Source organism: Scatophagus argus, chromosome 13 (assembly GCF_020382885.2).
Source record: "Scatophagus argus isolate fScaArg1 chromosome 13, fScaArg1.pri, whole genome shotgun sequence".
NCBI lineage: Eukaryota > Metazoa > Chordata > Actinopteri > Scatophagidae > Scatophagus > Scatophagus argus.
The window spans coordinates 10,494,536-10,559,720 of NC_058505.1; the positions used below are offsets into that span (position 1 = coordinate 10,494,536).

Genomic DNA, 65,185 nt, shown 5'->3' on the forward strand with positions numbered 1-65,185 from the left:
ATTACGGTGCTCTCCATTTTCAGTGCATTAGTCAGGGGAAACAACCAGCTCATCTTTCTGGAAACACTGTGTTCAGTGCTTATCTGGTCTATTACCACATAATGGTTTTTTAATTTTCTTATTCTGTTTCATAAAACTGTGATACATGGCCCTTTTTTGTTCAGTAGGCCTAGATGTGCTTCTCGTAACACATTTCTTATTTCTCTGCATGATGCTGAATTTAATACTTAAGCATTTAACTTACTGATCTGTCTCAATGATTTTCATTTTTTTTTCTCTCTGTTTTGGTTTTATTCTCACAAACTGCAAGTATGAGATGTAAAATATCCTACATGATAATAATAAAGACTGTTTTTTATTTCTAAGTTATCATTAATCATATCTCTAATATGATTTATGTTAATATGTTTTGAAACACAGGCAAAACAGGATAGCTGGCCAAAACTTTGTCACATTCATAAGAAAGCTGGTGACCATAACTGTAAGATTTTTCACTTGAATCATTTGCGTGTGGTAGTAAGAGCTGGGCAGTGGAGAGATAAAAGGTTTGGATCAATGATGGATTGGCTCATCTCCCTTTAGATTATGTCTCCCTATGGCCAGATAAATGTCCGTGATGTGTGTTCCTTGTGAGTTAAGTTTCTGAGAATAGCTTCATGTAATCTCATTCCAGAGCACAGGAAATGATACCACTTTGTGATACGAAATAGAGGTGATCTGTTATGTCTACACTTTATTTCCTTCGCTAAAAGAAATTGGTGCAATTCAATCTCTTTGTTTAATGTGGAAGAAATGATGAACCCCAATGATCCTGCTGCATCAACTGAAGTTGTCTACATGGTGCAAGTATATTTCATTTGCAAGGCAAGAACACTAGAATAATTCAGATACTAAATCAAAACTGTTTTTACTCCTGCATGGACTAACTCCCCTTGTTTCAGCATCTTTCCCAGATAAGTGCAGGTTTTATGTGTGACAACAACATCACCTACTGGCCACAATGTGAATCACATCGTGTGCAATTTATCTCTCAATTGTATTTCTCCAGGGGAGGGCAGCCATGAGCCTTGGATGTACAGGTTGCAGTGCAAACGTGGGCAGACACAAGTCAGTTTTATTCGTAAGTCCGAGCCACATTACACTTGAAAGTGTTCCAGGCTGTTAATTCAGAGCTACACAAACGGGTTAAGTGTTGCAGAGCGGTCAAATAGGGTCTTAAGTGAGTTCAAACTAAAATGCCTTTTCATTGTTAAGCGTGGCATTTTTAGCGAGAGGATTCTTATTTTCAACCAAGCTCCCTAAACTGAACTGCATTCTTAGTACATTAATGCATTGAAGTGTTGTGGACAGTTTAAAAACTAGTGACACTGTTGATGCTTGAGTATTGTTCTTCAAGGCCTGCTGGAGTTGAAAATGGACAGCAGTGAATTTCTGTTGCTATCCTTTACCTGCAGGCATATGGCATACATTCCTTCAGGCTTCAGTGGCTCAAGGCCAACACCCTCTCAGCTCTTTATCATATGAGTAGCCTAAATAAATGAGAACATAAATCTGATGTTTCTTGCATTGACTTTGTCCTCCTGGAACAGACGATGGTGAAAGGGTTCACTCGCTTTTGATTCATCGGCACTTGCCCATCTGCAGATCAAATACAGGAAGGCAGGTGATTAGAGCAGTGCCTGCATTGGTTTATTCTGATTTTCATTTTGGTGATGGAGAGTAAAATGTTTACAAGTGGCTTCTGTGAGCACACAGATTGCAAAGATATATAGCAAGGATATAGATGAAATTCCTTGCGATATACATATTCATACTCATACAAAAATGAGCAGATGCTGTAAAAGGCCTGGTATTGAAATCCTAAGGTTTCATTTAAAAAATGCTCTCTCTCTCTCTCTCTCTCTCTCTCTCTCTCTCTCTCTCTCTCTCTCTCTCTGTGTGTGTGTGTGTGTGTGTGTGTGTGTGTGTTTGTTGACAAATGTCCAATGGCTTTGCTGCAGACTCCTCAATTAGGAAAAGACAAATAAAAAGTGACAGCAAATAATAGACAAGTGCTTTTTCAGCTGTCTGTTTGAGAACTTATCAGCAAGATGTTGAGCAGAAAAAACTGATAACGCATTTACAGCCTCCACAGTGACTGCCTCCATAATTCATTAATCTACATTCACATGCATTGCAAATACTAACAATGGCTATATGATGGGAATATTGCTATAACTAGAGCCTCATTTGCACATCATACAGATGCCAGCGAAGTATATCTCAAAGTGCATCTCATGCTTATCTTGCTGAGAACAGACTGATTTCTTGCAACTTGAAAATTCAAATTCTCAACTCCCAACATATAACAGAAAGGGCAAAAAGATAAAACACACACCTTAAAGATCATTAGCAAATAATATTTGGGGATTCGTGAAGAAAAACAGCGTTAAACACTTGTTTAATAATTCATACTATAAACAAGAAAGTCTCCCACTTCCTTAATAATTTAGACGTAAGCTAATGTTGATTTATTCAGGAAGGTCTCCGCCACCAGCACCGCCTGGAGTGCCCAAATTTGAATTAAAGTAGGACAGTAGCAGGCGAGTCTGTAATAACATTTGTATAATTTTATTATTGCTCTGGGCTCAGTTCATTTCCTCCTCCAGTAGCTGCGTGAAATTGTTTGATTCTGGAAACTGCCTTGAGTCTGCGGCTCTGGGGTTGGAGGGTGGTACAGGAACAGGAAGGCATGCGACACTCACTCTCTCTCTCTCTGTCTGATGCTGTCAGACACAAACACAAGACACACATACACACAGCTCCTCCATGTACACACACACATACACACATGCAGAGTGAGAGATAAATAACTTTGTTATTCTGGGTTTTGTAATACTGTTACATTGGCTCACTTAATAACTCAAGCTGTCTTGAGAATATGATTGATATTCTCACTCACCTTGTCACTTATGATAAATATTTCACTGCATTTGCGTGAGATAGCTAGAAAGCAGAATAACTCATTCATTACATTATCAAATCATATAAACATGAGAGTTTGTGTTTACGTCCTTTTTCCAGCAGAGACATTGGCGTTTCTCGTTAACTTTAGTCAAAGAAAGTCACTTTCACAGCTGATTTGATGGAATTCCTGCATTTTGTAACTTTACTGACAAGAAATATTTCATTTCAGTTGGCCCAAGAAGAAGAACAAAACTTCCTAACCATTTGGATACTACCACTGTGATTTTGTTTACCAGTGATAGGACTATCATTTCCAAATTGGTAATTTACAAAACTCTGATTACTCAAACACAAACAATCAAGTTTGGGAGGTATTAGCTCATGTAACACACACCTGAGACCCCGGTGGCTTTGACACAGGAAGGGAGGGTGGAGAAGTTCTGATTGGTTTCCTCGGGGCTCCACTTCCAACTTCCCACTCGCACACATTCCCTCACTGCGCGCCCCCCCCCCCCCCCCCCCCCCACTTCAATTCCTTTATGCAGAGCAGCCCAAACTGCAGTTTGATGAAACACATTTGTTTGACTTAACTCTTGCCTCACCATCACAGCTTAAATCTCGAAGGCCTGTTGGTGTAATGTGGCCCAACAGCAATTGGGTTAATGAGAGGATATATGTACAAGTGTGGGACTTGACCGGAGGAACTGTTTTCCATTTGGGTTTGGTCTGCTCATGTTATTAGGGAAACCTTTATTATTGTTGCCCTCTAGTGGGAACCATATAATAGGATTACATTTTATTAGAGCCTCCCAGCATTACCCAAGCAGCCCCCGCCTCTTGTCTCTCTTCCCCTCATAGTTGTGTCACTGACTCCTCCGTCCACTGTGGGTGGGATGGGGTGGATTTGGGGCTGAAAGGGAAGCCATCAAACAGGGCTGCAAGTTATCCCATACAATGAGGATCCATGTCTTTTCTTAACTACAGAAAAAGGGGGTTTTCAATATAAAATCTTTGTTTTTGTCAAATAAAAATCCATTTCATGAGTATAACACAGCCTGTCATGTGTGCCATCCTTGCTTTGTAAGCTGTAACAACCCCTTTTGAACAGTGAGGCGGAGTCATGTGCATGCAAACCCCACAGAGTTTGCATACTGAAAGTTTCTGAAGTAGAGCATTAACATAGATACAACAAATGTGCGCAGGCTTGTTGGCTGCCTTTACTGTTTGCTATTACCAACTGAACAATGGAGCTCCTCTGTCATTTAATTACCATTAATGTTCAACCTCCCAGAGCCATACCTGATGGTATGACTTGGAATACATTGGAGCAACGGTGTCCTTCTCCAGAGCTACTTCATTGTGCCAAAGATAATATTTGATGAACAGTTTGGCCTAAAACTGTGCAAAGCTGCAGGGCATATTGAGTCAGGCTCTGGAGCAGCTTCAGCACTTTCCCTTATCCATCGCACTCCCTTACATAACCACAGGCCATTAGAGGGGTGTGGCGAGTATAGCTGCAGTTATTAACGTGCTCTGAGGCCGCACCGACATCTCTCTTAGTCCACAGTGACCAGTTTGCCATGACCAGGAGGACCCCCGTCAGTCAGCGGATGTAACGGTTGGTCCAACCAAATAAATATTATCTGTCATGACAAATATCATATCATGTAAGTCTTTGTTCCCAAATATTAAAACACATTTTCAGATACCTGTAAGTCTTCACTGTGTTATTGTTAAATTAGTCATCACAAAACGGAACCTTTCTTGTACTGTTAAGTCGTCAAATTCCAGTGTTAAATGAAAATTATATAACTTTACGTCAACCACTTTGGCCATAAGTTACAAGGATGGGATAACACTAAATGCTAAAATGTGGACTAACAGCACCACAAACAAAGAAGTGGAGTGAGTGATGCCCACTAATTATCAATATGAGCTGTTAGACTGTAGACTGCAGCTGGAAAACTCCTGAACTCCAGAGAAAGCGTATGTTTTTCCTGTTTATGAAATTAGTTTTTGAAAAACGCCTCTGTGCTACATAGTCAAGGGAAACATTCGTTTATTAGTGTTTTTTGCAAGAGATTACAGTAGTTGATTTCTTACAATTCCAGCAAACTGAATACATTTTCCACGATTCCTCTCTTCTTCCCACTGTGTATACATTTATAACTCTATGATGTCATTCAGGCTGGGCAGTTTCTGTTTGGGGCAAACTCACATCTGCAACCAATCTGGATAATTTGTCCACCAAAATATGGTGCCGCCAGCCACTGCTCGCTTGCTTTTGCTGCTGTAGCAGTTAGGTCTGGATCTAAGGAAAACACTACTTCTCCATAGCGGCGTTAGAACAATGGCTTTGTTTTTTTGGTATCACACAGCACATGTACATAAAGGCCTACACTAGTTAGTTTCACCCACATCTGATACATATTTTGAATACTGAAGTGAGAAGATTCCATTATGAATGGGCTCTATTTGCGTGGAAAATGGATAACGTATGGGAATTTAAGGCCTCGGGTGTTCTTTGTTCACTATTTGCTTGTAAGGCTAATGGCATAAAAATGTGTGTGTTAGTGTGTGAAGGGTGGTAGTTAAGGCTTGGTGTATCATGTGCCAGCCAGTAACCTCGGGGGCAAATCACTTCTTTGTAACACTTTAATCCTGTGTTTGTTTTCTTGAGGGGCATACTGGTCAAAAAGTGGAAAGTGTCCATGGATAGCTGGCCTTTCCTCAAAAGAAATCCTGTTTATCATACAAAAGATGCTGTGAGAGAACAGCTCTTTTGATGCAGAGAGTTAGAAAATGCTTTTGTTTATCTCCCAGATCCATCAATCACCAATTGCTTGACATGGCATTCTTATTGCACTGGTGCTTGAACTTCAGAATAAACTTAGCTTGTAAATGACCGTAAATATTTATTTCAAATGGATGCTTTCCATGTCATTTTTTCTGCGTTTAAAGTTGGTAAATGTTACAATAACGTGGCCAAATTGATTTGCTTTCACAGCTGCTTTCCGAAAAGTTGATGCTCTAAACAGTAGGGGGCGCAAGAGCGGATATTTCAGCCTGATTCCACTGTGGATGGCAAGAGAACAACTGTTGAGAATGTAAGGACATAAATGTGTCAATTCTATGTCCAGATGTGCACAAAATAGCACTCTTGACTCATCCGAAATAATCATGCGTGTTCACGTGAAGGAATTTCACAAACGGAAACACTTTAAACACGGAATTTCTTTGCTGACTGCGTCCCTCAAGAATATCTAAAAGCCTCAATCTTCCTGAAATCATGCATGGTTGAACATTTGAAATGAGCTCGCACATCACCCCCAGGCACTGATTCAGACTTGATTGGGGCAAGGCAAGCTGCAAGTGCTTATTTATACAACGACGTCATTTGGAGGTTGTCCAAAGGGAGGAAAGAGACTGAGCAGATCACAGAGGATAAACTGCAGAATGAGAATCCCATTAAGCACATTCCATTAATTTAATAAGTTTATTCCAGCATAATCAACAAGTTGTCTGATGCGTGTGCAGTGTGTACTGCTTGTGTTAAAGAAGCAGGCTAGATAGGTTAGATGTCTAAGAGTTAGGGAGTTAAAAAAAAAAAAAAAATCAAAGGACTCCACCAACAATCTATATAATTATCATCATCTGCTGCTTTTCCTCCCTGGCAAAGAAACACTCCATCCATTTGTAGCAATCGCCCGAGGGAACGTTACATCAAAACTAATCATAACGATTAAAATCAGCTTCTCTGCGAGAGGGAGGCAAAAGGCAAGTTAGAGGCAGGAGGAGTGAGGGTGTTGTAAATGCAGAAAAAAAAAGCTTTCTTTATTTGATTTTATAAAAACATAAACTCAACAAAGACTGAGGCACTGCTGCTGTGATCTCTTCCTTTGCTCGGAGTTTTATTCTGCAGATTGGTTTAGACTGGGGCAGAGACATGAGCTAATTGTATCCTGATCTTTGCCTTGAGGGGTTTCGGAGCCCTGGAGCAAGTATTCTCTGTATTTTGTTCTGTCTACCTTAGCCAAGCTATTGCATTTCTCACTGGTGTAGGAAGAGAAGCAGATCGCGGGCCAAATCGGAGGGAAAAGGTGCATAAAAAGATACTTTATGCCTCTCTATGTTTCAGGTAAGCGGAGATTTATTTGGTTTGCTATTATTTCCGTGGCTGGATGGACTGGGACATTGAGGCGCAGCAGCTTTTACGCATGTGCCAAGCGATTCGAGCGGTACAGTTCTTAAAAAATATTTAACCACTTCCTGGCTATTGTTCCATAGTTACTATACCAATGTATGCGCGGGGCTTACATACGAGGCTTTGCTACATCTGGTCTAAACGAAGAGCGGATTAGACTGCGATCTTGTCGAGCAAACACTCTTGTCCACCGTGTAAATTCGCTCCTGGCGCGTTTAAGCCCCGAACAACATCACCGTCTCCGTGTCGCTGCTGCTGTATAACTTGCTCGTAACTTACTCAAACCCGCGTTTGTCGTTTCCATGAAGATATTTTGAAGCCAGTTGTGTTTCTGTTTCCTGGCTGCCCCAGATCTACTAATGAAAGACGCCATTGTGGAGTAATTTTGCCGCAGGCGTTTTTTCGTATTCTGTTAGACAGGATGTACCTTTTACACACGTCAATGCAGAATCTGTGAATCATCCCTTAGCACAAGTCGTGACATTGTTAAGAGAATCATATTTATGTAAGCGGAGACAAAGATATGGACGAATTTTCTCCTCTCCTCTCCTCTCTTGGCTCCCTGACGGCGCCGTGCGTAATAAACTCCAGGGTTCCAATGCGAATGGGCGAATATAGTTTTCTAAGTAACGATCTGGACCTATTTCGCCCATCGGAGCCTGTATTGTACATGTTCTACATGCACAAACCTTATAAAGTGTATACTTTGAAATTGTGTTTTACATCCCGAACTAAAAACTGATTTTGCGGTTACCGAAACATTATCGCCGTACTGAAGGAAGGAAGAGACTTTCAAAGACATTCATTTTGTAACATTATAAACAAAACCCTCAAAGTTCAGGTCACCTGTAATGAAAGCCAGTACTGTGTTTCCCCAGTTTCAGAGGGCGCAGGGAGTGAACAGAATGAGACTGAGATGCTGAGTTTTCGGGGGTGACCACTTGATGGCGCTGTGTTAACAAAACCGTACTACTTTACTTTATGTGCGACATCTGTGCATCTGGAATGGAAGACAAATAGCTGTAAAGACCACATTACATTTGTCAGACTACATCATCACAAGTTAGATTTTCTTTACTTCCTAAACTAAAACTCCTTGTTATGCTATTTCACACAATGGCCCTGCCACTCCTGTGCCCTGGGACAGTTTGGTCTGTGCCAGTGAACATGCGCTACTGTCTCCCACAGCCTGCAGCCTCCAAGCACTGATCACACTTCTTATCTGCGATGTAGTGCTGATGTGCTGCCACAGTAACTCCACAAAGAGTAATGTTGATGTAGGCCCTGCCTGAGACGGAACTCAAGGAGCAGTTACGTGCTTCCCTTTGATATACACTGGAGCACTGCTATGATAAGTAAGTGGCTCGGGTGATAATCTGAAACTTTTGCTTTTTAGTCATTGTTAACAAAGAGGCTTGAGTTCCGTGATGCTTCTGATTATGTGCTCAAACGCGGACTTGATAACCGTGGTCCAGAGGTTAAAAGTTCATCCAGGAAATCACATTTCTCTCAGCTCAGAAACAGGTCATTAAGGTCTCTTTTGCTCTGGCAACGTTTTTCTGCTATAGGCAAGCTCTTTGTGCTTTCACTAAATGCCAGACTATTTTTTTTTTTAATACTTGGACACATTGCTGCATTTCTTACCACAAACTTACTGAGCTTCTGCCATTGCTGAAAAAGTGCTCTTAAGGAATGCAGTGGGCTTTGTGAGCTGTGACTTGTGAGGTTGACATGATGCAAACCACACACTGTTTTTATACATATCTCTTTACTTGTAAAGCAGACACAAACAAAACACCATACACACCACAGTTCAGGGTGTATGTCAACATCACATTAGGGTGGGAGAAAATAAAACATTGATGACAAAGTCTTACATTAGCAAACTGCTCCTGATACAGGATTGTTCAGGAGCAGTGAGAAGTCAATACCTAATGTCCATTTCCAGAATCCAAAGTGATGCACACCTGATCAGACAGACATCCTGTAACATCTACCCAGGCCATTCTGTTACGGCAGTATCACTACCTGTTATTTTTATGCCTTTACAGCCAGCAGTGACGGAAGTTCACCCAAAGTCTGTAGTTGTCTGTGTGTGGACATTTGAAACAAATGGCCATGGGCAACAAAGCAGAGACAACCCATCCAGATTATGTAAATACCAGTCTGCCTGCCTCGAACTGAATGTTAATGCTCTGATCTGAAATGCTAATTGCGTCTTGTGCGATATGTTAAAACAGTGAAGAGTTGCATTGTGGGATGGCAAACTGAAAGCTAGTTTCTTGCTGATGTTGAGCCCAACAAGCCTTTTCGATTATAGCAGACAGGTACCTGGTCTCTGCAGTTTTAGGAGCAGTTGTGGGAAATGCCCTGCAATAGTTCACTAAAATGTAAACAGAGCCGTGGTGTTTGTTTCTAGAGTGGCAAAGAAGATGTTAAAATGATCATCTTGCTTAAAAGGCTTGAAAGACTTCGGACCAGGGATGGAAAACAAGGAGTAACTGGAGCAGCCAAAGTTCTCTGGGCTTTGATGCACTGTGCCTGTTTTAGATTTGTTTGTGCATACTGTGGTGCAACACAATTACACAAGCTGAGTAAACGAGCAAATTCCCTAAACACATACGTTTTGACTTGTTTCACAAAGGCTGGAAACTTTGGGAACATATCTAAAAAGACACGGGAGAATTTTGAAGCACTGTGCCAAATTCAAAACGGCAACAGGTAGGAAAAGTGCTGGTGCAGAAGATCGGCCGTGCAGATCTGGAGCGGATGACCGTTATGTGAGCATCGGCTATCTGTCCTCCATCACATGCTCACTCGTACACTTTGAGGACAGGGTGACCTTTAAACTGTCCCTGAGATAAAAGTGTGAAAAGACAGAAATTAGTTTGAGAAAAGACCCCACATGGACAAATGTGTCTTTACTTCCAACAACTCAGAGTGATTTTGTGATATAAGAGCTCATCCCCACCACCCGCTACCCCCTTCCACCTTCCACCCACCCAACCACCCGTTTTCTTTCACTCTCTCTTCTCTCTCCCCTGCAATTTTCCATAATGCCTTACAGATTTTACACTCAATCCACCTTTGCGATGACAAGGCTTTGAGGAAATCCAATTCCACCAAGCTGTTTTCAGAACTTACTCTCCACAGGCACACAGTCGCTCTCACACACACACATGCACACACACCACCATCTCCACAAATTAGTCAGGGAACAAATTACCTGCATTCTGAGTGTGATCCCACGCACTTTGCCGGCTGCCTTACACAGGTCCCCTTTTGAAGAGCAGCCATGTGATTTCTCTCTCTTTTGCCCTGCAGGCCCCTTTGCCTTCTGCGAGGGATTCTGGAGTTGAATTTTAAAACTATGTATGGCTGCTGCCTGTGCTTATCAGCGCGTGCACAAGCTGCATGCAAATCAGACCGGGATCACACACCGCATTGGAGGCCTACACTCAAAGGCAAGCTTAATTGCTAATTGGGTATCTAGGTGTGAAACTCACACTGCCAATGAGGAACAGGAATATGGATGTTTTAAGGCCAGTGGTTGAACTAATTAATTTTAATCTGAATGTTATTAAAATTTGTGGATTCCCTGCATTTTCTATGAAAAAAAAGCCCAGCAGAGTGCTGTGGCAGTACTTTTAACAGCAATTGGACGTGTTGTGGTCTGGTTTTATACTCCATGCAGTCATTAGTGTGGTGGTTTTGCAATGCCGATGCGGTCAGCGGAGGTGGTGTTAACACTCTGCAGCCATCATATAGTACCTCTGATATTTGTCAGGAGTATAGCCAGTGAGGAGCTGCTCAAGAGGACGTTAGTCAGTTAGTGTTTTTGTCCTCCCTGAGTGGAAGACTGTTGTTTCAGAGGGATGCAATGTGGTACTTGAGTTGTGATGTTTCACTTAAAGGGCACTTAAGTCATTATTAACATGTACAAATGATGAAAAGAGCACATCGACACTGCATCTGGGCAAGTGAAAATACCATCACATTGGTTGTGTTTGTGTGACTGGAAAGATCATCATCAGTCAGGTGCTTATGGGTGATGTGTGTATTTGTGGGTGGAGGATGTTAAAGGGCCATTTTTGTCCAGGTGGTGGAGTGGGCTGGTCACCGTTTGTGGGGTTCTTTCACTCTGCTTTGGACTTTGTGGGTCTGTGAGGGTTTGAACAGCTGATCAAAGGTGCTGCTGAACAATGGGGAGCGACATCAGGAGGAGCGTGACCGCGCGCAGGAACACTGCTCCAAAAAGGGCAAAGGCCAGCTGCGACAGGTCCAGATGTGCGCGGTGACTGGCACGACCAGACGATCATTTTTTTTTTGTTAGGCACGTTTGTTTTATGAAAATGCGACACACATACCTGCCACTGAAACAGCGACAGCCCAAAAGAGCCGCAGGCGCTACAATGCTAATGTTGTCGGGGGCTTTGACTTCTCCCAGCCATTGCAAGGAAGCTGCTCCGTGTGACAGCCACGGCGCTGCTCTTCCCCCGGTGTTCGCTACTCCGCTTTTCACGCCTCTCCACATTTGGCACCAGCGTGCTAGGAAAAAAAGCCCAACGCGTCCTATATCTGTTAGCTTTTAAGTCTGCGTTATAATGGACGAAACGGACATCATGGACTTAACGCATCAGAAAGCGAGAAAGCGACCGCGTCCAATCAGTTCCGTGGATGAGTCCGTGCATGCCTCCCTCAAACGGCTCCCGATGCGAGCGGCGGAGTGCAGGGAGCCCTCGCTGATGTTCGCAGTCAGAGGAGAGCCCGTTCCCGCAGCGTCTCTCAAGCAAAATGACCATTCGGTGACTTCTTCTCCAACCACAGTGATGCCGGCGCAGGTAAACGCGTAAAGTCCGATATTATGCGTGTGGAGGAGAGAGAACGTTACTCCAAGACTGGGGTGGAACTGTCTACCTTTGCTGGAGGACCGAAGTGACAGACACTTAATGTTGGGTTTTATTGGATGCGGCGTGTGAATAGATTGTCTTCCTGCTTTCCTTAAATGTAGTGTGCGCACTTTCGAATGTCACTCACGCACCCTGTTTGCTTTTATTTTGGTATTAAACCAGATTTATATTTATATTTGTCGTATGTAACAGTATATTAACCTTCAGTGATTGAGATGTCAACAAACGCTGGTTATTTCCTCCCATCTTCACTCTGGGTCTGAAACTTTCGGGGGGTAAAGTAATTTTCTTCTGAGAGCTTACCAGAAATTGCCTGCTAATGGTGTTTGTAGGTTAACAGCAGACAATTTATCCAAATCCTATTACAGTATTCAATTCAAGAGTCATTATTGCTCATTTCCCAGACTATGAGATTGATGCTCCAAATTAATTTGGTTTTGGAGATTATGGCCCACAGGAGTGGATGCTTGTGGATTGTGGCAACATTCAGGTCAAGGTCAGGCTGCTCTAACTTGTGGAGAAGAAAATCTTCCCTTTCACTCTTGACTGTGGAGTGTGTGTTATGTTACAGAGATATTACAATTGCTATATTTCCATATTTAAATTAAAATGTTCTAAATCTTAATTATCAAGTCCCCTGTGGTTGTAATGGTGGATCTTTATTGGCACATTGTGATCTTCAGGAGAGAGAACACATCTGTCTCACCCCCCCGTGTTTTGCATTTTGTTCTGTTTTACAGGATAATCGCTCCAGCATGTCCAGGCCTATGATCACACGATCACCGGTATCCCCCTTGAGTAACCAGGGCATCCCAACACCTGCGCAGCTCACCAAGTCCAATGCCCCTGTGCACATTGATGTGGGCGGACACATGTACACCAGCAGTCTGGCCACCTTAACAAAATTCCCAGAATCTCGGTGAGCCTGCTGTACCATTCATCTGAATTTTAAGTGTGAGATAGAGATTAAGTTTGTGGGTTTTCTTTGGCCTTTAGCGTTTCTGTGTAGCATTTTACTTGAAACAGGGAAGGAAGTTGCAGAAGATTCAGTGTCTTATAGGGTGTTTTTGTTGAATCCAGATGTGTTTATCGGCACCAGAATGTCATCCTGTGTAATGTTTAATGTCATCCTGTGACATTAAATTGTCAAATGTCACATCTCTTCAAATCACAAAAATATCTCATGGGTTCACTTGGTGGAGAGAAGCTGAGTGTGCATGAAATGTTTACTCCCTCTATCCAAAAATTCTGCAGTATCAGTGGCTTTTGAATTATCAGGTAGCATCGCAAAGTGTGATCTTGTGAAAAAAAGCCCACAGTTATTTTGAGTAGTAAACAATCTGTGAGAGATTCAAGTGCCGAATGCAGTGCACAGACAAAAGCAACTTGGTTATTCTGACAGATGTCACAGCAGCAGTAGAGGGCTAAAGGGCATGAGGCCATCTGGAGGCTGGGAGGCCGCACTGTCGCCCCGAGCCTGGGCCTGAGGCTGACTGGCACCCAGCCTCGGGCAAACAGCTACCAGATGGCCCTGACCTTTACAGACCACCTCTGTTTTTATTTTGTTTCTTTCTTCATCGTTGATGCGTGTATTGAGCTCGATAATGTGTGAATGTCTGTGTGAAGGTGTGAAAAATATTTCAGAGCTTGAGAAAATGAGTCACATCTTTTTGCACATGAATACGGACTATGAACCTTTGCATGCAAAGAGGGGAAAAAAAAAATCAAGAAAGATCGTTAATGTTGACATATTGTCCCCTCTGCCTCCTTCCCTTCCTCCCTTTCTACCTAACCCACCCCCCCTTCCCCTCTCTGTGGGTAGAATTGGTCGTCTCTTTGATGGCACAGAGCCTATAGTCCTAGACAGCCTGAAGCAGCACTACTTCATTGACAGGGATGGACACATGTTCCGCTACATCCTCAACTTCCTCAGGACGTCCAAGCTCCTCATCCCAGACGACTTCAAAGTGAGTGGATGTCCATCCTAGAAACTGTAAAGTCCCAACAGCCAGTCAGCAGTCCTACAACTTAGCACACACAATGAATGCTAAAACTGTGGAATGCCTTTGGTCACTGGTCCAGTTCACATGGTGGAAACAAAATATCAGAGCAAACAAAGATCAATCATGATGCTTATAGTCATCACGAGATGCAAGTTAGTTGCCTTCAGCTATTAGTGGCCACAGATTCTTTTGAGATATTTAGGGAAAGCAACAAGCTTGCATCAAGAGTAGTAAATAAGTGCTCTGGTGTCCATGACCACATTGCATGCACTAGATTTCTTCAGCGCTCTATGTTCTCATGCCAAGTGTCCATCTAGGCTAGGTCTCACTGTATGTGACACATTAGCATTCCTTTTTTTTTTTTTTTTCTTAGTCTTATGTGTCATTTAGTCAGTAATTACTTAACTTGCCCTGCGAGAAAACAAATAACCACATTATCTGATGGACTGTCCTCAGTGTGACTCAATCAGTGGAAAGTATGTCAGTTAAAATAAGCAAAGACAAAAGACAGGGTCAAGTTCAAGCTGAGGCCATGTTCACATTGAGTAGGTTTTGAGAGGAGCATGAGAAAACTTGATTGTGGTGCGATTTAGACCCTGCAGTCCTGCGAGTAAAGGATCTGCTCCTCAACCCCTGCAACCCTGTGTTACACGTCGCACTGCATCTCCTCTACTTCACTGTGGTTTATTGCTCGTTCATGTAGAACAGTGGTTTCCAGACTTCTTTGTTGTTTCTTTTTTGGGTTGGATCATCTTTCTTTAGTATAGCAAGAGGTTTTTTTTATGCTGCATTTAGGCTACCAGCGTCCTCCAATTGAGTTCAGTCTACCTTAAAAGGTAGGAGTAAGTATCTTTGTGCAATATTTATCAAATGTTTTTCAGAGGATTGCTTGAGGGAATTCCTGAGCTTTATGAAAAATAAGTAAAGCGTAAAGATTATAGGCTATTTTTGTTGTTGTAAGTAAAGACATTCAGACTAAAAATGCGTAGCCTATGTGTTAGATTAATGATACTGACACAGGTGAGATATTTTGGAGAGTTTTTTGCTTGTCATAATCTTTCTTGTGTTGATCTCACTGTTCCCATTTGATAATTTCATACAGGATGCAACATTTTGACAGCTTGTGAGCCTTTAAACTCTTACAGTTTCATGTGTGGCCCATATATCCAGTTATTCACTGTGCCAATACTTGATCCACAAACTCAGTCATGTAGCAAAAATATCAGTGGGTTAATATTAAACCACGCTGAAATTACATTTAAATTTAATTATTTTAAGTATTATTTAGACTTCTATGCCTATGTCAGATGGCAGACAGTAAAGAACTGACAGGAAATGAGTGTCTTAAACCTGTAGGCCATCAGGATGGTACAAGCCTATTGTCTAAAAGACAGTTGGTACTGATGATAAAACTTCAAAATCCAGCAACATGTATAAGATAGTACACTGTATTTGACGTGTTTTTAAAAATTCAAAGTTAAGGTAGACAGATACAGATAGATGACACTTTCCTTTTGTTTTTGTTTTTTTTTGTTTTTTTTTGCTCTATCCTAAGATGTCAGCGCTCTTTGTCTCGTTTCCTGCAGGACTACAGTCTGCTGTACGAGGAGGCACGATACTTCCAGCTGCAGCCAATGCTTGCTGAGCTGGAGCGCTGGCGCCAGGACCAGGAGCTGGGCCGAGTGTCGCGCCCCTGCGAGTGTTTGGTGGTGCGTGTGGCTCCTGACCTGGGTGAGAGGATCACGCTCAGCGGCGACAAGGCACTGATTGAAGACGTGTTTCCGGAAATCGGTGATGTCATGTGCAACTCTGTCAATGCTGGCTGGAACCATGACTCCACACACGTCATCCGCTTCCCACTTAATGGTTACTGCCACCTCAACTCTGTCCAGGTAATGTGTATAGCTGGCTTCTGTGGGTCTATTATCCTTTATACTGAGTATTTTTTTTATTTAACATAAATATAAACACTTCAAGGTTGGATAAAATCCTGTTTTTCTATATTTTCCATTCAATTATATGCCCAAGCAGCAGACGGAGGTGATGATCTCTTCATTTAACTTCTTTTCATCTGCTGTTAGACTGTAGACTTTCAGAATTTTACTGATGTCTAACTGCAAAATCTTATCTTTTTTTTTTTTTTAAATCTAATCAAATCACAAGAACAGCCTTGCAGAAAAACGAGTTCTTTGATGAATTCTTCAAAGTATCAGTTTAACAAGCCATCATTACACAAGTCTACCACCATCTTTACTTTTCTGTGATCTGACCAGAATAATGATTTCAACTTTGGCTCTGGAGCTTGTGGATGGTCAGCATCTCGTATAATGTGGTCCTCACATCTCTCTCAGTTGCCTGCTGTATTCCACATGGATGAAAAACCTTTATTATTAAATCCATAGGTCTCTGTGGCTATCAGTGCCAATCTGCAAAAAAAATGGACAGATGATGGGTCAGTGGAGAATTTTAAACCATTAACTGAAAGAACAGCTGACACTTTAAACCATGGTAGACAGTCACGTGAATGCGCAAAACTGAGGGGAAACAGGCGACAAGAGGAAATGGGAAATTCAGAATGCAGTGGGAATAAAAAAAGAAAAAAAAAAAAAAAAAAGCAATAAAGCCTAGCAACTCCACATATTTCTGTTTATAACATGCTGGAAACAAATCAGTTAAACACTTTTTCAGTAAGATGTCTTCTCAAATAATAGATCACAGGAAGAGTTCTGCCACAATGCTCCAGATGCATAAGTACAAGCAATTCTTTCGGGCTGTGCAGGCTGTTCTGGTTGTTCTTCACCAGCATAAATCAAAATTAGAGAACTAATCTTGCCATATGAGCTTATTTTTGTTGATCAAAGACATAATTTACTGTTGTCTTAATTAACACGCACAGGCAGTGGGAAGAGTTGTGATTTCTTGGGGAGTAAAACTATGTCTTGAAGTCTTTAAATATCCAAAGAGGCATCTATGATTATGTTTCTAAAGGTCAGGTTTACTCTTGACACTTGCTGTCACATTTATACTATATAGAAAAGTTTCTGTAGTCTTTTGTTGGGCATAATGAGATTCATACTTGTAATACTGAAACAAGAAAGCTTACATCCATCTTTTATAATCGGAATGTATTTGGCAATATTGTTTTTCCCTGTTTATATATTGACATTCCACTAATTCATTGATGAGAAAATCCTCACATATGCATCAATAAGTGATGGAGGAGAGGCATATTTGAAAAGATTTCACAATAATTTGGACTGTGTCTCAATCTGAGCTAGTCAAATCTCCATCTCCCTCCCAAAAACACACAAACAAACCCTGTCTCTGAAGTGTGTGAGCTGTGGAGAGCAAGCAAGAAAGTGAGCATGCTCCCTGGCAGGTTGTCCCCAGGCAGGGCCCATAATCCTGTTTGGTTATTAAAGCACGCCGGCGGTGGATGCTGTATCTGCGTCTAATGGAGGCAGGGCGGGGGGTTTGAGAGAAGGAAGGGGGGGCAGAGAGAGCTGCCAGCAGTAGGGGGACCTTTGTAGTTTTGGCGGAGGCTTGGGCCTGGGGGCTGGGGGAGAAATGGGGAGAGGGAGTTTTGCTGAGCAGTCCACACTGAGCCAAGTGGCAAAGAGAAAGCCTCACAGCTCCCTGGGGCCTCTTCGATGGAATGTGATCCTACAGACCCCCTGGACACGTCTGTAGATGTCTGCAAGGCTGCGAGATCAGGAACACACACACACACACACACAGACACACATACGCACCAGAAAACAATGAAAATGAGACAAAATGAGAGGCTCTTGGTTCTCTTGGTTTTCAGAAAGTCTTGACAAAGTCTCATCCAAATTCCTGTCACAAGCCATATGTTGCTACAGCTTACTCCCAAAGCTGTTTCCAATGCTAGGCTTAGCGTTAACTAGCATACAGCATATACATACGAGAGTTTCAGCTTTCCAGTTTTGCAATAGGAAACAAAAGATAGATTGGCAGACCTTCACGATGATTTTTGGGGTATTTTGACCACCAGGTTCACATTGAATATCAAAGATATGTGAGGAAGCACTGTCTGAGACCAGAGTATTAATCATGGATGCTAAATGATGCTTTCCAATTTGTGATTAATGTCAGGTGTTAATGCCAATTACATTTTCCTCCTTTTATTCAATTCCACCTTTCCCAGGTCCTAGAGCGTCTGCAACAGCGTGGCTTTGAGATCGCCGGCTCCTGCGGCGGAGGCGTGGACTCATCCCAATTCAGCGAGTACGTCCTGAGGAGGGAACTGAGGAGGACGAGTCAGCGAGGATCCAATTCAAACAGGATAAAGCAGGAGCAGCTGGACTAGAAACCTCCCAAGCAGTAGGAGGTGCTAGACTTTTCTGTGGCAGCCAAATGCTCGATGCTGCAGAGCTCTGTGGACTCTGTTTTTCTTCATTTCCTTGTTGATGTTTTTGTTTTCTGAAACTTGAGAACCATCTAGAGAATAAAAATGAGGTGCAACAGGAGATTTTTTGCCATAAGAAGATACAAGACATTTGATAAGTTTGAGATTGCAAAGACATTTGTGATTGTCTCGCCCCCATAAGCCAATTTTAAAAGGATTTATATATGCTGGATCCCCAAACAAAGTTTGTTTTAAAACTTAGAGCCTACATTAGGTTGAATATGATTTCTATTATACCCATATAAATTAAAAAGTCTTTTGTTGCTGATGTACAACGTAGTATGTTGCATATAGCTCGTCACCAGTGACTTGATTTTGTTAACTCACTGGCAAATTGGCCAAGTTGTTTTTAATCCCTTGCTGTAAAAAGGTCACTAATGTGTTGCTTACAGGACAGAATGTCTCAGTTGTCATAAACAGTTAGTTTCAACAAAGCATCTTGTTTCACAAGTAAACATAATGTTGAACATTGTGATACCAATGAAGTGTTGATTTTTTTGTTTGTTTGTTTGTTTTTTTTTCTCACTGTAATGGAAGTTATTTTATCGGATTATGCCATAAAATATAGTTGACATTAGCATCACCGAAATTAAACATCAGAGACCATTCTATACGCAGAAAAGAAAATAATTTAGTAAATTATTAAGTCACACCATTTGCCTCTTTGGGGAGTATGAACTACTAACCCCCATGTGCTACCTTGGGAATTAATAAATTGGATGATAATATTCCTCTGAGTCATGACCTGTAAATTTTATCATTGTATATGTGTTTGTGTTTTCTTTTTTACATCAAATCTTTTTAAGCAAATTTGTTGCCTCAGACATGACTGAACAGATTAAAGCTTATTGTACTACCCACTCCAAGATCATTTTTACTTGTAGCACATATTGATATGAAGTTGGATATAAAGTATTTCTAAGATGACTGACCCACCTACGCTCCCTAGATTTGCGTAAAGAGGAATGTAGCAAAAAAAATGTGAAATAAATCTCAACTAAAGTTGTCGTTTTGTCTGTTTGCTGTTTTTACATCGCTGCAGGGATTGCTTTCACGTGTCTGTCAATTGTTGAATTTCAAGCACTGTGGTTAGATAATAATTCCTTAAATTTGAATTGAGTGCATCTGCCCTACCTCTGAATGTGAACCTGAATGTGTTCAGTGAACAAACAAGAGGCTCCTACATTATGGAGTGTTTTAGCTCTCTACAACCAGAGAGGTAAAGCTAACTTTACCAAGGCAATATTATACCTTGGAGGATTCATGCTGGTGCATCAGTGACTACACGGGGCAATCTTTACTTAGTTATATTGAATAAAGCCGACTTCTCCACGCAAGTCCTGTCAGTTGTGCTTCCACATATCCCTGTAGGGCCAAAATCCAAAGTGAAATCCCACACAGAGCCCTGTCGTCTTGTCTTCATCCCTTTTGGCAGAATCTCCACTTTCTTTGGCTATCTACGGTTTATGCTGTATGTCTCCCTTTCAGGCCTCTTTGCCCTAGATTCCCGTTTGACTGACTGTTATTCTCATAGGCTAGAGGTGCAGCTGTGAGTTGTACACACCAATGCTTTGCTCTCAATCATAAAATCTAATTTTATGTGCTTGTGTAATGTGTAGGGAGCAGGTACCAAACACATTAACACTCAACTAAGGCTGTTAGAGTTTACAGACCTAAAATAAGCGAAATCCAGCTTTCAAGTGTACGAGGTCATATATCATAGGTGGATTCTATTTTTTAACAAATTTAGATATTATTTCAGTATTCAGCCTACATCATGAACCATTTTCTTTCTTATTCATCATAACAAATTCTCATTAAGGATCTTTCCAAAAGTGCAAAATACTACTTGATAAATATTTAAAACAGGTCATTTTCATTAACTTGCAAGGGTTTTACAGGAATAGTTTGACATTATGAAAATAGTCTTTTTCATATTCTTGTCAAGAGTTAAATGTGAAGATCGATACTGCTCTCATGTCTGCACAGTTAATACAAAGCACATTAAATAGTGTGCTTCACAGGTGCTGGTAGGCAGATTTTGTTACATCTGCACACCTTTGTGCTAAGCTAACAGGCAACTTACTGTAGCTTTATCTGTACTGAACAGACATGATAGTGATATTGATCTTCTAATTTAACTCTCAGCATTAAAGTAAATGAAAGTATTTCCCAAAATGTCAAACTATTACTACTGTACTATTGGTTAGGATTTTTAAAATGGAGAGGATCAGCATATATCTGAGTAGGATATATATTTTTTTGGATGGCTATAGAAAATAGCCATTTTTATTCATAAAATGAAATATTGTATGAAATATGGTTGTTGTAAGAAAGAGAATTAACACATGTTTGAAATTCAGTGGTACTTTTTGTGCACTCTATGTGTTTTTTAAGTTTGTTACCTGTGGGGCAGCCTGAGTTTAATGAGACCCTGTCCAGCCCTATCTCTTCTCACTTCCTGAATTCACCCTAACTTGAAAAGGAATTACAGATATCCTCCTCTCCGGACACAGCCTATTGGAGAAAAGATGAATGGTATTAAGAAACTGACTTCCAGTCCTTTGGAGGACAGGGGTTTTGAGGAGCATAAAGCAATTTGAGGTTCTTCTCTATTCTGTGGTGTGTCTGTGATCATGTCTCTCTCACTAGCTTTCTCTCTAGTGATTATTTCCAGTCATCAAAAGGCAGAGTAAGGCCTGGAGAAAGTGGCTGTGGCCATCTTTCCCTCACTCCTCAGGCTCTGCTTACTCACCACTAGTGAAGGTCAGTGGATGGACTCATTCACCTCATCTTCAAATCATCAGCCCTTACAGTACTCAGTTCTACAGCACTGCGCAAGCAGTGGCTACTGTTCCTAATGAAGGTCCTAACTAAATACACTTAGGCTATTAGATGATATACTTTGTACTCTATCAGTCTTATTCTGTTTGCAGTCCTCTCTTGTTCTGTGTTGATCTGTAGGTAATATTCTGTACTGTATGTGCCTCCTACCTTTATTGAAAAAGCCTCTTGGCCATTTTATGGCAGCAAGATAATTATAAATGTAACCCGTGGCAAAAAAGCAAAACACAACTCCCACATCTCTCCCTTGCCATTTCTCTCATTTCTCTCTCTCTCATACACTCTCTCTCACTCACTCACTCTCTCTCACTCACCCTCTCTCGCTCCCTCCTTCCTTCCCCCTCCCTAGGCCTCAGGAGCTGATTTCAAATTTTCAAAGATATCTCATCGTGAGGCTGTGAGATTGAAGGCTCATAAATACCTTTATTATAATATAATGGCCACATATTTCTGGCAATTATTTCTACTGGAAAAATTAGCTCATCTGTGTGATGAATGCCTGTACAGTCTTTGGGGCTTTAAATGTTCTTGGATGGACAATCCCTGGTAGGATAATATCTCAAATGGACATTAGCTAGTAGAATAATATGTCACAGCAGCTTTGCTTGAGTTACAAAGAAGTCTTAGTGTAAAAGGCAGATGATCTAAATACAAGAAGTGGAGCTCAGCACCTGTGCTGATGGTTTCTAGGCTTGTTGGAGAAGGAGGTTGCATGGAAAAGAGGAATCTCTGTTACCTCTGTTTCTGCAGGGCCATTCTAACATATATTATTTAATGTTGCCCCCAAATTTTATATTTTTTAGAACTCAAGGCAAATTGAGATAATCCACTTTTAAGGAGCAACAGAATTTAACTCAGTAAGCTTTGATAACTTCCATGGTGGTCAGCTCAGCCACACAAAAGCACATCCATTTTCAAAATTTCCGACTTCTTACAGCCATTAGTGTTTCTAATTAGCATTACAGCTGAGGCCGATGGTACTGTCATGAGGTTTGTAGGCATTTGGCCGTATAACCCTTGACAAAGTGAAACATAGGCCTTTTTGACTAGTAATATTCTGTTTGGTTAATATGAAAACAGAGCTGATCTAGTGGATCCGAAACCTTTGGTAAGTACGAATCATTTACACGCTGAAATACCTGTAGGTAAATGGTTTAAGGCTTTAAAAATACTGAAATTCCCCTTAAACTCTTTATTAAATGGAAATCTTCACCCATAATTACGAGTGATTAGTAAAGATCCTGACAGCTTCCACCAATTTTGTAAAGTGTTATGTACATGCATCCTTCAGCATGCTACAGAGGGACTATGCTTACTTTGCCTTCTATGTCAAAAAAACAAAAAACAAACAAAAAAAAGGCAGATTTTATGCAACAGCCTTCATCAGATCCTCAACTCACTTCAGGGTGATTGGGCTGTAGTATGTGACAGTGCTCCAAGTGGACAATTTGAGGTAGTGCTCTACAACATGCTGTGCTTTCCATTGTTTATTTATCAGTCAGGCCTTGAGTTATGGTGCGCTTGCAGTGAGAAATTTTAGACCGGACTATGGTCGCTGCAGGCCCCTTGGCATACACTGTACACTGAGAGGGAATCATTTATATTCTACTCCAGAGGTAACAGAAGAACATGAGATTGGGAAACAGCTCAAACACCACTCTGCTTGTGAGGCTTTAGGCACAGAAAAGTCAAGCTGTTTTTTGTGGGCTGCAGAGCATATTCAAGCAAGTTCTGTTTTCCTTTTCTATTTTTTTTAATAGTTCCTCCAAAAATCTCCTAATAAATATGCTGGGCTCAGTTACACCTTCACACTCACACATTTTTACACTTGCTCAGTATATTGCTCAGTACAGGTGTGATGGAATGCTGGCATTGCTGAAATTTTTAGAAGCAATGAAATCTGCCCAGTGAAGCTGCCTGTAAATGCTGTAAGTGCCACATTGTAACCTGTATTGAAAAAGCCTGGGGGGCATTTTAAGCCACTGAGATAATTGCAAATGTATCCTTTGGCAAAAACATCAGCAAATACGCCCCCTCCCTCACTCTATTTCTGTTTTCTCTAACTCCCTCCCTCTCTTGGTAGAGAATTAATAAGGGCTACCTATCCTTGATTAAAAGGTCTCAACTGTACTGTGTTGCTCACCGGTAGCACCCCCCCCTCCCTGCACCAGCCTTTCACATGGGTAGACCTGCATGTTAGGAGCGCTCTAATGATTCTGGAGCTTGCCATTCGAGGGCCACCCATCCATCATAGTGGTAAGGCCAGCGGCTTTATTATAATACAGAGGACAGACATGTTCTGAGGCTATGTGGGACACAATAGAGGTCTTTCAACAGACCTATAAATACATGATCTGTCAGAGTTGCTGTCCTGAGGGCGCTCTCAGCTAGGCTCCAGCCCTCCGGATGGCCATCACTTATGCTAAGATATGCGCCAGCCCTCAGGCTAAGGCTAAGGCTCAGTTCATTTCAGCCCCTCATCAACCACCACATTCTACCTCCAGCCATGGGAATAAATAAGAACAAGATGAAAAAAAGTGATTCATTATGATGGAGAGCAAAACCTTAACAAAACAAACAAATGGAGGGAGTGAAAACAAACAGTGATAGCTTACTATTGACTTTTTGGCAGCAGCATCTGAAAGGCTGTTGCTGAAATAATTTTGATCCAACAACACAGGAAAAGGCTGACCATATGGGTTACACGCTGTAGACATTTGTTTTGTCATATCCCTGCTGTGAATATATGCAGAAAACAACTCCATTTAGTGCGCCCACTAAACAAAAGATGTGTCTTTGGGGTGAGTGTCGATTTAGAGGAAGAAATCAGAGGAAGATCTCTGTCTCCCATCAGCTTTTCCTTCAATATCATGTTTTTGTAAGTATATTTTAAGTGGTATCTGCAGGTCCTTCTCCTCCTCCTCCTCCTCCTCTTGCTCCTCTCCTCACCCTATCTCAGGTGAGAATCTCCCTTCACTGTTGCCTCCCAGCCAAGATCAGCAATCTGGGAGTTGGGTGTGTTCTTTTGGAGATTAGTGTGGATGGAGACTGTTGCATGTTAGAATAATAAACAGGTGAACATTTTAACTCTGCATAATTCTCTATCTCTGTGCCACCTTAATGTATTAAAATCATATTCTTCCTTGGGGCAGAAAACCAGCAGCAGATTATGTCCAGGGCATGGTGAGTGGAAACCCAATGACAAATCGCACCACTAGCACAACAATGATCACCTGGGCAGGAGGCTGCTATTTATCATGCTTTTCACCAAATCCTGGCATTTAAGGGTGTGATTCGAGCTATTTGAATTGTAAGTATTGCTAATGTGACTGGTGATGTGGTAATGCCATATTTACACTGGGACACACTTTGCTGTATCGGCCAACAACACCTTACTCCAAACACATGTGCGCAAACACACCACCCAAGTGTTTCCTGTTCCCATCCAGAGCATACCCACTCCACCAGCCCCCTGTACTCCAAGGGTTATTTCAGTCCCCTTGACAGTCAAGCCAGGTAGGAGATAGTGTTCATAAAGGCTGGTGTTCTCAGCTTTGGATTTTAGTGCCCCCTGTTTTCACACATGCATGCACACAACAACGCCCCCTGCACCAGTCTCATCCACCCCCCAGCGTTCCCTCCCCAACTTGCTCTTCTTCTTCTTCTTCTTCTTCTTCCCCCAGATCTCCCTTTGCCACAGCTGCTTCCTCCTGGCCTCGCCCAGGGCCTTCAGGAGGCTTCCAAGCTCCCTCTCCTTTCCCCTGCAGCCAAGAAGGAAAGGCAGGCAAAGGAGAAAAATAAAACTTCAGGCACACCACGCAAGGCCATCTGGGTAATCTTGTTCAAAAGGCTTGAGGTGATAGCTGCAATTTACACAGGCAAAAAAAAGAAGAAGAAAAAGAACAGACCTCATTTCCATACCTACCAGCCTCAAGGAGATGAAATTGAATAAACTAAGAATTAGAAAAGAATTACAGTAAAACCAATACGGAATATTCAACATTAGTTCATTTTGTCCTTGTGACACCCCCTTCCTCACACGTTCGCACACACACGCACACGCACGCACACACATACACACACACACACACACACACACACATCTTATGATTTACTAAGAAAGAGAACAGTTGGGCTGACTTGAAGGTGCCATGGACAACTAACAGAAGCACACAAGTGTACACACACACACACACACATACACACACACAGCCGAGGGGGGAAACAATATTTGCGATGAAAGCAAATCAAACTGAAATCCAACATGTTAAAGTCAAGTTGATTAGTGTGAAAATGTAAAAACATCTTCAACTGGCATATCCCACAGTCATAAAAATATGTTAATTTGCAACTTAATGGCTGAAAGCATAATTTTGCTTATATAAACCTTGAAACATGCTGCATTTTTTGAAATGTGCCTTAATTTAATGAAGTAAACACCAACACAAAACAATAAATGCCCCAATTAAAGAACAGGCATGAAGAGAAGAGCCTATTTGCCATTTTGCCCCCGCGGACATATGTACCCAAGCGTGTCTGCGCATTTACCCACACGCAGAAGCATATGCATCGTGTGCAGCCCATAAACATCATGCCTTCACGTTTCATATTAGCATATGTGCCATGTATGTAGGTTATCTGGTGTGAGATCGAGGCTACATGTTTATGACTACATAACTGAGCGTGAATGCATGTACATGTGTTTGTCAGTATGTGTTGGGGGTAGGAGTATGTGTGACTGTATGTAAGACTACGTCTGTGGTGGTATGGTGTTACTGTATAATTGGTGCATAATGTAGTCAGGGTTACCATTCATAATTGCATGCCTGTTATTGGAACATATTGCGCATTAAAGGCAGGATCTGCCATCCTCTATTCTTCCTTCCTTCTTTGCCTGCCCCTGTGTCTGTATGTCATCTGGCCTGCTTCGCACCCCTGGGGGGCATATCCCATCAGGCTCGCTGTGCTCCAATGTGTCCCGACAGACCTGATGTGATCTGAGTGGCTGACGGGTTTGTCCCTGCTGCCTGCCGTCTTTTCTCCTCCCTTCTTCACTCACACATGTGCCTAAGAAACATACAACCTGATGCAGGCTGACTGGAGTTTGCACCTACTGCTGAAAGCCTCCAATCGGTGCGTGTGTAATTATATGCAGCGTGTCCATCCACCAAAATGTGTCCAGCGTGCAGGAGCTGTGCATGATATCTCATAACAATAATTTTGAGTTTCATTTTTGCCATGGATAATTCAACTGTAGAACGCAGCTACGTGCTTCACTTCTACTTTTAGTATCCATTTGACTGAGTGCATAAATGTGAACGTTCAATTATGAAACTCCACTGGAGAGAAACAATGCCCTCTTGGTTCAGTAGCCATCTTACACACACACACAAAAGCCTGGGGCGATGCAGAAAGAGTGGGGGTTGGCTACCATGAGACTAGGGCATCAAACTGGGGCTTAGAAATGGAGATATACCAACTGGAACCTTATACCTACAGGGGTGTGTGTGTCTCTGCTTGCATCCTTATGTTAACACAAACACACATATGTAAAAAGCAAGTGACTGCATATGGGGAATACAGTTTATGGAGGCTGTGTGTGTGTGTGTGTGTGTGCGCACGCGTGTGTGTGTGTGTATGTTGAATATAATCTAATTGCTTACGAATGAGGGACAAAATTGTTTTGCCTGCAGGTATAAGTATGGGTGGTGCTGGGGAGAACTGGTCTGATATCTCAATCTACCAATCAGATATGCAGGGCCACCACATGCATCTTTAAACCTTGTCTTTCATAATGTGTATGTGAGCATAAGATTTTTTCTATTATTCTTTTATTTTAAATTTAATTGTTATTATTATTTTTGTTTTTTCTCAAAATGGACTTTGAGAATCGGGATGGTTTAAAGTCAGTGTTCAAGTAAAACAGCAACAGAAAGCATCAGGCCTTTTAGCCTTTAATTAAAAAAAAAGATCAGGGGAATTTTTATTGATGTTTCTCTGCACACTTCAGGCACAAAACTATAATACCTGGAGCCCACAGTAATGTTTTTTGATCAATGATTAACTACCTTAGTCGGGATCTTAGATCACCTTTAGGTGCTCGTCTCAAGCTAGTTTGTCTTGTGGCTAAAATAAACCACAACATGAGGGAAATGGCTGCAGAAATGGCTCAGGGAGGACTGTGACGAAGCAATGTTATTATCCTGCATGTGTCCATTCAAGCAGCACAACTATTGTAGAAATGATAGATGGCTTGTTTAGTTTTACTGTAGTGCTCAAACTTTTTCCACATGAATAATATCGAAGTAGTACTGCTTTAAGATGACACATAAATTTGGCCATTTCTGACAAAATGTTTTGACACTGTCAGCTCTGAAATTCTTCCTTCAAAAGCCCAAGGACATAGCCGCCATTTTGGGAGGGCGGGCAAATGTGACCGTTACACGGTCTGTGATCATTCTAACCGCCTTGCCAACAGGAAGGAAAGGGTCTCAGAAGGCTTGGCAGGTCAGGAGTCACTCGAGTCATGCGACAACCCTCAGGGTGTTGCTGGGAGTGACAAGGAGGCCGAGAAGCAGAGCTGTAGTGTAGCTGCAAGCCCGCAGGTAAAAATGAGGCCAGTGGCCACAGGAAGCAGAGCAAAAGTGCCCAGAGCTACTGTCCTTAATGAGACCACATCCCCTGGGGTATATATCCCAGCAGCCTAACTGCCACATGAAAAACTCCAATCTATATAGAGTGCTGTAGGCACAAGAGAGCAGCCATTTTCATGGTCCATTCGCTAAGCCAGGAGCCATCTTGTGAGGTAAACAAACAAGTACAAAGATATGCACCTTGGTACAGGTCAGTGCTGTTCCATCATTCACACTGTGCTCTGTGAGTCCTTGTCTTACTATTTATCCAGTTCGAAAGAGCTTGACTGATTGAGTCTCTATGGTGGTTCTTCCTCCAGTGCATTGTAAATTAATTTATTAGTAATGTTTGCTGAAAAACAGGGGCTAATAAAACCGGAGCCCTATAGGGCGAGTGGGAGAAATACATCTGAAAATAAACTTTGAGTAACTCATTAGATTAAGAAAATTATAAGAATAATAACCCTGAGCACTGCCTGGGGAGGAAAATCTCATTAACAGGTTTTTCGATTCCTACTTTCAATACATTTGTTAAAAGTGCCAGGGAGTGTTCAATTATCACCCGCCCTCTCACCTCCAAGACATAGGGTGACAAGAAACCCCAGAGAAACCTGCAGGGCCAGGGAGGGGCCATGCACACAAGAGCACAAATATATCCACACACCATTTCAACCGCCGCCCACCCAGCCACCGACCATTTGTTAAATAGTGTCAACAAACAAGACAAGAGCTGGAGGGCTACTCAGGCAATGCAATCCAACTCTTGAACACGTATGAGTACATTCAATTGCTCACACATGTATGCTCTTAGGTCATTCCATGTCTAAGTGTTCATTCCCAGCTTTTTGATTATTGGGTTTATTAACAAAAATAATTCTTATATTCTAAAGAAAACACTTTTATCCAGCCTTTTCATAAGAGCAACCAAGAGCTCCACCAAACTTTCTTTCTTTCATCTGTTTCCAATCTTCTTATTGGCCTCCGGGCTACGTCCTTGAGGCAGGAGGTTTGGAAGACTATATTTGCTCTGGAATCATTTACTGTGCCCTCCTCCTTCCCGAGACGTGGCAGAGAGCTGGAGGGGGTTGCAACTCGGTCCACCTGGAGTGCTACGTCTCCACCCAACCCCCCTCTGGTGGTAGTCGCCAACACTATGCAGTGCTGGTTTGTGCCTCGCAGGGCTCCAACTACAGCAACTGCTTGAAAAGACATCACAATCTGGAGATCAAGACTGAGTAACGGCAGCTTCCAAACAACACTTTCTATGGTACAACGCTGAGAGAATAGATTTGAAGCATATGTGGACAATTGTAAGCTTGACCACAGCTATGTTATGGTAGTACTAATTATTCTTTACAAGCCAGATTTCCAAAGGCAGAGATGAGATGCTGGGTAAAACAGAAAGTTGAAATGTATGCTCTAAGTTCACTACTCCCACGTTTATTTCTGATACCGACTGGCTAACAGTTAGCTTCACAGCAGCAACACCTGGAGCTAACACCCCTTGCCAGCTAATATTCCTCAAAATAACTTTCAAGATCCATGCAAAGAAGGTGTAAAATGGACTTGTAATCATACTAAGACGGCTAAGGAGATTCCAAATTAAAAACGTAAGACTTAAGTTGAGCCATATGTGGTTAGGCTGTTTTAAAGTGCCAAATTCTGCACAGGCTAAAACTATTTATGTTGTACCAGAAAACAGTAAAATCTAGTTTTTACTTTTGCTAAGATACATACTTTCAGTCATTAAAAAAAAATATGAATTGATGCTTACTCTTCCTTCAGCTGTGTCAAAAACATACATAGTTTCTTGTGCTTTATGTGTTTGATTTACTTTGTTTCAAGCTATATATATATATATATATATATATATATATATATATATATATATATATATGTGTATATATATATGTATATATATATAAGTCATTTCTTTTTTGCCCCCCCGGCAACAAACTTGCCGTCATTCATTTCCATTTCTCTGTTGCCTACCCAACTGTTGAAACTGCAGCATGTGCTTGACTTGTTTCATTTTATATCCAATGAACTGGTATTCAGTGTGACAGAGGCAAAGAGAAGTGAAAAAATCAATCCTTTGAAAATGAGTTTTCATCAGGCCTACAGTGTTAAGTTTAAGAACAATGGCACACATTGGCAATGATGCAAAACACTGGAAACAATGACCAAATGCTATCATCCAACTGACAGATTAATCTGTGCCAACTATTAGCAGAATTTTTTGACCTGCAGATGAGGATGATGTGCACAGAAAGCCTATTCACATTTTGACTTTACACAGTATGAAAGGCATCAAATATACATACAGAATGGCTTTGGTCTGTTGAAGTCTGTGTTCTGAGTGTACATTGTTTTTCCTGACATATTTGACAAGATTATTTATTATTTCACACCTATGAACATGGAAAGTGATAGTCTGCATTGTATAACCATTTGGGCAGTTATGGGAGAATTTTGCCCTTAGAAGTCAGGTGACATACTGTTTAAAGCAGGACATAGTCCAAATTAAGAAGTCTATTGTGTTGAATAAACAGGTCAAACACCCAGAACTTTTTTCTGTTCTTTTCCTTTTTTTTCCCTCTTGAAATTTATTATTTTGTAAAATGAAATGTAATTCAGGATTCAATTTTTAGTTGCAGATTAGTTGGGTTATATATATATTTATGTATATCAATTAATAATTTTTTTTAAAAATCACCTTTGTATGAAGTTACATATAGACGTGAGGCCCTCCATGGGTTTAATCTTGAGGTTAAGGTTTGCTAGCTTATCCAAAAAGTGATAAAGACGTCCCTGCGAGCAGACGAGGGCACAGTGTGGGTGAAATACCAAGTTTTCAGGAGAGTCCCGCTGGCACAGGATGAAATTTAGACAATTGGCCTGACAATGACTGAACAGGTCTATCTTGTGGAAGATCTGCAGTAAATGAAACGCATGAATGTGAGCTTATGAGTGAGGTACATGCAAGTTTAACTGATTTGAAAAAAATACAAACAACAACTTTCTCTCTAAAATACGCATTTGTGGTACAAAATATCAGGTAAAATGCAAGGATTTAAAACTGAAAATAGTAATGATGCCTACATGGCAGAATGTAGAGCGAAAATGTAGGGATACACATACACACCCCATACACACACACACACACACACACACATACACAGTCAAAGTTTTAGTGCCTAGTTTTGATTCAGCTCTTCATTAGCCACAGGGCCCAACTCCGGTTAGCTCCAGTATTAGGCTCAATTAGAACAAGATCCAATTAGAGGGCTGCTTTCCCCTGGGGCAAGGAGAGGCAGGAAATGGAGACTGAGAAATGTATAAGTCGACAACATGCGGACACAGCCAACATAAACAAACTTACTTTGTTGATCTCTGCTGTTGCTACGCAGGAGTCCTCTGGGAGTTAAAGCCCTGCTAGTCTAAGCTATGAGATAAAACAAAATAAAAAAAAAAAAGCCCTGCAGCAAAACATGAACTCTGTGAACACAAGGGCTCCGACACCATGAAGGGAACGTCTGGGCCCAGAAAATGAAAAGCCCACAGGCGTTTTCCATTTACAGCTAAAAATCCAGCACTAGCTCCTAGCCAGGGTTAGTATCAGACTCTCAAAATGAACACTTACACTACGGGGGGAACAAATGAGTAGCTTTCTATTGTCGCTCTATTAAATCTGTCGGTTAATAGACATATACCTTACTACTGACAGAAATCAATAATGTACAGTAAGATAAAGGGCAGGGGAAAAGAAACTAAGAAGCAAGAAACTATAATTGGTGACAGAGAAAGGGGGATAAAGAAAGACAAAGATCCAACTGTGTGAATGTGAGCTCAGTAATCTGTCCTATCAGTGTGGTTAGAGGTGGTGATGGCTGCAATGTTGTGTGAGCTGTTTGGGCTTGCCCTTGCCTCAGGTCTTTAGTGTTCCTCCCCCAGGCGGCGTGTGAGGGAAATGGTGTGTGGTGCGAGGGTAAACCTTGACCTGCCTGCCAGGAGGCTGCACACGGAATGAAATGAGCACAAACAAAGCGGGGGAGAGAGGAGGAGGAGGAGGAGGAGGAGGAGGAGGAAGAGGAGTAGGAGGGCAGCAGTGGAGGAGGTATATGGCTTTACTTGTATCACCACTGCGCCCATTTGTTTTTTGTTGTTGTCGCCTGATCTGACTCTGAGTGGCAGAACATCTGCGGCGGGACACACACATCTCTCTGATTGGGAGTGCTCAGGTGTTGTGGGTGGCATCCTGGTAACGCTGTGAAGATGGAATGTGAAATGTTGCATTTCCCTTCATGCTCTGCCAAATTGTGTTTCAGGGAAAGATGGAAATCCCATTATGTCACATGCCTAACTTGGCCCTACAAACTCTGAAACTCATTTGTGAAATTGGGTTCAGGTCTTAATGAGTTGCAAAGTGGTTTTGGTCTTGTAAGTCTGCAGAGGATATATTTGTTCAGACATAAGTGAACATGTGGCTGTGTATCAGTCCTGATTTTAAGTTAACCAGCTGACAATGTGGACACCTTAAGTTACTTTTCTAAGTTATTTGATTCTGCTAACGGCAGATACTTTATTTGAAGATATGACAATTTGTTTGTCTTTAACCCGCGAGGATTACATAAATAAAACGTTTCAGAAATTGCTGTAAAACCAGCATGTTGACAGAAGTGTGCACGCCATATCACCCTGCTTACCTGTAAAAAGCCCAGTGAAATCCATTACATACTTTAGAGACGACTCATGAATGGAATAATTAGCACAGCATGCTTTCCGCCCGGCTGGAAGTCTCTCTCGATAATGAACAAAGGAAAGGAAATTAGCTTTTGTCTCATAAAGTCACAACTTCAAAGATCCCTGCCATTGCATTAATACAGCCATAGCCTGCAGCAGCATGGATGAGAATAAAATAAGCACTCTCGCTCAGACCCCATTCCTATCAAGGTCTTTCTCAGGACAAATACCAGGAGCTTGGCACTTATAGACCACACACACTGGACTGGATCAGTAAGAGAAATTAGGAAAGAAAAAGGAATGCAAATCCATTCCAGCCAGCTGGTGTAAAACTGCAAAACAGCCAATTTTCTTTGTGGATTTTGACACAGAACATGGTTTATAATAGTTTAAAAAAAAAAAACATAATTCTCCAGGTGTAACACTATTTCCACGTATTCTCCCTCCGTGCAGCTGGATGTACACTTAATCACATCAGGTCAACACTCTGGCCTGGGGCTTCCCAGCTGTGGCCTGGGCGACCTGCGACCGTCGTCTCGCCTAACTGCTGTTCCAGTCAGCTGCCCTCAGGAGTGTGAGTGGTACACTGATCTGGTGCTGGGTCATCCGGCCTGGCACTACTACATTACGGCGCATTAGAAAGGGCCTCAACAGCCAGGTGTTTGTGGTTAAACTGACATAACTGATAGTGATGGATACAGTTTAGGTCACAAATTAAATCAATATGAGGGGGGAATTTCCAAATACTGTAGTGCAATGTTTTTAAAATTTCTTATTATTATTGTTGATGAAGTGTAGCTTTGAAAAAAAAATAATAATGATGAATATGACTGGTCATTTATGAACTTTCTTACTGTATGCTAAAGGTTCTCCTCGTAAGCAGGATTTTGTCCCCAGCAGTTGTTATCGTCATTGTCTTAGAGCTAAAGGAAGCAGCACTGAGGCAAGTATTGTCCAAGGCACTCTCTCCTCGCCTATCTGCACCTTTATCTGCCAGGATCAGTTGTTAGTGCTGGCAGTCTTCCTCTCCTGTCCTCTGGAGAGAGGTGGCTCTCAGCTGGAGAGAGGCGCCAGAGGCTATGCACTGTCTCCATTGTGTGGAGAGACACATGGAGGACTTGAGAGACTCAGTGCAGGTGCAGAGAGGAAGAGTGAGAGGGAACACACCTGAGGGGGATGATTTTTTTTTTTTCCTCACAAAAGTCAGGCTTGTTTTTTTTTTTTTTTTCGTTTTGTTTTGTTTTTTTTGAGGGGCCTTTTAGGTGCAGGGACATTTGTTGTCAGGAGGACAGATTTACCGGAGGTACACTATACTGGAGGGAAGGAAAGGGTCTTCAGTTAAAAATGTCTCCTCTCTAACTGTCAGAGACATTTGGTTACAAACACAAGCTGCCAGAATACATAAAATTTTCAGCATTGAGGACGAAATACAGGACAGTGCTGTCACTGCAAACAAAACAGTCTTGTGAATTCAATGATTCAGAACAGCGGTTAGTTTGAAAATGCAGCCTACTACAGTTTGATAGTGATGAGCAGTAGAACAGTACATGTGTGAGGTCATATTCCTGACTTCAGTCACAGAGTGGGTCCCGTTCCCTTATGGACAGGACACAACAATCTAATGCCAGTAAGCTCACCTCAGACTGGGAGGTTTCCTGTGAAAGTGATCCTTTTGCTAACTGTTTGTATAAAAGCTGACAGGCTACAAGAGTCTCAGTGACAGCATCTATTCATCTCAGGGTGTCAGAGAGAGAAAAAGGGGGAATGAGAGCGAGATAAGGAAACAGAAAGGGGGCGGATGAAGAAAGATTGTGAGAGAAAGCCCAGTAAAGAGTAAAAGCGGTATAGTTGTACTTTAACAATAGGCTGGATTTACCTTTAGCTTTGAAACATCTTGAGATCATTGTGGTAACAATTTCAGAAATTCATCTGGCGAGTGACTGAATGAGTACTGATGTTTTCATCACTTTGGTTTTAATTATATGTCTCACTCAGCACAGTCTTCCTTCTACTCGGCTAATTTAGATTGAGATCCTTCCAGGCTTTCCCCTATCTTTCATTTCCCTCCCCTCCTTCTCTCCTCTCTGCATCCCATCAGCCCCTTTGTAGAAAAAAAGGGGAAGGAAAAAAACCTTCATGTCTGTGACTTTCTTGCCCTCCAGCGTATGAAGCCCTCTTTTATTTTGATCATCGCAGCACAATGGATTCATGCCATTCTGGCAACTTTATTCAGTATCAGCCCAAATTTACATACTGCTTAACAAGTTTGTGCGTGACTGTTGATGCCTCTGATCAAAGTGCTTTTGGAAATCTTTCTCATCTGATTTTTTTCCTGCCCTTCATTTCAAATGCATGCTGCAGACAGGCATCTTTAACTCAGGGGCAAAGAAAGGTAACCTTAGTGCTGCACAAGCCCAAATGTCATCCAACAAGGAGGGCTCATGTCCTGGGGATAAAGATAATGTAATCTAAGCAGTATACAGTGTGTGACTGTGTGTCTTTGAGTGTGTGTATCTCTGCTAGCCGCAGTGTTTGTTGCAGGCTTGGGTTTGGGGGTGGAAGGAGACAAGGGATGACAAAAGTCAAAGCAGTCATGTGTCATTTTCGGTGCTGAAGGGCTGGGACCTGCCTTCAGGGCTGTCCTCTCTGTCAGACGCACTCAGATATCTGCCCTGCACTCTCTCGCTGTGTCTTTTTCTTTTGCTATCTCCATCTTTCTCTCTGTCTTTATCTAATGCACGCGCGTATTTGCAGCTGCACGGTCTTGCACCAGCACACGCAACAATTCTGTGCTCTAAGTGGCATACAGTCAACATTTGTTGAACAACATTTGTTGAATAGAGGCACTTTTTCAACCGTAAACAGCTGCTTTAGATATAAGACATGCTGTGATTTATTTCATATTAAGAAATGATTGCATCTTGACCACGTATCTGCTAAAACAAGCAAGACAGGGGGTGGGGGGAGTTTGCTCCATGACAAGTGATACTACATGTAACCCAAACTCTGTGAGGGTGCAGGAGGACAAGTGGGCAGAATTTTTTTTTTTTTTCTTTCTTTTTTTTTGGACAAAGATCAGGTTGTAAATCAAGATATCAGAGGCCACACTAGAAACCAATGGCCCATAAAATTCCCACTGGCATAGAGGGAAAAGAAGGCTATGAAGAAAACATACTGTGGCTAACCCATTGCAAAAATCCTTCCATTTACAATAATACAGTGCATTTGTAAATATACACGGCTACTAGAGCAAACAACACGATTGAAAACATGAAATAACTGAGAAAGAAAAATGGATTCAAAAATACAATGAGAAGAGGGTGTGGGTGGAAGGAGAGGAATCGTGGGAATGCAAGATTGCACCTCCCTCAGGCGATCGAATTATCCTATGGGCTGATGGTTCCTCCTTATGCGTCGGCTGACATTTTCCTGTAACCCCATCCCGAGTAATGCTATGTGATGTGTGTGACTGGCTTCTGCCACGGCCCTGAGAGGCCAAGGAGCCCCAGGGCCTTTGCTTTTGGCCCAAAGCATCCTGGGAATTGTTTATTTTAGCTCTGTCTGCTCCTTTTTGCCTCTCCCTCTCACTTCGCCGTCTCCTTCCTCGTCTCCCCTGTTCTCGTCCTCTCTCTCTCTGGCCCAGTGGTGTCTACTTACAATTAGAGGTGCATGCACTTACATTCTTCTGTGAGACAAAACCGCCGCTGACAGGTGACTCTTGAGGGGTAACTCAAAACCATGCCTTTAGTCTCTTCACACAAACTGTTAGTATTTCTGCACCTTTCATGGGATACAAAAGTTACAAAAAAAAAAGAAAAGAAAAGAAACTGTCACTGGTGTCTGTTACACAACTGTATATGTTGGTCTGTGTGATGATGATAATAGAGGAGGGTGTGTTCAAAAAAGAGAAAACATCTGAAAATCAAGATGTGCATGTGTGCGAGGGGGTGAGAGGGAGGAAAGAGATTTAAGGATAGAGAAGATGAGATGTGTGATATGAGATAATAGAATGATATTCAAAATGTACCCCTGGAGCGAGAAGTTAAAAGAGAACATTAAAAGAGAACATATTTTGATCGCTTATGGATATGTAAGCCAGCACACCAATACGCCAAAACTTTACTTCATACTGCTGCAGAGCCCTAAAGGGCATAAGTGGAGGCGGGCCAATCCGCTATACACAAATAGTGTATGTGTGTAACTGTCGACATGTGACAAGCAGAAAAGGGACAGTGTTGAGAGCGTAGCCTTTTATGACCCAACACACTTTGACAGCTTGGCCATTGCTTCAGGACACAAACGATGTTGCTTTTTCATCTGACAATTTTAAGCAAAACAACTCTCCCTCGATGGATTCAGTTGTTCACAGAGCCTTTGTGGCTGTGTGTTCAAGCACAGAGACAAAAACATGTCAGTGGCCTGTAGATTCTGTTGGCTGTTAGCTAGAGCACTCATACTGTCAATCTGTGGGACAAAAAGTGAGATCAAAGTGTAAGCGATATGATGTGAATGCTGCTTTTATGCAACACTGCGCTCTGGTGGTAGAAGGTAATAACACCTTGAGTAATTCAGCAGCGGCAGTGAGACAGTCTTAACAGAAGACTAATGTAACCTTATGTCCCCAGGGATGCAAATGTCTGTGTGCTGTTACGCTTGAAGCAGTTGCCTTATTTGGACCTAAGGACATTCTGCACTGACAAATTTTATACATCCCAGGAGGGGTATACTTTGAAATGTGGCCACAGGGTGGCACATTAGAATGACAAAAATGTACATCCTCAAAGTGAAATCTGCCTGTGACTTGGAAATCAGCTAGAGAGAAGAGTAATGGATATTGTTAGAGGAGGGTCAGAATACTGGTGTTGCTAACCAAATATTTAAAGCAGATGTGAACACATGCAGTGTTTTTCCCCCCGCTGTTGGCTCTAACTACAACATGAGAGCACACTTTGCCTAAAGTGTACTGTATGTGCATGGCAGATCAAGAGAAAAAGAGATATGGGCATGTTTTTTAAAAAAAAAAAAATCTGTTGTGTGTTCACATTAATAGTGTTTGCTGTGTGTATGTGCAATTGGCCTGGTTTGTGTGTGTGTATGCATACAAACAATGCACTCAGTCGACAGCCTGCAGCAGTGTGCATTCTTGCTTGGAGAGTACATGTCCTCGGGCCTTGTTCCTCCGTCGATGACCTCTGGTGAAGCCATTATTTTCTGCATTAATGATGAGCAGCAGCCAGCGATGAGAGAGATGGACTTTGTCCTGGGGCGCAGTAGTGCTGATTATGGGCAACAACAATGCTGGCAACAAAAAAAGAAAGAAAGAAAAAGAAAACTCTTCCCACAAGCAGTTCAAAAGACTGGGAGTCTTAACAGCAGCACTGAATAAGCTGCTCTAGCTCTATTGACAAGATGGATCAGATAACCTCTGTAGCTACAGGATTACCCAGAATAAACTTTATTAAAGTTTACCTATAGCTTGTCTTGCCATCCAGCGGATTCAACATCTCTGTTTGCAACTGAGCATCAACAAACCAGTGACTGTGACAGCATAATAATCTTCTCAATCTAACTTGAAATACAGTACGTAGCAATTAGAGTATGGACGAAAGTGAGTCATGCAAACGCCATTTTATTGCCCTCCAATGACTTAATGACATTATGTATGGGAAGCAATATCAGCGGTTTAATTGATGCTCTGACATCAACCCAAACACTAACCTGTAAGACTCAGAAACAAAACAAATTGCAGACAAAGTGCAATTGCTTTAGTCAAGGCAGCTAGGGCACCTACTCCGGAAATCCTGGCTTGGGGAGATGACTCTAAATGAAGGACTTTACCATTCACCATTATGTCTTTGGTGAGAGTCAGAGGGAACCCCCGGGGCTCTTCAGCACAGCACGGCACAACTTTTCAAAGGGCTCCAGATTAAAGTCACTGAAAGTTCCCACTGGGGTCTGAGGCCAGGATCCCATTAAGCAGCCCTACCACACCGCCGGCCATAATTGTGTCGTTGAGAATTCAGAGCAGCGGTTGCTTGATAAGCGAATTTAGGGTGAAATAAAAAAGGAGAGGCAAAAAGGGGTCTCGCTGGGCCACCATTAGACACTTCATTCGCTCATCACTAATTTGTTTTAAATGACTGAGGGAGAGGTGAGCACTTTATAAAGCAATCGAAGAAACCACCCCCCCCTCAAAACCGTACCTTATTCCTGGTCTGTGTGACAGAATGCTGATAAATGAAAACCATTGCCCTTTATAGCCACACACTATACTGCCGCTAGCAGTGTTTTAAACTGTAGTTATCTTTATCGCAGTACTTGCTTTGCAGTAGGATAATCAATAATGGGGGGGTAGGTAAGAATCCATTTCTCTACTGTGTTTCTCACCAGTGGGCACATGAGTAGCAAAAACAATATTACTTATAATACTTCTATGTAGACAGCATGTAGTAAAGCCTTTTGGCATAACAGACCGCTTAAAAGTGGTTTCACAAAAAACAAAAACATGATACAAACGAGTCAGCTTTTATTGAGTATTTAGTTTCATTATGTTGAATGTATGCTGAATGTTTCTGAACGATTTATTTGAACATTTGAGATTTATCACCATCCGAGGTGTTTGATGAATGATATAAAAACCATCCTCTAAGCGTAGTTTAAGATCTAAATCCTAACTTGAGATCTACGTCTGTGCTTTTAAACATCAGTCAACAAGAGCTTGGAAGTATAGGAACTAGATATTCTTTGCAAATGGTACAGTATCACTCAGAAGCATGTTCAAAATATGTGAACATCAACAGATCTCAAGTGATGATTTAGATCCTTACAATGAAATAAATGAGGAGTAAAACCTCTAAAATGGTCAAATATTTGCAACCCAAGTATGCTACTGTCATCCAAGTGCAATAAAGAAAAACCTCTCAATTAACTGTTTCAAGTGGACTTTTTCTGCTTCTTCTTTTCCGCCTCCTCCTCTTTTTCTTTCTCAATTTCAGCCACCAGGGTCTCAATTTCCTTGGATTCCAAAATCTGTAAACAGCCCAGAAAAGTTATAATTAGCCTTTAAATAAAAAGGTAAAGGCTGACGCAAAAGCCAAACGTAATCTGCAGCAAATCACCTTCAGTGGCTGATTCCGCCTGATGACAGCAAGTTCAATATTCTTCCCTCCTGACTGGACAACCTGTAATGGAACAAATTCTTTAAAGTAAAAAATCCCAGCAAATCAGCATATTAACCACTGTGGCCTGTTAAAGTTTAAGGCTCTGTGAAGCTATGGGGGGAGTTTAAGTACAATAAAATGCAGTAAAATTCACTGACTGCTGCAACAACAACAAATTCAGCAAAAACAGTTTAAGCGTCATTTTAAAAAATACAATACACAAAGATGGAAAAATTTCGGTCTACTGAAATGCAGCACTTAGTTGAATTGCTTAGCTTTCTCCTGTTTTGCCTGCACTTGGGCAGGTGATGCATGAAAACCTAACAATCATGACAGATCACTTTATGATTTACATCTGGCAGCATCAGGTGCTCTTTGACAAAGTCAGGAACATCTCAGGACTATATCAACATCATACATTCACGTAATTACTTCTGAAATCACAAATCCTGCTGCTCAATTTTCACGTTTCCTATTTGTGACACACTCCATGTAAAAAGTCCCTGAAAAGGAATACTTTCATTACAGTGTGACAGTCCCATTGTGAAGCAACTTAATAATTATTCAATCTCGATACATGCAGCTAATGATGAGGTGTGTACATTAAAATGGGTCAGAGCAAAAACTAATTTGACCTTACCTCAAGCAGCGCTTTGATAGCCAACTTGATTGCCTCATTGTCCCCAGCAATGGCTTCATCTGTGTAATTCTTCTCCAGGAACTCCCGCACAGTTTTTGCGCTACGGCCGATTGCATTTGCCTGTGTTTTTTTTTTTTTTTTTTTTTTTTTTTGTCCCCAAGAAAAACACAAAATTCAATTATTAATCAATTTCATACTGACAGTGTACAACTCTAATTAGAAAACTGAGTCATGTACCAAGAGCAAACTCACTGACCTTCCAGGCATGGTAGGTTCCTGATGGGTCTGTCTGATACAGTCTGGGAGTCCCATCGTAGTCAAAGCCAACAATTAACGCAGAGATGCCAAATGGTCTGCGGCCGTTGCTTTGAGTGTAGCGCTACAAATATAAACACATAATATAACACAGTCTCTACATATGATATCAATGGTTCTTGTCCGGTACATATGGAATCTTACAAATAACATTCAGTGAACTAATAGAAAACACAAATGAACTGTAAGAAAGTTAAATACCTGTTTCAGTGTAGCTATGTAGCGTGTGATGTATTCCACTGTGACTGGGTCCTCAACAGTTAGCCTGTGGCTCTGGCACTCAACCCGAGCTCTATTTATCACGATACGAGCATCTGCTGTCAGACCTTAAAAACAATGAAAGATGATAAGGGCCTTCGCTACATATAGGAAAATTACAAATTAAAATTGGAGCAACAAAAGCCTAATATATATATATAGGATAGATTTCTGTAATGACATTAGGGATGCACAGTATGGATATTTTTAACCTGTCTATGCACAAACGAGGGGAAGACAGTCTAAGGCATAGCGAGCAAAGAAGGATGATTAATATTCTGCAGTACTATTAAGTTCTGGTCTGTTAAAAGACTTTTCCCCTACTATCTGAATGCTTCTGGAACATATAGTGCAAATCGCAATCACGTCGTCTTCCTCTGAAACTGTAAAATAACGTCTACACCAAAAAAAACAGCTCTTCTTCTCCGTGTTTACCGACAGATCGCAACCCAACTTTAAAGGCACACCATCAGGTGCACAATCGGAGAGTGTCGGTGAAAGCAGTTTGGATAAGCTTTGAATTATCTGTTCTATTTATTGGCTAAAACTTACGATAAATTATCGTCCAATAAATTTCCCATTATGTGGATGACAATTAATCAGTTCAGTATATACAGTGTAAGGGTGCTCCACTCAGGATTTAAGGGGCAGATTACATTTACTGGAAGCATACTAAAAACATTATTAAAATATGAAATATTTTAGTCTGTATCAAATAATTACAGACTAGAAAAACACACACAGAACACAGGACACAGAATTCAGCTGTTTCAGGGGACAGAGTGGTGCCAGAGAATATGTACTAATATCCTTTTTTGTTTTTATTTGGCAAGTAATAGTTTGCTTGTCCCAGGCATGTTTTCTGAAGCCTGGTTGACCAAAGATTCTTTTGGGGATGACAGGATGCTGTTCCAACCCTGCAGTATTCTATGTCAGCTTAGCAGCACACAGAGAGACTGTCTTGTGTGTTTATCTAATCAGTCTTTACAGATCAACAATTCCTATTTAGAACAAATATCATCCACTAAAAATCAGTAGCCTATCAATCAGACAACCTCAATTTTATGCATCTTTAAGTAATGTAGTGTTTGTGACAACTTATCTCAGCCCACCATGCCATATTACATGATAAATGTATTACTCAGTTTTGGAAAAAGTGTTGTTTGAGTTACCTGCAAATGCCATGCAGACATGCTCATCCAGGGCACATATCTTACGGACAGTCCTTTCCTCCTGCAACTTTGCTACGGATTTCTTCTCAACACCAAGGACAACAATGTCTTTACCCCTGATTCCCACCTGTACAAAAGATAAAATAAAAAAATTATTTGTGAACAATGGCAACATTGCCATTTGTTGGTAACTGTTGTGGACTGTTTCAGTAACATGGTCTAAATATAACTTTTCTGAGCAACTTTCAGTGCATGTATTGTTTGATATCTGAGGGGGATCCTCAGAAAAAGTTTCCACACAAGCCAAAAGAAAAACATCTTGGAACAGGTTCCAGGAACCCACATAACCCCAAGAGTGCTCCCACAGTGACTGGAGTGACATCTCTTGATTTCCGAAGGACAGTAAAAGACTTTTAGGAAACCCAAGTATATATGTTTATTGAACATAACTGGTCTGCCATTAATCAGATTATTCTCAAACAACCAACTTTTTCTGGGGGTGGAAGGTTTAAGGTAAATGAGGCACATGTAGCTAACGTTCAACAGCTAATTATAAATTACTGCAGAATCTATTTGTAACGGAGGAATGTGCAACTACAATGGCTTAATGAGTGGGGTGTAACACTGGTGTTAACAGAAAACTGATTATCACACGCCGAATTCAGTGCAATTGTGATGCTACCAAGTAATTAACGCTACATGGGAATTATTATGCAAATACAGCCCTAGGTTTTTATAACTCATAATGCTACTTCTATTAAGTTAGTTTGTGCAGTTAGTGAAGACAAATTCATACGTGCTAATCGAGTAAGAATCAAACATAATTTCAGTAAATTAACTAGCGGTAGTTGGCATTATCACGAAACTGAAACTACTGTGAGAGTGACACAGCGACAAAATGCTTGCTAGTGATAGCTAGTATTTACATGTTCATCAATTGTTAATGTATTGCGTTGCGTGTGGATACTGCACGTTAGTAATAAATAAAACACTTTCACAGCATGGCTGTAACGGACTGGTTTACAAATAAAATTAATAAAACACATTTTAAATAGTACCTGCTAGTAGCTAGCTTAGCTGATTGGCTAACTTACGTTTGCTAATGTTAGCTTAAGAATTAGTTATATTTCAGGACTTACCGCTGTAGAACCTTTCTTTACAGCTTCTTGTGCATACTCCACTTGAAAGAGATGACCATCAGGGGAAAACACTGTAATAGCTCTGTCATATCTGGCCGCCATTGCACTGTAATACAGGCACAATCACAGGAAAAGAGGAAACTTAAACCAAATGATTCAGCTAGTTAGCGAGCATCAGCTCTGTGTGAAGCCGCCGTGTGTTGAAAACAGCGCATGCGCACGACCTCTGAACTCGGGCAATACCAAAACTAGGGTTCGCCAGAGAATGTTTTAAATAATAATAAAAATTTAAAAAGAAACAGTAGAATACTGACTATTTGATTTGCCTCAGAGTTCGACGAAAATATAATTTAAATGTGAAAATTACAAGACGAAAGCGACTGAAGGTCAACGTTCCATACTACATTTCATGTAATCTATCATTTTAATTTAAGATCCTTGGGCAATGTGGAATGAGGATACAATGTGAGTGAAATTCAATATATAAAACTAGGACTAATAAACTAATAATCATAAGTACCTAAAACTGTCTGCAATATTGTACTTACTGTATATTAAAGGCTCTGGCTGTGTTTCCCTATGTTGTTTCGCGGTCCATTTCCTGTCGCCTTTTGGACTAGACTAGGCTGTTCCACTGTATGAAAAATAGGTGTCGTTGTAATTCAATTAAGACAAAATATGGATGTTCTTAACTATATGGTTGAATATGTTGAAATATTCTTCCTTACATAAAATAAATTTAAACATCAAGCTTCCCCATGTGTAATCGAAATAAACAATGATAATCAACTATATTTTTAAGCGGAACGTATCACCCCCAAAACGGACGACTGCATTACGAAATTGCATCCTATTCTGAACTGTTTGATCTGAGTTCTACAGATTTGTTAAGTGTGTTGGCTACTTTTGACTTTTATGTCCTAGTTTACCTTAATTTCATAGAGTATCACCATGTCGGTGGCGTTTGCACCTCACAGGCAGCGTGGGAAGGGTGATATAACACCCGCTGGAATACAAAAGGTAATTCATCTTTTTAGCGCGTCTCAGAATGGAGGCTATGGGCACCAGACGCTGCTAGCCGTTGAGCTAATCGAAGTAGCAGTGCCCATCCAAGTCTCACTGTGAATAGATCGGAAACAATTTTGCAGGGTCAAAGCGCGGTGAATATGAACGCCTCTGGAGTCAGGGCGCCATGTGTAAACGACGGGTCTTAGGTAGATTTACCAAACTAACGTATAATTGTATTTTATATGAATGGAGGCCTGACATTTTATTAGCTAAGGACAGCTAGCTAGCGAGACTCGTCTTTTGTTAGCTAGAAACGCACACTCACATTTAACAAAAACGCACCGCATCCTACTCGTTGTTTTCATATTTCAGAAGAGTAACCATCACAAAACAAAGGATAACCTTTTCCTTTATTTCCCAGTATCAATATTTGGTTAATATTTGAGTTATCCCACAAAACAAATACTTGATACAGATATCTACGTGTACTTTTCAGTTACTTGATGAAAACAACCAGCTGATCCAGTGTATAATGGACTTCCAGAGTAAAGGGAAAACAGCAGAATGTTCACAGTAAGTGATGAAAATCTCCTCTTGTCCGCGCTTTGTGGTAAATTCCCATTAGCCATGTATTGATGACTCTCCACCTGCCTAGGTATCAACAAATGCTGCACAGAAATTTAGTGTACCTTGCGACGATAGCAGACTCCAATCAGAACATGCAGTCCCTCCTTCCTGCTGTGAGTATTAGTTTTTTCTGGTTGTTCTGAGTGAATTGTGTATATGACAGCGTGACTTCTCTGCCTCAAAATGTTGAGCTCTTGTCCATATCCAATACAAATCACTTGGGCACTTGTTCAGGTATATCATCTGAAATCAAAAGATAACAATGCAATATTACACTAAGAAAGTCATGTTACACCAATGCATTGTTATTTCATCCCAACTGAATCATATATAAAATGTGAAGAATTAAATTGCAGTTGTGTAACGTCCTGATTTTTTTTATTCATTTATTTTTTTAAGTGAAAATCTGTTTAACTTCACACTTACATTAAAGGGAAACTCGACCAGTGTAAACACATATCATTTTATTTGTCTCAAGGAATGCAGCTCATGCTGTGAGAGCATTTGTGTAAAATCTTATGTGGTTCTCAAGGGATTTTTCAAAATTTGAACAAATTACCCCTGTGATATCACCAAGGTTATGGAAGGTGTATAATCCATAATTTTTTGGAGCTTGACCTGTACGAGGGTTTAAAAGTCTTGTTACTTTGGCTTCTGCTGCACCTTTAAATATGCTTCTTGCAATCCACCAAAATGAACTGGAGTGCTACTTTTGGCCTATTGTAGATGTTCTTTATACAACACCCATATGAACTCTGCACTTAGAATTTATACATTTTTTTATTTGGGTTTACATTGAAGCCCATTGTTTTAGAACCATCACTCCCTCATATCATATGTAACGCTCCAGTAGATCAGAATGAAGCTACTGTTAAGTAATAGTGATATACATCCTATTTGCTACATCTTTGTTCTTATGGGCTCTCGTTGCAGGCTAAACAATAACCTTTTTTTAGTCATTGATGGTCCCTGGCTGTGATTTAATTGAGGACAGTGATTGTGTGACTGTATATTGTGCAGGGCTATTTCATTAAAATTTTTAATATACAGCTTCTTTTAAAAATTGATTAATGCACATTATAGTTAGACTTAATCTTAATTTGTACAGAGATTTGATCTGCTTTTATCAGTTTTTTTAATCTGTTTGTTGTTTTCTTTTGAGTGGCTCAGGCTCAGATGTGTTTCTAGCCAGCTGATGTGTGTTTTTGTGTCTATGTTGTGTGCCTCCAGCCGCCCACTCAAAACATGCCCATGGGCCCTGGTGGGATGAACCAGAGTGGACCCCCCCCTCAGCCTCCCCACGGTCACAACATGCCCTCTGAGGGTATGGTCAGTGGTGGCCCTCCAGCCCCACACATGCAGAACCAGATGAATGGACAGATGCCTGGTAAGTGACCGCCCCCCCACCCAGCTTCCCTCCCTTGTCTTTCTCGCTTTTCTTTCCCCTTCTTTTCCCTCAGTCCCTGTCTCACTTGGGTTGCCTAGCAACACCACAGAACTGTGAGGGAGGTCGCGCTGCTTAAGGATGATGTCACCCGTTTGCCAGTTCTAACGATGTTGGACTTGTACTCTTTTTGATTATAGTTATCCTCTTCTGTCATGGTTTACTTCAGTGAGCACTGATTACTATACCACACAAAAATTGTAAATTCTAAAAGATAAATTTAGAGGGCACCATATTAGAAAACCAGATGCCACATTTTCCACTGGTGTGGAAAATTGTAATGTTGCATTTACTCAACCTGTTCCGTGTTGTGCTACTGTGTTTTTTGAATTTCTGTTGAAACCTTATGGCAGGAAATATATGGTCTGACAAACAGTACTGTGGTATTACCTGTGTGTTGAGCCTCACTATGATGCTCCCTGTTCAGATATGACAAACTGAACAGGTCTATATTTAGATGGCTAGATAGTCAGCTCAAGATAGGTAAAGATTGTCGCCAGCTTAGAGTACTTTCATAACTCGTGCAGAGAGTTGCTGTCCATTTGAGTTTGTTTTCCGTTGTGAATTTCAGTTCTCCCTTTGACAGATGGGGTCCTCAGTGTTCTTTGAATTACTCTGTTTGTCATGTGTTTGGAACTGTGATTAAGTCTCTTTCAGCATAAATATAATGTGTTAAACACATAGGGTTGACTTGGTTCTTACTTGAAAAAAATTTGTCTGTCTTTAAATTTGAAAGGTTCTATAGCTTTTTGTGGCTAGATCAGCTTTAAATATTGCAAGAGGGCAGTGAATGAAAAGAAGATACAAAATGAACTGGTTAGTCAGAGATGAGGATGATTAATTACAGTCTGAGTGAACCCCAAACCTCCAATACATCATCATCATCATCATTCCTGTTGTATGGAAACACAGCCTCAGATCACAGTTGTTTACAGAACAGCACAGCACGAGGGAAATTACACATAAGTATGTGTGCTAAATATTTATGTATGTAGCTTTTCAAAGAGAGTCATGAATCATCTCTGTTGTTTCTTTCCAGGGCCTAATCACATGCCCATGCAAGGTCCTGGTCCAGGCCCCAACCAGCCCCCAAACATGCCCAGTGGCTCTATGAATATGCCCCCCAGCAGCCATGGATCAATGGGTGGTTACAATCACACCGTCCCATCTTCTCAGGGCATGCCAGCTCAGAGCCAAATGAACATGACCCAGGGCCAGCCCATGGGAAACTACGGGCCGCGGCCAAACATGAACATGCAACCCAATCAAGGTAAAACAACTAACTTGTTAGTTTCCACTTGGTAGTGTTGATTTTCAGTGCCTTGTCACCTGTCTTACTTGATTGCCGCACATCGTTCACCTACTTTTGATAAACCATCTCCTGCGCGTGTGGGTTTTCTGTGTAATACAGTTTGAGATAACTCTGTTGGTGTACCACAGGCCCCATGATGCACCAGCAGCCTCCCTCCCAGCAGTATAACATGCCTCCTGGTGGTGCTGGACAGCACTACCAAGGGCAACAGACCCCAATGGGCATGATGAGCCAGGTCAGCCAAGGGAATCATGTGATGGGGCAGAGGCCAATGCCGCCTTACAGACCTCCTCAGCAAGGTATACCCCTCAGAGTGTGTCCGTTAAGTGTGCAAGTTGTGAGTGTTGTCTTTCCTCTCCCTAACCAACCGTCCTGCATTTCTTACTCTTGTTTCTCTCAGTTTCCCCATATCCACATCTCTAGGTCACAGACATCTTGATGATTAAACATGTAAACTGAAGCCTTCAAACATAAAATCATTCAAATGACCCAAAGAAAGCTTTCTAACAAGAACTCGCAACAAGGAATCCATCCTCTCTACTCTTCCCCTCACACAACCGATCCAACAACACCTTGAATCTACTTGTGTGTGTGTGTGTATGTTGTGTGTATATGTATGTAGGACCCCCTCAGCAGTATCCAGGGCAGGAAGACTACTATGGGGACCAGTACAGTCACGCAGGACAGGGAGCCTCAGAAGGTAGGAGAACCCTCCAGTCACTTGGAGAAAGCAAACAAAAAAAAATGAACCCAGGAGTTGTGTTAAAACACAAATGATGCAAAGAGACTGTGAAAAAAACAATATTTCAGTTTCTTCATTATTTTCTGGGAAATCAAAGTGACTTTGGGCCCTAAAAAAAATCAAAATTAGGCATCTAATTTTGAAGAAATATACACATTCCAATGTCTTGTAATGCCATCTCCACAGTTGTGGCTGGCGCTCCACCTGTTGGTGTAAAAGACAAGTCTTTCAGTCAAGAATATTTACATTCTGTTGGTGGTTCTCAGTGAGCCAGTTTCCACAGATGTGATATGGACTGCCATTCATTGTGCATAGACAGATTTTATACACAGATAGTAATGGAATTCAGTTTTACCAACTCGACTGATGGTCCCTAAGTGAAACCCCTGTGGTCAGGAGGAAGGGATTGGGGCTGACAGAATCGTCCTCTGCCAACGCTGGGTGAAACTGAGTTAAGATGATGCTTTCAAAAATGACCTGTCAGGTATTAATGCTCCAAAAGTAGGCTGTTTACTTAAGCTTAACTTAGCTTTCGGTAGGAACACGCACTCTTGATGGCAATTTATCACTTGCTTGATCTTGCAGAAATTGTGATCGTGTCATTCCCCCGTTGCCTCCACACTCGAGTGCCACACACAGCGTTCTGGTGTAATTGCATCAAAGCAATTACTGATAAAAGGCACAATAGTGTGGGCATTTAGAAAAAGTCGTCGTGAATTTTGGATGAAGATGGGACACTTCAGATAGCTGATTTTCTCTATGTTGATAGGTTAAGGGGTGATATCATTAAAGTAGCAGCCTCAGTGAAAGATTTATAATAAAGCAGTTCTTTCTCTTGGTCCAATTAACATGTTTGTTTTTTTGCGTTGTTTTCTCTACTGACTACACTACTTTCCTTTTGACCATTCAAACAGGTTTTCTTTTTTCTTTCTTTTTCCGAGAGAAATCTGGCCATTTTGGGGGGTGGACATGAGTTCTTAAAATTGCTGCCATTAAGACTCTAAACTCCCTGAGCTCCTCAGTAACATGATCAGTTTCATGCCACTGAGGTTATTTTTTTTAAGTGACATGTATTATATGAATAGATTGAAGGTTATAGGTTCGGTTAGTCTCATATGTTAAGTTTGTGGTAGGTCATCAGTTTGCTCTCACCATATACTCATCAAGGCTTTGGTAGGCCTTATGAGAATCTCTCACAACACTGCTAACATGGAAGGGATCTTTATACCTTTCTTTCATATGTGTGGTCATGACTATGTTGCCATGAGGATGCTTAGGTCTTTTTCCCTACTTTGTTGATATGCATGCTTTTTAAACTACCATGTATGTTCAACAAAAAAGAGAAAGTAGCACCTAAAAACGGAATATGTAAATACTCAGTATTTTGTTCAGCCTAGATTTTATACATTACTCTGTGCTTAATATTTTCTTTATTCTTACTGGAATGTCTTCCCTGCTGCAACATTTATCTTTTACTATTAGATAGTATCTATCTAATAGTTAACTTTACTTCTGCTTACTTACTTATTACTTCTTGCTAATGGTTTCTCATTACACAGTGCTGTTGTACCTTTTTTTTTTTTTTTTTTTTATGAAGTTGGCTGTACATGACCGCCTATGTGTGTGTCAATATGTTGCTCACATTACCTGCCATCTCCCCCCTGAAGGTAATGCCCAGTATGGCCAGCAGCAGGAAGCATATCAGCAAGGCCCTCCCCAGCAGCAGGGCTACCCTCCTCAGCAACAGTACCCAGGTCAACAGGGCTACCCACCACAGCAGCAGGGTTACGGTGAGTTTGTCCTGTAGGAGGCGCTGTCAGCTCTCTTTGGCTACTTTCTCCAGCTGCTTTAACTCAATAATTCCTCCTGAATGAGCTGGTAATTACTGGCCCTTGGAAATGTAACTGTGCCAGATGCATGTCAAGACATCATCAAGAGCAAGGAATTAAAGGACCGCCTTAATGAATGGTTGGGGGATTGGAACTTGGTCGAAAAGAAATTTAATCAGTAGTGGTGGCTGCCACTACATTAGCATTTCTCCTGGTACTTCAGTTTAATATGACACACTGTTCTGAGGAAGTGGGAGAGGTTCTTTTGCTGATGGGTACAAACATTGGGCAAGAGTGTGCAGACTGCCAGCCAGACATTTTTGAACTCCTAGAATTTTAGCATTATTGGTAAATAATTAAGCAAACTGTTTATTCTAGATATCCTAAAATGACCAAATGTGCATTTTAAGATATAACATGTAGCAGTTCTGCGTTAAAATGTCTAAAATCGAGTAAACTTTAGGTTAGGTATTTATTTGAGTTGCATACTTGCATTATCCCAAATATTCCCAGCAGTGTTCAAACCCAGAGAAATGTGTAATTTTGTTCAAGGTAATAGTGTTTCACCTGTCGCTATAACTTCTGCGAGAGTGTCAGAGAGTAAGGGACAAAGTCCCTGAAGGTGTCTAAACATAACATGAACAAAACTTTAAAACATAACCCCGTCTGTGAACATTTCTGCCTGAGTCACCCTATAGAGTTTGATCAACAGTGGTGGTTGTTAAACAGTGAAGACAACAGCTTCCATGCTCCTGACTTGCGCCTTTTGTAACTCAACAGTCATGACAATTTGGAGCACAAGACTTTTGTTACGACACATAATTTACTTGTACCTATTTTGTATTTCCGTTTTCTAGTGTTAGTGTAACCATTTAATCAAATGAGTAAAGTTAAGCATGTTTTAAAAATGTTCCACTTTCAGTGTCCGTGTTTAAGATCATGCGGGTCTTTGGTCCTCCTCATTCCATTTTTTACTGGAACTTTCCATCACTCACCCTCTGTCTGAACCAGAGCTCATGTTAGTAATGAGCTAACAGAGAGGCAGAGGCTGTGAGGTGAGATCCATCTGGCACACACATGCTTTACTCTCGCAGGCCCCCACAAGGTTATGCTCAACAGCATAAGGCATTATGAGCGCCTAACGATGCTGCGTGGGCCTCATTTGACTTGAGCCCCAGTCAAGCTTTGCAGGTCCTTCGCAGCACCTGCATAGATAGCTACAGTGTACGGGGGCTGATGAAGTGATTTTTTTTTTTGTTTTTTTTTTAATGAAGCCTGCTACTCTAATGAAGACCAACAGAATGCTTGATGTCTCCTTGCATTAGGGAACCACCACCCGACTCTAACCTGACTCGCTCATTGTCGGTCATTACTCAGTCAGGCGTTGCGGAGGCAGCCTAAACAAATGGGTCTGACATATCCACCATCCTCTCTTTGTCATCCATCAGCTTTTTTTATTGCAGCCCATTAGTGATAGTAAACTAACAGGGATTCCCTAGAGTTCTCAGAGTAAGAAGTAGGGAACGGAAACGGTTAATGAGCAACATTTTGGGCCGTTTTTTATTCTGGGTTCCTTTGTTTGAGTCCAAACCTGAATTTCATCATCACATCTCTTTCTAAGCCATTAGTGAGACCTGAAATCGCACTGCTTTAAAAGAAAAATGCACAAGTCGCTTACCCATGTCATCAAGTTTTGTTGAACGTTATTCACTGCTCATTAATCAGTTTGAGTTAATGGTTTTATGTTTACTCTGTCAAGCGTAGCCTGCGTCATTGTTAAATCGAGTTCTCAATTTTTTTGTAGGCCCCTCCCAAAGTGCCCCAGGACAGTATCCGAACTATCCTCAGGGGCAGGGACAGCAGTATGGGGCCTATCGCCCTCCTCAACCTGGACCCCCACAGGGACAGCAGCAGCGCCCCTACGGCTATGACCAGGTGAGTATACCCACAACACAAGACAGTCACAGAGACTTATTTATACCTTTGTTGTAGTTTGTCCCTTACTATGTTTATTGCCAGATTTAGCTGTACATTTTGTGTAGAGGGAGTAGAGACCAATGTGAAGTTAGAATGTAAACATTAAAAGATGGTATGTTATGCATGCTTGTCATCATACGGGGGGTTAAATCAAATCCAGAAGAGTATATGTGCTACTGTTGTCTTTTCCTTGTTAATTTGAGTTTTATATCCTGGCTAATGTGGTTTGCCAATTCAGTGAAATATGAGGGCTTTAAGAAGATTCTTCCTTAAAATTGATGCAGACTGCTCTAGTGTTTAAAGGGAGATCTATTTTTTGCCCTGTATTTCCTGTGGTCTTATGTGGGGACCACAGCTACACTTTGATATCTTTATCTTTGAATATTCAGGGGCACATGAGGAAATAAAGACCCGGGGATTTGAACCCCTGACTAGCTCTGTAACAAGCAAAGGTAATGGTTGCTGTGAAGACCTCAATGTCCAATCTAGACTTTTGACCACCTAGCCTTAATTTACATTTGTTATGTTTCTTCTGTCTCTCTTTTGTCTTTATCTTTCTCCATTCTTTCTCATTTTCTTTCTTAAGCTTTTTCTTTTCTTTTTTTGTACTCCTGTTATTTTGTTATTAACCAGGGGTCGAATTCAAAGTCATGAGGTCCAGAAACACAGCATGTGTAGTCTGCAGTGAGGCAGCCAATCTTTAGTGCTTTGGCTGTGTCTCTGCAATTTGTAACACTGGTTTGAATGACTATTGTGCTTATGATAATACTCATATTTTAATTACAAATGTTATGTATATCAGTCAAATCACAAATGCTTCCAAATTTTTTTTACTAATTCCAAACATATTCTTCGACCCCTGTTTAGAAATGCATCAGTTACTATTGTCTTTGCACTGAATTTGTCTCACTTAAAACTAGTGTCCACTATTTAATAAGGAAATATCGTCCTCAGCCATGCTGCTGCCGAAACCTGAGGTATCAAGTTAGAATTTAGAGCTCACAAGTTGTGAGGCCATGCTGCCACCTGCTGGTCAATGCCAGCAAATGCAGTCATAAATCATGGTTTGCAGTAGGATATGGTTGAAATCACAGATGTCTGTTTGCACCATATTGAGATTTGTTCCAGGCTTTTGAGAAGGTCAGTAATATGAGCCTGTCACATTTCTCTCCACAGGGCCAGTATGGAAATTACCAGCAATGAGAGATGGTCACAGCAACCCACACAGCTCTGCCCTGATCTCTGTCTGAGCTCTGACTTCCTGTCAACTGCTAAGCAGACTTAAATGATAGTTGTAGCTCACTGAGATTCTTTCAGATGTGAACTTACAACACTCAAAAAATACAAGATACGATTTCCCCTCTCTTTGGGCTCTTGTATGGCTCCTCAATGCCAATAAAATGTATTCTGTTCATCATGTACATTGACCTGATAATGTCAAAGTCCATGACTCAACCTCTGGTCCAGTCTCAAAGCAGCAATGCCTTAAAAATGGAACTGCCTTAGCCTTTAGCATTGCAGATTGTGAAATAGGCTAACAAAATTTTGGGTATCAGAGATGATCTAAATGTACAGTTTCAGTCTACTGTGGTGCATTGTTTCTCTATCCCTCAGCTCCTTGTTCATAAGAAGCAATAATGCCAGCAGTAGGGAAATGTGCGAGGGCTCGAAATAATGCACCAGACAAATTTCCTGCTAGGCCATGGTACATGTCTTGATGTATGTGATGATGTAAAAATATATTTTATGCTTTTTAGATCAAGCTAACTTTGTATAAGACATTGGAAACTAGTACTAAAGCTGTGTTGTTTATTTCATGAAGTGTATGTGTCAATGTTTTATTTTTTTTTTATGATCTTTAAAGATGATCCCATCCAGCACATTTCTTTTTTACTATTATGTCTTTGTTGTGTTGGCTTGTGTAGCTATTCAGTTGGATCTGCTGCTTCAGTGACATGAGCACCATGTGAATTCTTTCTATAAATAAAAAAAAGGAAAATCGATTGATGGACACAGAAATTCCTCAAAGGGCAAATATTAATAGCATGCCTGGGATTAGAACATGTTTAATGTCTGAATACACATGAAACAATTGCTGCATTTGGTTTTAATCTGTGTATTAGAGAGAGGGAAAAAATATATATCAAATTTACACCATGAATATTTTGTTTACCACATTACTTAATAATAACCGTTAGACATGCGTTTCAAAGAGTTGAAATGTAGCAGATGCCAATGCAACTTGTAAGTTAATGCTTTTTTTTTCTTTTTTTCTTTTTTGAAAAAAATAAAATACAAGCACCTCAGTCTTGTCCATTGACTGCAAATTGGTGAATGGGAAAGGCCAGACTTGGTATACAGTACAGGTTTCTTAAAAGTACTTTTTGTTAGTCTTGACAATGCTGGAATCCCCCCCTTTTCCCTTTGAATAAACGTCTGAGTTGATGTCATTCAAATAGTGTTGTCTGTGAATAATAAAGTTACTGTCAAATATGTAACATAAGATGTGAAAATAATGTTCTGAAATGGATTCCTTAATTTCACAGTAAAGACTGGTTGTGCAGTTTTATATCACTGGCTTGATATCTGTTTTATGGTGCATACTTTATTGATCCCATATGTACAGCAGCATAAAGAAGAGGAATTCATTGTCCTCAGATATTGTTTATATGGCTGTTTTAATATTCTGCTTTCTGCACCCCATCCAAGTGGTCACATTTGTGTCATTGCAATGTATAACTGTACATTACAATAAATTGGAAGAATCTTTACTATATTTTGATTTGTGTTCATTTATAACACTTGACCTTTTGGTTGATATGCCGATAATGCAAGTGCAAAATCATTCATCCTGACTAGAACATAAACAAAATGTGCACTATTGGTGCTGTCATAATGTGACAGTATGATCTAATTGTTTTGTCTTCATCTACTATCTGGCAATCAGTTTCCAACTGATAATGACCCTGCATCGCTCAGCAGCATGTCTGCTTTGTCCAGATGCATCCAGAGAGGTCCAGAGCACATTTACACCCAAAATTACCTTCCTTGTCCCTCTTTCCCCTTCTGCTCCCTCCAGAGAGGGAGAGGGACTACCTGTCACATTGGGGGGAGTGATACAGATGGTACACCAGATGTGTGGCCGAAGCACGTGACGGGAGACTGGTGTTGGTGTTAAGAGGGCCACAGACTGCCTGGGTTGCCTTGGTGCTGATGAGTGTTTGTGTGTGTGTGGGTGTGTGTAAATGCGGGCGAGTGCAGCCGAAGTGCTTTAAGAAGAGTGCGAAGTGTGAACTTTTTGACATATAAAATTTGTGTCTGTGCTTATGCACGTCCCTGCTCAGGTTTAGTGGCATCTCCTAGTCACCCCACCATCCTGCTGCTCCACAGCTGGCCGCCCCACCCTTCCCAGCTGCCACTGGGGCTCCCCCCGGCCCCTCCGCTTGGCAGAGCTGGCGTTTTGGGCGCTCCCCCACCAGTCCTCCCTGGCAGCTGCTGCCCTCAGCTGCGCTCTCGCAGACGGTATTGGGGTCGGACAAAGTCACTCCTCCTGTGTCTGTGTCTGGGGCCGTTGGGGGAGGATGAAGAGGTGGCAAGGAGACTCTTACCTCCTATGAAAGATCTCCTTTAAATGTTTATGACTTGGGCACATAACCAGAAAATGAGGAGGTGGAGGAATTCTGGTGTGAGTATGAACTTCTGTGGTATTTTATTAATGACTAACTTATGTAACTACACATTACAAAGTGCAGCCTTGCACAAAAAGATGATTTTTGCTGTGTTGTTCTAAGTGAGTTATTAAGAAAGCTTACAGAAGAGCAGGACTCCATGCATGTTCTGTCACGGTAAGGCAAACAGTGAAGTGGCAGCATCATTTAAGAGGATGATTATCTTGTTCAATATTTTGATAATTATAATTCAGGGCACCTTTCAGAGGAGGCTCCTAACCATTGAGGGGAAAATGACATTGTGATCATAGCTGGCAGGCAAGATCTGATCTCTGAGATCAAGATCTCTCTCTCTCTCTCTCTCTCTCTCTCTCCCTCTCTCTCTCTCTATTTCTCCCACTAACTCCCCCTTTCACTCTCTCATACCCACACTCTCAGTGTGACAGAAAGTCTATGGGGAGGTATAAGAGGTAGTTATGGGGGGAATGCAGCAGCCTCCACAGTTTAATTGGAGATGTGTCACACTAAATAAATGGTGCAAAAACAAGCGCTGACTGGAGGCTTGAGGGAGGGGCCCTGGGGATGCAGCCTGTTTTATTGGGCAGGAGCTTTGCACCGCTCCAGGGTGAAACTGGGCTATGCACTGCTGAGATACCCTCCAACCACCAAACCACCAGGCCTCCCAAAGACTGCTGTGGAGGAAAAGACAAAGGCATTAATTTCGCTTGGCGGAAATGCATCTTGTTGGCGCTGAGGAGAAGGTGTGCGTGAACTTGGTGACCCAATTGTTCCTCCTCCAATGAGGACGTATCATTGTCCTCATCTGAAATTTCAATTTCTGCACGCCGGCGAAACAAATCCGTAATTGTAAAATTTTGACTGAGTGCTGTCTGCCTCACTTGCTCCTAGATCTTATGTATGTCAATTTGTGCTTTGAAAAGACTGCAGCCAACAGCCTCCAGCCAATCCCATTTCCCTGTGTAATCCATACATGACCTCCAACTTACCACGAGAATGTGTTTTCCAATATTCTATCAATGTTGATATAACTGTTGTCTTGCTTCGCTCACGCAGTGTGTGTGTGTGTGTGTGCTTGTGTGCGCACCTTAGATTTCAGAGTTCATGGCACGAGTTTTGATTTACCTCTACAGTGTGCTGCAGTAATTGGATGTGACACCATTCTCCCTGCTCTCCCTGGGGGATATAACAGGAATCTGACTATTATGGCCCCAGTCATGAATATGTCACGACAGCTGCAAACAAAGGCCCGTGATTTGGATAAGGTTCCTCTGTATGTTGTCTTTGTGCTGATATATGAGATAAATGCTACAAGGGTAAATGAGTTTTCTGTAAAGCAATTTGCAGTGTTTACAAAGAATGATTAATTGCCATTATTTGCAAAAAAAAAAAAAAACAACCTACGATAGAGACGGTGTTCAATATTACATGTTCATCACTATGCCTGCCAGATACATACTTCCCTCGCAGATATTTGTTTAAGCTTTTTTTTGTTGTTTCTTTTTTTTTTTATCTGGTTTGAAAACAACAGAAAAGATTTTTTGGATCTGACATACACAAACAGGGTGATCCCCTAGAAAGACACTGTTTTGCATGCATCTGATGCGCAGTGCTTTGTTTAAATCCCATCGTTTGTTGAGGGTTTAGCCATCAAATCAAATTGAGTGTGCTGTTTTGTATGTGTTCTAGCCTCATAAAAGTAGTCTCTGGGTGAAATAGCAGGTATGCTGATATCAGTATTCCCACAGCCTGCATAATTGCTGTAATTTGCTTTCCCTTTGGGTAATCTGTAAACATGGCTGTTTTGATGTTTTTGGCATCCTCCATTGGCTGAGCTCTCTACTCTTCCAGTGGAGCCCCCATCCCAGCCCAGGGTGACACAAATAGATCCTTCCCCAGAAGGCGCACGTAGTTCCACATGGGCACAATCAATACAGCCCAGTCATCACTGGAACTGTGGCGGTATTAAAAGCACCCCGTGAGCTGGTTCTCACCATGCCGGCGTTTTAGGGAAATAAAGCTATTGATCCTCTGGGGCCTCTGGCGGAGCATTAACCTGGGCCCACAAATTAGAACGTGCTCATCTGGACACATCTGCCTGCAATGTTCCCAAAAAGCCAGTCCCAGGGAGAGAAAAGGAGGGCTGTGAGGCCTGCTGCTTCCAATGATGAGTAGAGCACTACTTGACGTCCATGTCAGAGCGGGGGAGGCGTCTGGATGCCCAGGACTTCCATTAGAGGCCCAGGATGGTGGCATGGGTCGATGTGGTAAGGTTTGGTTGGGGGTACTCCATCTCAGATCAGTGTGGTTCCTTCCCCCTGATGTAGAGAAAGAGGGGGCTGACCCACAGTAAACCTGAGCTCCTGACTGGAAGGACAATGAGGGAAAGGGCTGCTGCCTCCAATGCTTGCTCCAGCAGTGCCAAAGACTTTGCCTCTTTTGTACAATTTTATATCAAAGAGCAGAATGTATGTGATTTTTGTCGTATTCCACAGGAAAATCAAGAAGAGCTATTGAAATGGTAGATTTTCATGCAGATTCTCTCTAAGGAACGCCGCAATCACCTTATTTAAAATTTTGGATAACACATCTTTTGGATTTAGTACAACAGCAAGCTGTAATTTGAATTTTCGGATTACATTTTTATTTGTCTGCAAAACCTTGAGTTATGCTTCCCTCCATGACACCATGAATCTATTCGTGCCATTGATTCAAATGTATCACTTGCTGTGGTGTCATACAAGTCAGTAATTATATTTGACTAGGAGATCAGAGTCTGGATACACTGAGATAGAAACACAAACACAATTATGTGCATCTACGTGCCAGACATAGTTTTAGTAAAGACCTTTTTGATTGCCCCCCCCCCCTTTAACCATATCTCACAACACACCTGTGTGACTCATGACCCTGGCTTGTCTCCATCACTTTTTCTGTTAGAGTGATGCATGAATTCATCATGTACAAATTTTCTGGTTTCATTTCACCTCTGTTTCGTGTATAAATCTCGCACGCTTACAGGATGCCAGGGAGTGCTTCTTCTGTGCTTTAAAAACATTTGCACGATTAATGTTTACTGACGAAGAGAATCCATGTATCTCTCTTAACAACACATTTCACAAGCTACGCTCACACAGGCAGAGACACTTTGGAAACTTTGCCTCCTTTTTTTCTCAGCCTGCCCTACCAGTGGGAAGCCTGGAAGTTCTCTGCCCCAGTTCTCCATGTCCTTGAGAGTTGTGCCTTCGGGCCGGGGCTGGTGGGGTCCCGCGGTGCACAATGTGTGCTTCTCACTCAGGCTCCTGCTGTACTCCGCTGCCCCTGCATGGCTCTGGAGAGTTGCCAAACTCTGAGGGGTTGTCCGTGCGAGCGGGGGAGCGTGCGTGTTACCACAGAGCCGCTCCAAACATCTCACTTCCTTCCCCCATGACAGTCGACCGGATATAAATCACTTTCCTGGATTGGCCGACTACAATAGGATGCTAGGGGAAGATTGTTATGAATAATCAGACTAATTGCAATAAACAGTGTGAGGTGATGTGCGAATGACTGAGGGTCTTGTTTTGCTACATTCTGTTCTCGCAAAGGTTAAACCATAGGGTGGAGTGTGTGATGCCAGCTTAGTGAAGTCAGCAAAAGCCTATATGGCAACTGTTTGAAACGTTAAAAAAAGAATAAAAAAGATTCTTTATGAAAATTATGGGTAATTTTTTTTTTTTGTCCAACATAGTTTAATGATTAAAGTAACATCAGAAGAAAAGGCAATTACAGAGGGTGGTCATAATTTGTAGCTGTATGTGTTTGACAAATCTCTTTATATTTTATTCAGTACATATGAAATGTTTTTTTTGTAATTAATATGGATATTGGCCAAGAGCAAAGATAAAGATCCATTTTCTAATATTTTGTCCTTGGATTGTGCACTCAGGGAATTCACTCCCCTTTTTCTCTTTCGTCTCTCTGGCTGAGGCATTGGGAATTGGTGGGATAAGAGGCTATTCCCTAAATAGCCCATGGCAAGAGTTATCCTGATTAGCATGCTGCCTGCTCTCTGGCAGCAGTCCTCCAGGCCACCATCGCTATCACTTACGTGCTGTTTGTATTTGTAGTTGATAGTGTGTGCTGTTATAATTGGAATGAGCTCAGGAACCTCGTTTGCTTTTGATCCGCTGCCAGCCACTCGGAGTGCTACTGGGCCACAGCTCTCACCTCAACACTCCCAGTGGATTATGGGAAACTGCAACGCTTATGTTCTAAAAAGTGCCTGACAGCATCTCACTCAAGGTCGAACAATACAATGGTATGTGAGGGGAGTAGAACAAAAAAAAAAAAAAAAAAAAAAAAGATGGAGGAAAAAAGTTGAAGAGATATTTGATGCAACAATGGGTATTGAGTTGTGAACTGGGAAAATGTTATTTAAGACACGTGAAGCTAAGAGGCTAATATCAAAGGACCTGTAGGATAGTTTGGGGTAGTTTCAATAACACACAAAGATATGCAGAATTATTATGTCAAAAGGCCTTAGCATAAGTTTTTATGAAGCATCATCTGAGCGAGAGTATGCTGTTTGAATCTGTGCAATCAAACACAACATAGCAAGTTTCACAGTATTTTGACTTGTCATGGTAAGAAAAGCACGAGTAAACAATGGGTTAATCTTATAATATTTCAGTCCTGGTTGATTTGGTGTCAGCTGTGGTCACTAGTGGTAACTTACCTTCATGATTTACTTTTTCAAAACTGTAGTCTAACTGGTTAGTCTGTTTGCAGGGCAACCAAACTGTGGCGTCTTGTTCTGTAGATGCATTCTTGATAATCATAATCAGTCCTGATATCTGTGATAAATACATTGCATTTCCTGTTACTGCTTCATAATAAAAGCCACCCAGTGTTTTGCCTGTTCAGTCTGATTTAACAGAACTGGTACAATCTTGGGAAATGAATAGCAATGTTATGACTGATACTATATTTGATTTTGGATTACTTCAAAATCAGACTCAGAAAATATTTGACCTGATACTAAAAAGATCAGTAGTTCATAGTTCATAGTTCTAAACATTTTCAACGCAAATACAATGCGTTTTGCATATTCAGCATTTACAGTAGATCAAATCACATTAACCTATAAAAATATTCTGGCAGAAACTGTAGGCGCACTGTATGTGTTCTACAGCATGTGGGATGTTTCTTTCATGTTCGTTTTCAAAGATCACATTGACTTTGCTCTTTCTAATGCAGAAGAAACACTTACTCAAAAGGTTCAAATATACTTAGGAATATAATTAAAAATGGAGAAAATAATTGTTTATCATCATTAAAAAAACAGATATTTGTTAAGTTACTCTTAACAGAACCGGAACTCTGGAAACTATCTCCAGGTGCAACTTACTTTGATATACAACAGAATATTTAGCACATTCTCACTCGACTCGAGTATTTAAGGACAGAAGGTGTTGGTTATTTCACAGAATGTAAAGCCTACTGAGGCACTGTGATTTGTGATTTCAGGTTTATATAAACAAGACTGACTTGACTTGATATCAGTGATATAAAATAGAAAACAGAAACACTGCATTGCATACGTTTCTTGTGACTCCCCAATGCAGTGATTTGAATACAGTGTGGGAATGGCAGACTCTGCCACCAACAGTAAGAACTACTATAATGAGAGATAATTACAGAATGTAAACAGCTTTAATGAATAGTGCTGAAAAAATGTTGGTTTCATGAAAATTAATTTCACACAAATAATTATTATTATTAATATTAATAATAGTAGTAGTAGCAGATGGGGATAGAGTAGTAATATGATGTTTACCTGATGACTTATCATGCAATGCTCATAATTCTTTGAGGTGTGACGTTTTCTTTCCACAGTGTTACTCATCAAGAGCTGAAGTGTCACATGTGAAGAAGAATCTTAATTGATGTACGATTGTAGTTCATTTCCTTTCACTCCATGGCATTTCTACAGTTTGATCTGCCAACTCAGCACTTTTCCAGAGTGGACCAACTCCAGGGACTTATGGGAATTTGATGTTCCCTTGCTGCCAAATGCCAGCAGGCCAATGAAAAAAGATATCTGAAACTTCTAAGCTCAATATTTAATCAAGCGCTGGGTTACATTTGCTGTTTGATTAGGTAAGAGATTTCCACCTCCTAGAGTCTTTGATTGCTTTGAAAATATTTGGCCAAAAAAAAAAAAAGAAATTAATAATCCTCTTTGAACTGTGTGCTGTCAGCTCTAATATCTCAGAACAGTTTATATTGTCACATTGTACATTTGTTAAATTTGTGCTCTGTTATAGAGGGCGCTGAGTTACTCTTTTTCCTCTTCTCCTTCGTTTCTTGTTCTTAGATAGCATCATTATTAATAACATTATTGTTTATACTGCTATCATTGCTTTTAATGTTGCTGTTTTCTGTTATTAATGTTGTCCTACTCAGCAGCCCCATCATCGTCCATGTTTTTTGACCGTGAGTCCATCTTGTCGCATAATCATCCAGGACTGCAGACATTCACCTGAGAATAGCCCTGATGAGCTTGTTCCAGGAGGGCATTACCACTGGTTAAGTACAAACACCTGCTAAAATATTGGCAATTAGGACATAATTAGCTGCTAATGTATTTCTAATCCGAAGCGGGCCATAGATTTGTCTTTTTTTTGCGTAGACTCCCCTTTTTAATGTTCTCCGTTGTTATTGTTTTCCTCAGGTATTTGTATCCCGAGAACATTGACTAAGTGCCCTAGTTCATCATATGCAAATGGCTTATTAATTACACATGCATTATGCCCGTATTCAGAAGACATCAAAGGGCCTGTGAGTCTTCAGATGGTCCCCCTCTGTACCACACTCAGGCTACAAATGCCTGCGTGTGCACTTTCCTGCATGCCTTTTCGGGCAGAATAACTACATCCTCAATTAAAAATTTTCACAGGAACCTCTTTTTTCTCACCTCCTAATATTTGAGAAACACCTCCGGTGGTTTGGTAACTGCAAATTGCAAATAATCATCTGAGCCTAGATTACATAGCATTATTAGAAAGCACTGAGAGAGTGAATGTATCTTCACAGCAAAGCCACACCAATATTTGCTTTGCTAATTGAGAAATGTCTATAGTTGTGTAGTGTTTGACCTCACTAAGTTGAACCAAATCTTTTCATTGATCCGCTAATGGTGCTTTGGTATCAGTGCGTCAGCCTGAGCTTCAGACACCTCTGTTCGGTGTGTCTGCATTTTTGCTCTGTCTATTCCTCCCTGGTGAGTTCTCTGTTAACGACCCATACAGCAGGTGTCAGAGTGTGATTTATACAACCTATAATGCCTCACATTGATTAGCAATAGAGCTCTAATGGGATGCCAGCTCTCAAACTTCAGCTAAAGAGAGAAAAAGGAAAAACAAACACTGCACGCCACACCTTCTTAGTGTTGTCTTATATCATTATGCATGAATATTAGCAACCCAACCTGTCCAATGACATGGTGTACAGGGAGTTTGTGGTGTGCAATCACTGTAACCCTGGGCAGTCCTCTGTTATCAGTCTCTGGTGGGCTGCTCTGACTGGGTGCTGCTAGCATAATTAGCACAGCACTCACTTTGATGATAAAATGGGTAATAGAGCATTCATTCCCTCCCCTGCCTACCTGATTTTACCATCATTTATTGATCTAATTAAAATAATTCTGATGTTAATGGTGTTTTTTTTTTTATGGAAAGGACGTTTTGATTACATACTCTTAAATCGACTGCTGATATGAACAGCAGACACACTCAGAAAACATTTTATTTAAAGGTAGATTTCTTGTATCTGTTTAGAGTTTGCTACATGAATGCTATCAATTCTTACGTGTGGACTTGGGACTGAAAATTAATGCTTCCTGAAGCCACTGCTGAACTGATATAACATGCTCAAACCCCACAAGATAGCTGAAAATAAATTTCTCTTTAAAGATAATGCAATAATGCAGTGCTGTGGTTTATTGATAGTAATGTGGAACGTTTTTTCATCCCCATGTACAGGAGAGCATGGTGTGCATCAAAGCCACCAGGTGGGGCTGATTCTTTTACAGATGAATCCCACTCTTTGGCATTTTTGTTCAGAATCACAGTAGAAAATGCTTAAGGTGTTATTCTATGGCATTTTTGATGGCACCCCCAAAACTATCATTTCTCATTAGGAGACCAAACTGTTTGTGGTTGTCCTCATTACTAAAAAGATAGAGCTCTACCCCCAAAGGTAACTTCATCAACACCAGAGACAAATCTATCTTAGGTGCTCTATTTATATTTCTGACTCACTGCCACAAAGATTTATTCTGCACTCCTGTCAATCCATCTCTCTAATGGGCAATGGCATCCTTTTTAGTTTAGATGGCTGGTGTGTGTGCGTGTGTGTGTGTCTTTAGCACAGGATTTTTTTTGTCAGATGTGCACACAAAAACAAGTACCTCGAAGTCACAGAGCCCGTCTCACTCTAAAGAGAGTCATCGTTAGACAGAGACCTCAGATGTCATGTAATTAAGATGATAAAAAAAAAAGCTATTTGCACTTCCATGGGTTATTAATGTGGACTAATGATGCTCAGATCAACTATAAGATGTCTGCTTGTTATGGGGTTAATCTCCTCATTCTAGGAAAAGCCATAAAGATAAACATCTTTATACAGAAATGGGCTCATGAAAATCCCCAGAGAACTGCATCCCAACTTCATAAGAAAGTTTGAAGGACCAAAAAGAAAACTGCTGCACAGACTTGCAGGGTCAATTTTGCAACATCTTCAAACAAAGCTAAGCGACCTAAGCACCGTTAGTCAAAATAAATAATTCACTTTGAATCTTAGATTCTTTTTCTTCTTCTTTTTATACAGCATTTATGAACAAACACATAATATATATACCCCACAAAAATACAAATGTAAAATTATAACTATTTATAGTATGCATTCATAATTCTAAACACGCTGAATGTCACATATACAGAGTGTTTATAACATACACCACTATTAAACTTGCATAAGCATAAAAAGATGTTTAAGTAGTTTAGGTTGAATTGCTTAACATCACAAAAGAGCTTTAAAAAATAGAGTTTCTATTCATAATTAGGTTTAATGAATATTGTTTTCAAGGGTTTCAGCAGCACAAGGGTCAGATAATTATTTATT

At 41.1% G+C, this 65,185-nt stretch overlaps 4 protein-coding genes across 10 annotated transcripts in view; 3 read left to right on the forward strand and 1 right to left on the reverse strand.

Annotated features, from left to right (window-relative positions):
* Positions 1–362, forward strand: part of LOC124069981 (aquaporin-4-like) — a 4,195-nt gene extending 3,833 nt beyond the window's left edge. Inside the window, exon 5 of the mRNA XM_046409554.1 lies at positions 1–362. This exon is cut by the window's left edge and continues 750 nt beyond it. The gene's annotated coding sequence lies outside the window, so the exon portion shown is untranslated.
* A 6,200-nt stretch (positions 363–6,562) lies between these two features.
* LOC124069835 (BTB/POZ domain-containing protein KCTD1) lies at positions 6,563–19,498 on the forward strand. Of its 3 annotated transcripts, XM_046409305.1 has the most exons (6): positions 6,563–7,084; positions 10,475–11,991; positions 12,801–12,979; positions 13,883–14,027; positions 15,650–15,955; positions 18,232–19,498. In XM_046409305.1, exons 2-6 carry the CDS (start codon positions 11,755–11,757, stop codon positions 18,391–18,393), a joined length of 1,029 nt encoding a protein of 342 aa, XP_046265261.1. In that variant the 5' UTR covers positions 6,563–7,084; positions 10,475–11,754; the 3' UTR covers positions 18,394–19,498. The 3 variants fall into 3 exon arrangements, with proteins under 3 accessions (XP_046265261.1, XP_046265263.1, XP_046265262.1); XM_046409307.1 differs by lacking the exon at positions 10,475–11,991 and having other exon boundaries at positions 6,575–7,046; XM_046409306.1 differs by lacking the exon at positions 10,475–11,991 and having other exon boundaries at positions 6,579–7,084.
* Positions 19,499–39,220: 19,722 nt separating this feature from the next.
* psma8 (proteasome 20S subunit alpha 8) lies at positions 39,221–44,016 on the reverse strand. 2 transcript variants are annotated; one of them, XM_046408426.1, is made up of 8 exons: positions 43,944–44,016; positions 43,396–43,501; positions 42,257–42,383; positions 41,028–41,152; positions 40,768–40,890; positions 40,512–40,631; positions 39,830–39,892; positions 39,221–39,740 (listed from the first exon to the last, which is right to left on the reverse strand). In XM_046408426.1, exons 2-8 carry the CDS (start codon positions 43,495–43,497, stop codon positions 39,645–39,647), a joined length of 756 nt encoding a protein of 251 aa, XP_046264382.1. In that variant the 5' UTR covers positions 43,498–43,501; positions 43,944–44,016; the 3' UTR covers positions 39,221–39,644. The 2 variants fall into 2 exon arrangements, with proteins under 2 accessions (XP_046264382.1, XP_046264381.1); XM_046408425.1 differs by lacking the exon at positions 43,944–44,016 and having other exon boundaries at positions 43,396–43,638.
* Positions 44,017–44,223: 207 nt separating this feature from the next.
* On the forward strand, positions 44,224–55,110 carry ss18 (SS18 subunit of BAF chromatin remodeling complex). Of its 4 annotated transcripts, XM_046408421.1 has the most exons (11): positions 44,225–44,415; positions 44,900–44,976; positions 45,059–45,143; positions 46,261–46,417; positions 47,514–47,744; positions 47,915–48,085; positions 48,409–48,486; positions 50,196–50,318; positions 52,162–52,292; positions 52,724–52,786; positions 53,511–55,110. In XM_046408421.1, exons 1-10 carry the CDS (start codon positions 44,347–44,349, stop codon positions 52,739–52,741), a joined length of 1,140 nt encoding a protein of 379 aa, XP_046264377.1. In that variant the 5' UTR covers positions 44,225–44,346; the 3' UTR covers positions 52,742–52,786; positions 53,511–55,110. The 4 variants fall into 4 exon arrangements, with proteins under 4 accessions (XP_046264378.1, XP_046264377.1, XP_046264376.1 ...); XM_046408420.1 differs by lacking the exon at positions 52,724–52,786; XM_046408423.1 differs by lacking the exons at positions 44,225–44,415; positions 52,724–52,786 and adding an exon at positions 44,457–44,609.
* The last annotated feature ends 10,075 nt before the right edge of the window (positions 55,111–65,185 follow it).

Excerpts from the sequence above, each read along its gene's own strand:
- LOC124069835 (XM_046409305.1), top strand. The coding sequence starts at position 11,755 with ATGGACGAAACGGACATCATGGACTTAACGCATCAGAAAGCGAGAAAG. Across the intron at positions 12,980-13,882 it reads ACAAAATTCCCAGAATCTCG|AATTGGTCGTCTCTTTGATG; the intron begins GTGAGCCTGCTG and ends CTCTGTGGGTAG. Across the intron at positions 15,956-18,231 it reads GCCACCTCAACTCTGTCCAG|GTCCTAGAGCGTCTGCAACA; the intron begins GTAATGTGTATA and ends CACCTTTCCCAG.
- psma8 (XM_046408426.1), bottom strand. The coding sequence starts at position 43,497 with ATGGCGGCCAGATATGACAGAGCTATTACAGTGTTTTCCCCTGATGGT. Across the intron at positions 41,153-42,256 it reads TGTCTGCATGGCATTTGCAG|GTCTGACAGCAGATGCTCGT; the intron begins GTAACTCAAACA and ends ATTGTTTTTAAG. Across the intron at positions 40,891-41,027 it reads ACATAGCTACACTGAAACAG|CGCTACACTCAAAGCAACGG; the intron begins GTATTTAACTTT and ends TTATATTTGTAG.
- ss18 (XM_046408420.1), top strand. The coding sequence starts at position 44,347 with ATGTCGGTGGCGTTTGCACCTCACAGGCAGCGTGGGAAGGGTGATATA. Across the intron at positions 46,418-47,513 it reads GATGAATGGACAGATGCCTG|GGCCTAATCACATGCCCATG; the intron begins GTAAGTGACCGC and ends GTTTCTTTCCAG. Across the intron at positions 48,487-50,195 it reads AGGACAGGGAGCCTCAGAAG|GTAATGCCCAGTATGGCCAG; the intron begins GTAGGAGAACCC and ends TCCCCCCTGAAG.